General features: G+C 46.4%; 2 protein-coding genes across 2 annotated transcripts; one reads left to right on the forward strand and one right to left on the reverse strand.

Moving 5' to 3' along the window:
• Positions 1–7,832: 7,832 nt before the first annotated feature.
• Positions 7,833–8,213, reverse strand: LOC124670270. The gene has a single exon (XM_047206772.1). The coding sequence runs from the start codon at positions 8,211–8,213 to the stop codon at positions 7,908–7,910; it is 306 nt and encodes a 101-aa protein (XP_047062728.1). The 3' UTR covers positions 7,833–7,907.
• A 37,057-nt stretch (positions 8,214–45,270) lies between these two features.
• LOC124673057 (root-specific lectin-like) lies at positions 45,271–45,831 on the forward strand. Its single transcript, XM_047209191.1, has one exon. The coding sequence runs from the start codon at positions 45,271–45,273 to the stop codon at positions 45,829–45,831; it is 561 nt and encodes a 186-aa protein (XP_047065147.1).
• The last annotated feature ends 26,258 nt before the right edge of the window (positions 45,832–72,089 follow it).

A 72,089-nucleotide genomic window follows, 5' to 3' on the forward strand; every position in this document is an offset into this window, starting at 1 on the left:
CTTGCTCAAGGAGGAAAAACGTCGGATGAGCTTCTCCAAGTCTTTCACAGAGAGATCCTTGGACAAGCGGTTAACATCTTTCTCGCCGGAGTACATCCAAAGGGGTATTTTTGCGAGCCTGCCGAGGCTGCACCCTGATCCTGAGGAAGTAAGCAGTTAATTGAACACCCGAGAGTTCCTCTCCATTGGTGTTCTGGAGCTGATGGATGCGCCTCATCAGGGCTTCAGTGGTCGTCTTTTCTTCGGCAGTGACCTCTACGTCCCAAGATCGGCGCCTGAGAATTTCTTCGGCAGCTTCAAAGGGAGCAATGCCATATTCCTGGGAGTTTTCGTACTCGTCCTGGATGTACAACCATCTTTTGCGCCACCCTTGGACAGAGTCGGGGAATTTGATGTCAAAATAGTCAATTTCGGGTTGGACGCAGATGCAAACGCCGCCCACATTGTAGACGATGTTGCGGGAATTGTTGCGCCGGAGGTAGAAAATGCGCTTCCACAAGCCCCAGTGAGGATGGGTGCCGAGGAAGCACTCGCACAAAGTAGTAAAAATAGAGATGTGGAGGATGGAGTTTGGGGTCAGCTGGTGTAGCTGGATCCCGTAGAGAAAGAGAAGACCACGAAGGAATTCGTGGATAGGGGTGGAGAGACCACGAATGAGGTGGTCAATGAAAGTTACCCGATATCCGATAGGAGGACGCGGGAAGCTCTCGTCGCCAGGAAAGATCAGCGAGTCCTGCTTCTTCAGCAGGCCAAGCTTCTTGAGCGTCCTTTGATCCTGGTTGGAGATCTTGGAGTGCTCCCATCGAGAGACCTCAGCCTTGTCCATCGAAGCGTTGGTGCCCGGAGCTATGGGCTTCGTCAGCTTCGTGCGCGGCGGCATGGGGGAGCGCTTTGGTGGAACAGCGGAGCGAAAGAGAGCGAGGGATTGAGGAGCTCAGAGGAATAGCAATGGCGGAAGCAGAGAGAGGAAGAAGATGTGCGACGCGGCGAAGGGGAAAAAGGAAGAAGATGCGGTGACTTTATAGCAATGAGTTGATCCATCTCGCCGTTGGATAAAAAGGAGATGCATTTTAAGCCTTACGCGTGTCCACAAGGGCAGAATGGTATTTTCAGCGTGAAGTTACTCGACGGGAGTTACTGCGCGCGTGCCGGAAATTACGGATGACGTGTGCCCCCCACTTGCGCAACGTGTCAATGGCGCAGAACTTTGGGCCCACGTATCAGTGCAGTGACAGGAGCCGTGTTTTCCCGAGGAGATAATCGTGGCAATCGTCAGCAATGACATCGTCAAAAAGAGAAAACTTCGAGTGGTTTCATCCAAGATAGCGACAAAGGAAATTAGAGTGGTCCAACAAAGAAACTTCGAGAGCCCATGACCAAATCCGAGATTTGTTCATATGCTCGGGGGCTACTCTTATTAAAAGTATTGTTCATACTTCTGATAAGAGATGAAGCCGAAAGAAAAAATATAGAGTTGGTTATAGTAGCAAAGGCTGAGCCTACAACCAAGTATAAATACTTTCCTGTAGCCTCGGGGGCTACTCCCATCGGGAGCGCTGGTCGCGCACCCGATGAAAATAAAAAAGAAAGAAAAATAGCGACAAGTCCAAAAATATAGAAGGTATAAGCACTACGAGTTGAGCCAATACTCAAGTGCAAGCACTCGTCTGTAGCCTCGGGGGCTACTCCCATCGGGAGCGCTTGTCGCGCACCCGATAAAACATGAGAAGCGGAAGGAAAAACCAGATGGCAAGACAAAAGATAAAGCGAGAAATCATTGTCGTACATCTTCGAGTTACATATAACTTGCCATGTACTCCCATCGGGAGATCAAGATATTATCATCAGCATCTCGAAAAAATTAGCAAATCCAGCAGCCGAGAAAGGCACTCGACAATAAGTTCCCAGAGCGCGACAATAAATTCTGGATGCCATAATATTTTACGAAGGTGAGTCCCCAGGATCCGTCCTCAGAGGCGTGGTATCGCACCCGAATGTGCTCTACTACTTTATCCGTGTCAACAGACGCGAAGAAAAATCCTAGCGGACGCGTTAGGTACTCGATAAACTATGACTGGATGGTAAGATCTTAAGCGGTACACATCGAATTACGCCAGTATACCGAGGTCGAGTCTAGGGACTTGACCCGTAAGTATGGTTTCGCGGGTTTGCCACAAGAGCAGTTAATTGGTACTTGATCCGTCAGATGAACCAACCCCATCTACCATTATCCCTAGGCAAAATATAAATATTTTAGAGAAAATGTGTGGTAACTCGAAAATTATTAATTGACTTTACGATGGAGATTTTACTCGACTCTACCATTCAAGCAAAATTTCGGGGGCTACTGACATAGGCATCCCGAATGGGCCTGCCGAAGAAGGTACCCGGGGATTACTGAAGGCACATGACCCGAAGATTACAAAGTCCGGTAGCCCAATAAAACGTCGATATGGAAGATGGAGATAGATTAGGAATAATGAGATTTGTAATTGTACGGTACGAACTCAAAGAGTCTCTCACTGTTTTGTAACTTGTACGATACGAAAGCCTCGGCTCCACCTCCTATATAAGGGGGAGCCGAGGGAGAAAGAAAGGATCGATTCATTGTCAACACAAACCCTAGTTTTTAGCAGTCGAGCACCTTTTCGGCTGAAACCTTCGAGATCTACTTGCCCTCTACTTTCCGCGAAACCCTATAATACAACCTGTATGCATTGACAAGTTAATCTCATGTCACTACTTGCGAGACAAATATACGAAATTGGAATACAATAATAATTATGAAAAACCCTTCACAAAATAAGCTACCTCTTAGGGAGTTCTGTGTCTTAGGGCAAATAAGCTAGATCATGACCTCAAGTATGACATAGTTTGCCGGAACGAGTCCATATTGCGTACATGGCGGGAAGATATATTTTTAAGTTTTCCATTCCTAGCCATGAAAACCTATTTTTCATTTTCCTAGCGCCGAAAACAAGGTTTTTTTATGAAGTAGCTACAAGAAAATGAATTTGCAATGGCACGAAACCTACACACAAAAATAGAGAACAGTTCTGCAACAAGGTTTACATACCTCGCAACACGTTTTTCATTTTTAGGTCCACGGCGTGTTGTTTTATCAGAGGTATGATGTCGGTTTTGTGTGGTTCCCTCCGGTGTCTCTCGCAACACGCGTTCTTGCAAAAAGTCATTCCGGTGGGTCCTAAATTGAGCAAAATTCTCTTAAAAAAATCAGAAAAAGGAGAACGTTCACGTGGTGTCATTTTAGGTGACCTGCTTGCGAGAAAAAAAATCAAACTTGAATACGTCAATTATTCCGAAAAAACATTCATGAAATGCCCTACCACCTACGGAATTGTATGACTTATATGTCAAACCAGCTAGGTTATGACCAACGGACATGCATAGTTTTTCGGAAAAATATCATATTGCGCACATCCGTGTGCCCTGTGATAGGAATCAATGCTTTGTGAGGGGTTTTACCATCATGGCCACGGAATGCCCGATTTCCATTTTGTGAAGCGGATACAAGGGGCGCAAACTACGCCTGAGGGAAACCTATGCACAACGTTATAAGAACACCTATAATACGCGTTCCACACGCCTGCTTCACGCACTAGGTCTCCGGAAATCCATAGGATCCTCCACCGTCTCCCGCAGATTTCACTGGAATCGGGCCAAATTTGAACTAAGCGTCTACTTTCCATTGCTCCGAAATGTGTTATTTTATTTTCCTTTTTTTTCAGTTTCGCGCGGGGCCCAATGATTTGGACTTTAATAGGTTGAAAAGAGACATACAACCTTCGCAAGAACTCGTGACGCAAGCAATATCAAGAAAATGAAGATGGCTTACGTATTGCAGATTATAGAAAAAATCTGAAAAATTCTTCCTCTCTGTTACAACTTACTACTCCCTCTGGTTTAATTCACATAGTACTTTACTGGCATGCCATTCATTTTCTTGTTTTTTTTTTCGAAAAGGGGCGGAGCCCAGCCTCTGCATCAAAATGATGCATACGGCCTTTATTAATAAAGCGAAGTTCAGCATTACTATAGCAGTTTTACAACATATAGCAGGTAAGGTTGAGACAAGTATCAACCATTTAAAAATGAAAAACAGAATCATCTTAAACATCTTGGAGTCTACTAGTGTGCCGCCACCCAGTAGCCTGGAAAAAGAAGTCATGAGTAACCCGTTAGCAACGGTTGCACCCAATAGCCATATTCTCCCGCTGATCTTCCGGTAGAAGCAGCGCCCATTGCTGAATCCAGTGAGTTGCACGTCGGATTACCTGCAAAAAGTTAGTTCCCGTTTCTCTGTTAAAGATAATGTCATTTCTAGTTGTCCATATAGACCAACATACAGCTGAAATGCCAATCCGTATTCTTTCTTTATCCTGTTTATTAACTCCATTAAGCCAATTCCCAAACATATTGGTAACATTAGCCGGAGGAGGCAAATTATAAGTTAAATATATCATACGCCAAATAATCTTAACAAAAGGACTATCTATAAAGAGGTGTTGTAGAGTTTCTGATTCATTACAAAAACAACATTTTGTACACCCTTTCCAATTCCTTTTAATCAAGTTATCCTTAGTCAGTAATACTTTGCTATTGAGAAACCACATGAAGATCTTGATTTTTAACGGAATTTTTAACTTCGACAAATACTTCCGTAGAAAGATTGTATGCCCCTGCATCAAGTCAAGGTACATTGATTTAACTGAAAAGATACCAGAATCATTAAGTTTCCACACAAACTTATCCGAATTATTTGATAACCGCACTTGTATGAGGCGTTGACATAGGTGCAGCCACTGGGTCCATTTTTGATCATTCAGATTTCGTCGGAAAGTTATGTTAATCGGAGATTGTGCTAACACAGTAGCCACCGATTTTTTTTTTGCTGCACTATATTATATAAAGATGGATATTGTTGGACCAACGGGGTGTTCCCTAACCAAGTATCCTCCCAAAAACGGACTGAATCCCAGGTACCAATTTTAAAAAAACCTCTACTAAAGAAATCATTCTTAACTTTCATAAGACCTTTCCAAAAAGGGGAGTCAGTAGGTTTACTTTCTACTTGTGCCAACGTATGATTTTTCAAATATTTATTAGATAAAATTTGTTGCCACATTCCCTCCTCAGTGAGAATTTTGAACAACCATTTACTTAACAGGCACTTGTTTTTTAATTCAAGGACCTCAATACCTAGCCCTCCTTGGTCTTTGGGTCTACAAACCATAATCCACTTTGTAAGTCTATATTTTTTCTTTGTTTCATCTGTTTGCCAAAAGAAGCCAGAGCGATAGAAATCCAATCGCTTTCTCACTCCCACCGGTATTTCAAGAAAAGAGAGCATAAACATTGAAAGACTTGTCAAAACGGAGTTGATTAACACTAATCGATCACCATAAGAAAGTAATTTGCTACGCCAACAACCTAGCTTAGCACCAAATCGACTTTCTACAGGATTCCACTCGGCATTTCTAAGCTTCCGATGATGAACTGGTATCCCCAGATATCTAATTGGTAAAGCTCCAACCTCACAACCAAATATCTATCTATATTCATATTCCTTTTCTTTAGCCTTCCCAAAACAGAAGATTTCACTCTTATGGAAATTTATTTTCAGACCAGATAATTGTTCAAACATAGAAAGTATTAGTTTCATGTTAATAGCCTTTTCAATGTCATTTTCTAAAAACAAAATGGTATCATCGGCGTATTGGAGAATCGAAACTCCCCCTCCACCAAATGAGGGATGAGGCCTCCTACTTGACCCTCCTCTTTTGCTCGTGCTATCATGATTGCTAACACATCAGCCACTATATTGAAGAGAATAGGCGAGAAAGGATCACTTGTCTCAACCCTTTTCTAGTTTGGAAATTATGGCCAATGTCATCATTGACCCTAATTCCGACACTTCCCCTCTGGACGAATTGTTTGATAAAATCGCAGCACATTGGATCAAAACCCTTCATCCGCAACACTTGTTGGAGAAAGGGCCATTTGACTTTATCATAAGCCTTCTCAAAATCTATCTTAAAAAGAACCCCATCCATCTTTTTTCGGTTAATTTCATGAGTAGCTTCGTGTAACACCACAACCCCCTCTAGGATATGGCGGCCGGGCATGAAGGCCGTTTGGGTTGGTTTGATAACCTTATGAATTAAACCGGAAGTTCTAATAGTCGCCACTTTAGTAAATATTTTGAAACTCACATTGAGTAAACAAATTGGTCTATACTGCTGGATTTGAACTGCATTTTTTTCTTTGGTAGCAAAGTGATGACTCCAAAATTTAGTTTATAAAGAGGCAGCTCTCCCTTATGGAATTCTGTGAACAAAGCCATAAAATCATGCTTAATTACATTCCAAAAGTGTTGATAAAACTCCGCTGGAAAACCATCAGGCCCCGGGGATTTATTATGTTCCATCTGGGAGATAGCCTCAAAGACTTCCTCCTCGGTGAAAGGTGCTATCAGCAGATCGTTCTCTTGTTGTGTTAATTGTGGTATATCTGTAACACGCTCCTCCATCAAAGAGAAGGAGTTCGGCTCAGGCTCCCCAAACAATTTCTTGTAAAATTCGGTTATGTAGGTTTTCAAATTTTCATCTCCTACAATTGTTCCTTCATCTTGTTCCAACTGAAATATTTTTTTCTTTCTATGCTTACCATTCGCAATTAGGTGAAAATACTTCGTGTTATTACCCCCCTCTTGTACATGTTTAACTTTCGCCCTTTGAGCCCATTTTTGCTCCTCATCACGACGAAGTTTGTTTAAACAATCATGTGCCAATTTCAGATTTTCCCTTTGCAAAGTTGACAGTGGAATAGACTCAGCCTGTATATCCAAACTATCAATAATACTTAATAAACGTTATTTTTCCTTTTTATATTTTCCACTCAGATTTTTCGCCCATCCTCTCAAATAACGCCTTAAGTGTCTGATTTTTTGTTGCCATGTATGAATCGGTGAGGTCCCCTGGGGCACAGATGCCCATTCAGCTGGAACCATTTCATAAAAACCTTCCTGTTGTAACCAAGACAACTCAAAGGAGAAACGTGGTTTATTACCCCCTGTGTGCATTTTGTCCGGAATCAATTAACAAAGGTGTATGATCCGAACCAGGTGTATGATCCGAACCAGCACGTGTAAGTGCTCTGACAGTAACTAGAGGGAATTTTTGTTCCCATTCAACACTCGCCAAAACCCTATCTAACTTTTCATAAGTTGGATTTGTTCTCCTACTAGCCCACGTAAATTGCCTCCCAGTAAGAGCAATCTCTTTTAGGTTTAAATTTTCGATGATGGCATTGAAGACAAAAGACCAGTGAGGGTTGAAATTGTTATTACTTTTATCCTCTCTCCTTCTCAAAATATTAAAATCCCAGGCTAATAGCCAAGACAAAAGGCCATTCATTTTCTTGTGGTAGTATTACATAAGGTTGCCCGCACAACACATAAGGATATGCTGGTGCACCATTAGGGCAAGGCAAAACATAGTGACAAATAAAATATTATTAAACAGTTTCAACATTAACTAAAGCAAGACAGGGAATATCCATAATATTAGAATAACCATATATAATTACTGTGCGCCAGCGTACAACTTTATTATTACAGTGGTACAAATAAGAAGACACACATATACGTATTTATTTTCCAGCAATATATGTGGCAATGTCATTGTACACGTGACTTGCTGCATATATAGGCTGTCATTAACATCTTATTATCAACGTAACACAAACGCCCCCCAGCAATACGTTTCATGCCAGGGACATGTGTATGAGGAGTTTAAACATACATTATTAGAACTCACGAAACTCAAATAAACTGTGTGCACATGTGGACGCAGACCTGGCAGCATGTTGAAGCTTCAAACATCAGTCTACTTATTAGCCTGTGGTGCTGGGTCGCTGGAACCTTCAGCATTGCACTTGCAGTCGTTCTTCAGGACGCATTCGACGAAGCAGGTCTTGACCTCATCACCATCACCACCAGCTAATATGCACTTTCCGGCACATGCACAGTTCTTGGAGCAGATGCAGGCAGTGGCACCAGGAACCTTGTCCGTCTTGTCGATGCAGATATCCTTCTTATGTGAGGGATCTGGTTCCGCATTAGCAGCGACGACGAGCACAATGGCCAGCATCATGGCAATGGCAATCATCTTCACCTGAGCACCAGAAGCCATTGTTGCTAACTTTGAGACTGTTCTTGAGTATGTATGTGTATTTGCTTGTTATAAGCTGTGGGCTGTTGATGCATGTATTGCTCCAGACCTTTGGTATTTATAGAAGCTTGGAGAGCAAAACGTATGACACGCCCTTTCTAGCTTCTCCACGTACACAAAAAGAAGGAAGAAATATAAATACCTCATCGTTCATTCCAGACCGCACATATATGCAGCACCTATCCGGTTATCCCTGGAACTTAATTCAAGGACGTTAAAGAAAGAAGTGAACAGGAATTAATCAGACAATGCTGATGCAGATGCACACATGTATGTACGTCCACAACCTAAAAAACTGAAATCAGCTTTAATCCTTTAACTAGCCTGTGGAAAAAAAATCCTGCCTCTCAATGGGGGCATATTCTTTGACATTCAGACGACGGCCGGTGAAGCAGCTGGCAGCGGGGAGATCCCAATGGCTATCGATCTGGACCCCTTGGCGCGGCGCAGCTGAGAGTGGTAGTGGTCGGCGGGCCCTGTTGCCCCTCCCCACGGGTGGTACTCGCCTCCTTTATGTTGGTTACAATTTGATCAGGTGATGGGAGTTGGCGGCAGCGGCCTCGTCAACGAGTTAGTGGCTTTGTGGTGGCCCCCTCCTCTACCGGGGGTGGTCGGCCGGATGCTTTGGTGGTGAGTGGGGTGGTACATCCACCGGTGAAACCATGTCCCACTTCGGTCTGACCATTGCGGTCTGCTTTCACTTTAATCCAGTTGCTTTTCCGACGGAAACTGCAGACCCAGGTATCTCAGGTCGGACAATGGTGGCGTAGTTGGTGTCACTCTCCCTCGCGAGAGCATTGTTTTTGTGAGCAACAGCTGGACGGTGGTGCTACAAGATCTATCAGGAGCTATGCGGAGCTATACCTTGAAGATGGACCAGCGGTTGATGGAGGTGACGGTTTCTGAAGCGAGAGCATGGGGTGCTCGCGGAGGATCTTCTACGCGGGTCATGTCCACTTGTTTCACCATAGGACGAGTCAACGATGCCCCCGGTGCTTTTTTTTTGCTGATGGGGCGTTAGTTTTTTTTAGGGCAAAGGCTGTGAGGACATGTCTCTTCACCCATTGCTGGGTTTGTAGCTGTTGTGTGGTGGCTTCGGGTTTTGTGTTGTAATTTCTTCAGCATACCTCTGTTTAATAAAATCTAAATAAAGGTCGTATGCATCACTTGTATGCAGGCTATGCTCCCTTCTCGAAAAAAGCTGGATATGTTACTACTAGTGCAGAGCGACAAATTGGATAGAGGCAAAAAGACTCGCTGGTAACATTTTTACTGTCCCGTCACCACTTTAATTTCACTGATATGGGCACCTTAAACAAATGATTCATAAATCATTGCCCACTTGAACACGCAGTCATTGGTCAAGAAAATGCACCAGTGCCTTTGGTGACATATATAACTACCAACAAATCGAGACAACACAATCCGATGTTATTGATTCAAACTAAAAACAAAATATGTGCATCATGTGCTTTATAGTATCTATGAGAATACCAGTCCGAGCTTTTTCATCTTCCGGCTTGATACATCATCGTCGACTCCTCTATCTTGATAAGAAATTAGAAAATTATCTTCAAATGCATATGTAAACATGGTTAACCAAAGCAAACTTTATAGGTCTTTTCTGGATTTAAAAATTACACTTGTGAACTGTCAAAATAATTTCATTGAGACGTTTTTTGGCGGAAAATTTCCATCCAATCAAATATTTTGAGACAATTCAATTGTTTCTGTGTGGTGCACTAAACAATTCTTATCCTAGTTTATCCAAAGGGTACAATTAAGGAATGATGTAAATCAAATAGGTCCTAAACATCAATTATTGGATCACAGACAGTTGATGTCTCAACGTATAAGTGTACTGTATTTCATATTTTAGATGATATTTATAACAAATTTACATATTATCATAATTTTTATTACTTTAGATTTTCATAATTAAATAATTAGTTTATGAGGATAATATATGTAAATAACTAAGACTGATGTATTATATAATTTTCCTTATGGTCCTAAGGTGGAGTAGTGTTTTATAGAAGAGATGAAGCTGCATGTGATCCACGCCCGCTGTTGTCGTCATGCACCTAGACATGAATGCAATTTTTTAATTATATCCCCATGCTTACAAGCTATCAAACAAAAGATATATTATGATGATACCTACAGCTGGACCGGGAAATGGACGAAAAATCCTATCCCTAATAAGTAAGAGACAAAATGTTACGCTCTCAGAAATTGTCGACATGGCACATAGTTAATTTCTTCCCGACACGTATATGTGTGCATTTATATCAACCATACATTGCTATGAAGAATATTTCATTAATAGACAAAATAATGATATATATGTCTCTTTCTTTCTTTCCAAAAATGCATTTTATAATTTGTGTTCGTTGTTTTTTTTTTTTTTGATGTAAGAACACTTATATTATAAAGCAAACAGGCCGCCTCATTAAAAACCTTCTAGTCCCCTTAGGTACCCTGGTAAGGAAAAGAGTGCGTAAGAAACCTGCTGCCGAGAGATTACACAGTGTTCATACAATCCGCAGTGATCAGATCCCGAACGCAGTCAGGGACTGAGTCACTCATACAACCCGAAAAGCCAGACTTTCCTAAATGTGCTAGAACATGAGCAACACTATTCTGACTCCGATCTATTTTAGCTAAGGAGACGTCGCTAGAAATCTTCAACAGTTCACGAGCTTCTAAAATCGTGGTCCAATCCAGAGCATGCACCACCGTATCATCCATTATCACCTGCACCGCCCAAGAACAATCAGACTCCAAAGAGGCAGGCCACCGACGGATTGCCGTCAGGTGTCGGAGACCTTCTAGACATGCAATAACCTCCGCCTCTTGTGCACTTGCACAGCCAGTAATTGGCTTCCAATCAGCAAGGATAGGATGCCCCAAATGGTCGCGGATAATGATACCAACGCCAGCTAGTTTTGACATAGAATCCCACCCTGCATCAACATTAACTTTGATAGAGCCAAATGGCGGTGGCGACCAGGACAGCGCCTTAATCGCCTCATCCCCAACCCCTGTAAAAGAGCGGTGGTAATTCACTAAATACGGTACAGAGGCTGAGACCGATGCCTTTCCATCCCCATGCACAATATTGTTTCGATGGTGCCAGACCCGCCACAAAAGGAAGAGAATTTTAGGCCGTTGATCCTTAGTGGCATTGCTCAGGAGCGTGAAGATCCATTCATCATGATTCACTTCAAAGGCTGACTCATCCGGGAGTGACCAGTGTGCTCGCAGCTCGTAACGTAGAGCCCGAGCCAGGGTACATGCAATCAGAGCATGGTGGGAGTCTTCGGCCTTACAGCCGCATAGCGAGCATGTCGGATTCACCGAAGCAATACGCCGGCTTAGATTCTGTTTAGTTCCCAGAGAGTCCGATGCAACCTTCCAGGCAAAGATCCTGAGCTTCGGCGGAACAGCAGCTTTCCAAACAAGGTCCCAAATTTTCCGTTCACCCATAGGTTCGGCACTTGATTGTCCGCCAGAGAGAGAGGACAGCCTAGCCTGCAGCCCAATCCGATATGCAGATCGGACACTGAAAATGCCAGTGTGCTCCCCAGTCCATGCTACAAAATCATCAGTCGCACGAGCAGGTAACTTGATACCGAGAATTATTTCAGCGTCATGTGGCAGGCAACACTCGCGGACAGCAGCTTCATCCCACATTCTGGTTTCTTGGTTTATGAGCTCCGACACCCACTTGCGACGCGAGAGATGTCGTCTCCCATCCAATTTAAGAGCTCCCGGCCTGGGAATCCAATTATCCCGAAAAATTTTAACACTCGAACCTGTACCAATTCGCCATATAATACCTTCTTTCAGCAGGTCAAGACCATGCACAATACCCTGCCAAGTTTGAGACTGATTTTGGATGAAAGCCGTATCCAACAGATGGCCAGAGGGATAGTATCTAGCTTTGAGCACCCTCGCACATAGACTATCAGGAAACTGGATCAGCCGCCAAGCATGCCGAGCCAACAGAGCTTGGTTAAAAACGTGGAGGTCGTGAAAGCCAATGCCACCGTATCCTTTGGGCCTAGTAACTTTGTCCCAGGCTAACCAATGCATTTTCCTTTTATTGGTCTCATCACCCCACCAGAAATCACGAATAATGCGCTCCAAATCATCAATCAAGCCGGTGGGAAATTTGAATACTCCCATGGCATATGTAGATACAGACTGCAACACAGATTTAATCAAGATGTCTTTTGCCCCTGATGACATGTACTTACCAGACCAGTCACTAGCATGTTTAGAGAACTTCCCTTTAGTCGACTTAAATTTCCCTTTAGTCATACGTCCATCAGGAACCGGCAGCCCTAGGTATTTTTCTTCAAAGCAGGTGGTCTCATACTTCAGAATCCCCTTAATCTGATCTTGCACTACATCCGTACAGTTCACGCCATACATAATAGAGCATTTGCCTAGACTGACCAATTGCCCTGTGCCTTGTTCATATATGTCTAGGATGGATTTGATGACCCTTGCCTGATCCACCGAGCCCTCAAAGAATAAAAGGCAATCGTCCGCGAACAGGAGGTGAGAGATGCCCGGAGCACGGCGACAGATATGTAGCTCATGTAGGGACCCGGCCTCGATTTCCTTCCGAATAAGACAAGACAAGCCGTCAGCAACAAACAGGAACAAATAAGGCGAAAGAGGATCACCTTGGCGTATGCCGCGAGATGGAGTAAAGGGGTCCAACATATTTCCGTTAAAGCGAACTGAGTATCGAACGGTGGTAACGCACGCCATCACCCACCGAATCCATTGACTGTGAAAGCCCAACTTCGCTAAAACCCCTTCCAAAAACCGCCAATCAACACGATCATAAGCCTTAGCCATATCCAACTTATAAGCACAAAAATTCTTCCGATCCGCTGAACCCGTCTGAATTGAGTGAATGCACTCAAAGGCCATCAGGGCGTTATCAGTAATAAGACGTCCTGGGATGAATGCACTCTGTGAAGGCGAAATAATATCCTGGAGCACAGGTCTCAATCTATTCACCAAACACTTCGAAACCACCTTGAAAACTACATTGCAGAGACTTATAGGTCTGAAGTCCTTAAGAATTTCTGGGTCATTTTTCTTTGGGATTAACACAATAGCAGTGTCATTTACTTCTTCAGGCATAATACCAGTAGCGAAAAACGTTTGAACAGCATGAACCACCTCTTCCTTCAGAAGATCCCAGTTTCTTTGCAGGAAACGAGCAGGAAAACCGTCTGGTCCAGGGGCCTTGAGAGGGCCAATCTGAAAAAGGGCGTCACTGATTTCCTTTTCTGAAAACGGTGCACAAAGCCTATCATTCATATCCGCATCGATGCACGTCCTCATAGTATCGATGACAGGGGCCGTTTGGATAACCTCCTCCCTGGTATATAGCTTCTGAAAAAAATCCCTGGCTAAGTTTTCCATTTCACTTGGATCAGACGTCCAAGTCCCGTCTTCTCTTTTTAATCTCCGAATCCTGTTCTTGCGCCTCCTCCACGACGCACGCCGGTGGAAATATTTTGTATTCCGATCACCTTCGCGCAACCAAGCAATTCTGGAGCGTTGCAGCCACATGATTTCCTCCCTATATAGCAGTTCATCCATTTCCTTTTCCAGACCAACACGGGCTGCAACACTAGCATCATCAGATAATGTCCGTAACTCCTCAAGCATAATTCGTTTCCTCTCAATTTCTTTTGGTATTGATTTAAAATGAGTCCTACGCCACCGCTGCAAATTATTCATAATCTCAGTGAAAGAGTGCTCAACAGCACCCAAATCACTGCCAGGGATACGCCGAGACCAAGCTTCCTCTACAGCTGCCGCCAAGGACGGCTCACGCTCCCAGACAACCTCGTATCTTCGTATTGGCTTATTTGATCTACACCCGCTCACTTCATCCGACGAGAGCAGAATTGGGCAGTGGTCCGAACGTGAAGATGTGATATGCCGCAATCTGAAATCCGGGAACAGATTGGACCACGAGGGTGATGCCACAGCTCTGTCCAACCGAACTTTAACATTCTGGTCACCCTTCCTCTTATTATCAAAAGTCCACGGTGTTCCAACAAAGCCAATATCATACAGGTCGCAGTGCGACAGAACCTCACGAAAATCCATCATAAGGCGTTCCGACCGAGCAGTTTTAGAGAAGTGCTCCTCTTGCCACATAGCCTCATTGAAGTCCCCCAAAATCAACCAAGGTTTATCAGAGCGACTTTTCATCTGTCGCAGTTTGGTCCACATGTGATGCCGATCGGCAGCTTTTGGCTCTCCATAGATGAAGGTACCTCTCCACATATGATCATAGGGGCCACCGCTAATATGCACGTCGATATGCCGTTATCGAAGGAGAGGAGCTCAACAGTAACATCCTCCGACCAGTAGAGTGCAATGCCGCCGCCTTTCCCATCACCTTGAACTTGGAAGCAGTATTTCATGCCAAGTCGAAATCTAAGATTTTCCACTCTTTCTTTACTTTGCCTAGTCTCACATATGAAAACTAAGCAGGGCTTGTATGTCCGTACCGCACGGACGAGCTCTTGAACGACGCCGGCAGCCCCAGACCCCGACTGTTCCAGCCTAATGTCGTCATTGGGCGCGGCGGTCCTCCTCGGAGGAGGCCGCCGATGTTGCCAAGTCATCATTTACTGCAGTTTTCCGTATCTTAGTACGGTCACGAGGATTAGTATAAGAAGGGGGTGGCGGAGGAACTTCTTCAGGGTTCCCAATATCAGATGGTCCGGCCAGGGCCAATTCTTTATCCTGGTCAGTATCAAACTCCAACTGTTTCCTGGCACCCATAACATTTTCATCAGAAATTTCCATAGCCGTAGTTTTCAAAGGACTAGAAGCAGAATCCAATAATTCATCCCCTTCATCAAGCGATGCCTCCTGAGATGACCGCTTCCGAGAATCAGAATATGCACCCCTGCCAAAGCGACCTCCACGACCACGCTGATTAAAAGGTCGCGGCTCAACATTCTGTAGGTTTGCACGTCGTGAAGCAAGCATAAAATCACCATATTGCAGCTCTTTTTTAGTCCAGACTCCATCCCCACACTCCTCATGATTATGCCCCAACAGGCCACAATGCTTACAGAAAAACGGAATTTTCTCATACTTGACCAGCAGTCTCTTCTTCCCCTCCCCCTCGATATTAAGAGAAACAACTCGGGTCAGAGGCCGTGAAACCTCAACAAGCACACGTATCCTGACATAGTTCCCTTCATAGAACAATTTCGGAGACATCTGGACCTCCTTGGTCTTCCCAATCCGGCGAGCAAGATCATCCACGACATGAACCTTGCGGTATAACTCCGGTATGCCATGGATTTGAGCCCAGACATACAATCCCCCAAAGGAAAATTTCCCAGGGTCTACCCGACCATCATAGTCCTCAATTAGAACTGCCCATCCGCGAAAAGTCCAAGGTCCCTGATGGACTACCTTCTTCCAATCCCCCAGGCAGTGCATCTGGAACACAAATAGATTTTCTCCAACCTCCCTACAAACTGGATCTTGAGAGAGATTCCAAATAGCTTTCATCTTCCCAAACAGAGCATCAGCGCTGAAGCTTCTCTTGGTGTGAACCTTCCCGATCGCTAGCCAACGAGCATCCTTTTCGAATTCCTTAACCGCATCCGCCCCAATTTCAACATCATCGAGTTCATCATCACGTAGATCCAAGTGCATGAGCAGATCATCAATGTCCGCATCTGAATCCTTAACCGAACCAGAGCCGCCAGCATCCGCCATGGCCTTCAAGAGTTGTTGCCGCCAAACCCTAGCAAAGCCGCCGCCGCTCACACGAAGGAGGGACGCCGAGGTTGCGAGGGTAACACAGGAAAGAGACACGAGCAGGGCGAGAGCAGGATCAAAACCGCGACGGATCAGCGTCGAGGTACAAGAGATCTCACGGCGCGATCGTGATCGCCTCCGGAGCCAGAAACCCTAACTAAGAGGGTGCGTCATAATTTCTTATGTTCTATTAATCCTCAATTTGTGTTCGTTGTTGACACATGCATAAATCTCTCTTTGTGGCAAAGAAGCATTCAAAGGAAAACTTAACGAACTGCCAAGTGTTTACTTGTGGGTATGGAGATTATAGCAGTTTTTATGTGTAGTTTTGGTACTTTTTTTGCTATGTTAAAAATACAAAAATAGCGCACTTATTTGAAGATAAGGCATTTTAAATATCAAGAACATTGCTTGATATTTTTTAATATCTTAACATATGGGTCTTCTCCTATTGTATACTTACTAACTATAAACATTGTGATAATTATAAACAAAGGATATTATCCTTGGAACTCAGAATTTAACATGCACTTAGTATAGATGTAAATAAATTCCATGCCAACTAGATGCATCGCGATGTCATGTGTTGCGTGTCCAGCTATTTGAGTCAGATGCCATTTATGGCGAGGGTGCTTGGTCCTCCTTGAGACCCTTGATGTGGTACACCACTTATTGCATGGGATTTGTATATATCTTCCCAGTTATCACAAATATTTGGCTCTTAATTAGGACAATAGTTATAAGTAGTGTAACCTCGATCTTAATTGCATTTACATGTTACTCCGACTGTCATGTTAGTTAGTATCACACATCCAAAAGCAAAATAAATAAGGATGATGCGACTGTCATCTGGAGTTCTGGACTCATGAGTTTAGACGCTATTATGACTCATGGAATTGAATAGATATGGGCCAGTCGCCCCCAAAGCCATTTTGTGGTGGGCGTGAGTGGAGACGCTCTAAGGCCACGCTTGAAAGCCACAATTTGCAGCCAAAACCAGTGTTAGTTAGTTCCCCACAGGAAGAAAACCAAGGAGAAATCGGACAAAATTAGTTGGGAAGGATGGTATTTCACCAGTTCAAAACCAGTGGCTTCACATTTTCACCCTAACAGATAAAAACACCTATTCCAATAAGAATTCCAATCTGACACCTGTCTTGGTAAAATCGCAACGGGGAACTGTCGGCACCATGCGGGCTATGCTCAAGAGGAGTTGGTCCATGACGAGGTCTGAAAACCGTCGATGGAACCTCTGCATGAGGATGTGTGATGATGCCTATACGCATGGTGAAATCGCGACAACGGATTGTCGGCACCGTCCGGACTCCCCACATGAGGAGTTGGTTCACGACGATGTCTGAAACTGTCGATGGTAGACATGCATGAGGAGGGAGCTAGGCATTGTCGTCGCCGCGGATGGAGAGGGACCGCCTTTACAAGCTTCGTCTCTCGTGTATTCTCCGCCGTCGTTGGCAACTACACACGAGAAAGGCGGCGCCACCACACGCTGCCACGTCTTGATATTCATTTCGATCCTCTGCATGCTTTCCAAATAACATTTTTAAGGCTAGAAAAATTAATAAATAGACATGCCGTTTTTTTGTGTGCATCTGCTCTTACACAACCTTTATCATAAGCTTCATGCCAACTGCTAAATGCATCATGGTGTCACGTGTCAGGTGCATGTCCAGGTATATATGTCATTTTTGGTGAGGGTGCTAGCTACTCCTTGGAGACCCCTGACGCGGTGCTAATATAACACCACCCAAAATTTGAACCCTACTTTAGCCATAAAGTTAACTAGCAAAATAATATAATTTATTTGTCGTAATTTTTTCTGTTAGAAACATCTTTTAAATATGAATCTAATGGTAAAATTATGTACATATAATTTGAATTTAATATGCTAATTCAATTCAGAGTCAAAGTTAGGCTCAATTTTTAGGGTGTCTTACAATCTCTATCCGATGTAGTGAAACGGAAATGCAATTAAGATTGATGCACTACTTATTGCTACTGTCCTGACCGGCAAAGATTTAACAAAATACAAATCATTCAGGATAGAATCTCTTCGTCATCAGAAGATGATCCTCCAGCACCCCCTCAGTGGTGACCTTGACAAGGCCACATGAAAGAGAGACAATGGCAGCACCTTTGTCACGGTGACCACTTGAAGCGTGACAAGAGCAAACCAAGACGAGGAGGACAGCATGACCGTATCGAGGCTGTTCAGTGGACGTGGATGGCCTGCAATTATTGCCGTGTTTGTTTTGCCCTTTTTCATTTATTTATTTTCACCAAATAGTTCATGTCTTTTGATATCAAGCAGTCTACTAGAGAACAAAGGAAGGTGTGATGCACGACCCGAGCTACCTCTCATTTATCTAGATGTACAATTTGTCTATAGCACTTCATTTGCGGATTCATCCTTGTTTTTCAATAAAGACTAAACAACATGAAATTTGGGGACTATATACACCCACAATATTGGACGATCTGCCTAATATTTTTATTTGTTAATTGTTTTGCATTATTCAGTCCAGCTGACACAACATTGGGGACTATAAACGTCTTCCTGAAAGCTGAGCGACGTCTGATGGCAAGTCTCGGGAGGACACGGGGGAACATCTCGGGGGAACCCGCGTTTCCAATTGGGTGGGAAGCCGCAATATTCCCATGTGCTTCGCTCTGCCACGTGCGTGCCTCCAGCTCCGCCGGCCGCTGGACGCCGGGCCTTCGCACCCACGGGCCCCAATGTCATTGATGCTTGGTCCCGCGGTGCTCGGTGGGGGCTCTTCGCCCAGCGGGAGGTCTCCAATTCCATGGTGCAATGGGTCCCATCAGCTTCCTACGTGGATTGGAAAAGTCATTGTCATACGTGTGTCCTTGCAACGGGTGCCCCGGGGCCACGCGAACTCTAACAGGTGCACTTCGTACGCTATGTTCCCACATCACTTCATCACGCGTCTCGCGCTTGAGGCGTGATTGTGCTCTATCATATCATCCTCCTCTCTCTGCACTTTCTCAGCTTTTGCTCACCACAACCTCTCTTCCCCTCTCTTCTCACCATATCCTTCACTCTACCGTCCTGCTACCGCAGCTAGATGGCGGAGGTAAGGCTATCGGTAGGATAGAGGTTCATGCCTTAACTGGGCCGTGAGGTACAACTCGAACATAAAATACTAGTAGCATACTCTTTTGGCCAGTATGCCACCGATAGTCAGTATATAACTGGTAGCACACCCTATTTCGACATGCTGCTACTATTACTAGTAGTCGTAGCCTTTTTGGTGTGTACTATTAGTAAGCTTAATTTTACCTATTTTTGTGTGCATTATTAGCAAGCTTAATTTTACATATAGCCATATTCCTACTAGCGTAATAAGCTGCATTGAACATGGTACTCCCATGGATTCCCATGTTTCAGCATGCAACAAGAGAAAATAAATGCATCACGGGAAGCAATTGCTCCGCCTCGAGAGAGTATCTAGTGGTACCTCCTATTTGGATGCTACATGATTTCATTGTTTGGGCGTTCAGTTCCATCATAAGGATATGATGCAACGCTCTGCCTAGTTCTATACATTTGTATTCGGCACCCCTAGTTATAATATGTCTTGCAAAGTAGACTAGTACAGAGAGAAAATATTACGCTTGTTTAAAACTCATCCCAATGTCTGATTAACGTGATCCAGCCACAACTTGACCGGCCGCCGCAGATCTCTCTGATCCCTCCCGTTGAGAGCTTCCCACTGCACTGCAAAACAACCATTTTTGTAATTGCGCGACATGCAAAACAACCATTCGTTTGAAACTCTGCCCCAATATTAAGCTCGTTTAAAATATAGGAACCTGAATGTGATCCACGCCTGCTATTGTCGTCATGCACCTGGACATGCATGAAATGTTGTAATTGTATGCCCATGCTTACAAACTATCAAACAAAAGATATATTGTGATGATACCTACAGCTAGATTGGGCTTGACCACAATGTGAGACATGTGGAAATGGACAAAAAATGCTATCACTAATAAGCAAGTGACAAAATGGTACGGTGTCCGAATACGTGGCACATCGTTAATTTCTTCCCCACACGCATATGCGTGCATTTATATCGATCGTACATTGCTATCAAGAATACTTCATTAATAGACAAAATAATGATATATATATATATATATATATATAGGGATGCGCTATTTGACTCCCTGGGGCAGAATATTATTCTGCACCCGGGCCGGCCTACGCACCAGCCGCTCGAGCCATCCCGCGCGGAGCGCCCACCGGCTCACGCGCAACAGCCCGGCCGGCCGCATTCACCAGGCGTCGTAGGAAATGTGGTATGCGACGTAAGATTCCTTCAGCCCATCGATCAGCCGCAACACGTGCGCTTCCTGTGCATGCCACGTAATTTAGCTGAGACCAGTTACTTCATAAGCTAGGAACTTATGTGCATGTGACGTAAGAAAATGACGTAAGAAACGGCGTGAGACATTCAGCTGCAGACCAGCGTAATCTTTTTGATGGCATCTTCTGAAGTGGCAACGACATAGATTTGGTTGCAAGAATTGCCGGGCTGATCGATTACGCATTCATTCAAAAATCAAGTTGTAAGAAGGTTTAATGTGCCAGCAAAATCACGCTAGAACCGAATACGCCATAAAATCAAGACCCTATTAACCGTGCATTCAAAGTCATGAAACTTAAGAACTCCGATAGATATAGTATGAAATAATACACATAATATATGTGTATACCAAGTAATTACATATGAAGGCTACTGTATACACAATTCAAATCAGTGATAATTGCTAATGCATGAGCCGTGTTAGATCTGGACAAAAGAAACTATATAATGTCAGACGACGTTAACTTCATATCACTTGCCCACGAACGACTTCCTTCATATCAGCGGCTGCAGCTGCACAAAATGGAACTCATTTAATGCTCAACAGAGGGGAAGATACGAAGTATACAGTGTGTCAAATACGAAGGGTAAACTTATGAATCATAAGATTGCATCATGTAAGAATACTATGCAGTCGAGGCAGAATCAAAACCCAATAATCAAGTTGAGAGAGATGCTGTGAGTTATGCTATTCATTATGCACTGCTGAGAAATAGAACTAGTTCCTAAACTAATCCTCAAGCCCTGCCATATACTATCAGGCACAGTGTGCTTCCTTTATTTTAATTTTACATGTATGACTGGACCTCACATGCTAGAAAATGACTGGTCCAAAGAAATCTTTTATTATGCCGCAGCAATTAAGTTTACAGCGATGTAAACTGCAAATTATCACTCAATTACTGCATGAAGAAAAAATGATCCAAAACGCATACGCAATTCAAATAGGTGTTCAAAATCTGAAGAAAGTTGGATGCCATGCTTAACCAAGGTGAACTGATTGATGCTCTGCAACATGTATACTACAAGTTTTACCCCCATTCCCCCATTTAGCATCCACTCAATTTCCACTCAATTTACAGTCAATTTGACAAGCAAAATAAAACAAAAAGCATTGTACACCATACAGTACATTTACCAGGTTATAAGAAAAAGAGTGGGCAGCTACTGTACCTTAAGTCGAAGGCCACCAGGCCCACCAGCATGCTCTGCCCACCGTGAAAGGACCCACAACTGGTTGCACATCATCATAGTCAGGGTAGCATCTAGATCAACAAGAAGATAATTATACTAGCTTGTCATCCTTCTCCTGTAAAACAATCTCCAGATTTCCCAGGCCTCCCAAATATGTAATTGTTGATCAGTTCATGAAGACCATAGATATAGTAGTAATATCTGAATTAATGAAATCTTATTTATCCTGACATATGAGAATTGCAGAGCCTACCAAAGATCAGCTCGGTCTTGAAGAATGAACATATGGCGCATACCCTTGTATATCAGTATCCGTGTTGACCATCTTTTTAATGTACAAATCCATTGTACATAACTAAATTGTTTTCGGTGGTGATATTTTGCCAAAAGTAACTCGAAATGGTATGTAGCAAAGGGACTCCATGAAGAGATAAGCATATTAGAAAATAAGGATGTAAAACCAAGGGGAGACATATGAGAAGCTTATACTAGACAGAACAACAGGTATTCCCAGCTACTGATCTATTGCACAACTGACAAAAACGAAACGGCCAAATAGCATAATAAAATTACTACAAGGGAGCAGAGAAGGTTGCAGCTTCTTTGCAAGAGACGCTGAGAGATGCCAGAGATTGCAGCTACTGCTAGCCTGCTGCCGCAACCGCCCACGCGGATTTCATAATACCAATTCTTATTTTGATTTGGTACATTCACATAGAACCTAGCATGCCCACTAGCACTAGATTGGAGATACCATTGCAGCTAACAACTAAGAAATTATTATGCATAAATACTTATCTCGACCTTTATTTGTTACAGCAACAAAAATTATGGCAAGTAAAACTGAAATATTGAACACACGAGAGCTTTCATCCCTTATTAGAGCTTTCATGCATCTCTTAATCTCTACATGTATGTTATATATATGTAGCATCTGTAATGTGCTATATGCAATGGTAAAATAAACTGCAATATTAATTCAGCAAGTAACTGGAGCAGAAAATAAGTACTACAACTACGACGAACTACATAATGCAGTCTGAAGTAACCTACATTCCATGAAATGTCTCTCAACTAAAATGATAAACACAGGAGATTTGTACAGTTTCAAGCTGCACCAAATGGTCTGCAAAATACTTGGCATTTTAGCTATGACAATTACGAGGTTAGGAGAGCAAACACCATTCCAACAAGGACCATCAGAATCGATGTCACCCAGCAGTCACCAATTTACCCACAGGTTATAATATGAATTATAGATAAGCAATGCTGGCAATGTTTATGATTAATCCATGTTTAACTATTTCTATGGAAGAGTTGCAGACGAGCATCATTGGCAAATGTGAATAAAAATGTTTTTTAATGTTAGATAAGCAAAAAATCTGTCCTCACAGACAGGTTGGATCTCTCATCGCTTGCTGGAATTAAACACTGCACCTGATGATATAATAGGATACCCAACTCAATTGCGAACCAAAAATGTTGCACAATGGAGACCAGCACTTAACCATCCAAATTGATAGAAATGGGGCGGTACTGAAGAGTACCAGAAGAAAATAAAGAAGCAGCCAATGTCAATCACCTGTTGCGTACCACCGAAATCAGCAAGGGAGCACACCGACGCAGCTACAAGATAATATTTTTCTTGGAAATTACATCTCAAAAAGCTACCTCTGTCCACGGTTGGGATGATTAAAATCACAAACAATAATTACGGCGCAGCTCTGATACCCCAAACAATAAGTACGGTTCTGCAAACTGCTAACAGTGACCAACAAGCTCACAGAAAGAAGGAAATCGGCAAATAGATATTTTTGTATTGAAAGTGATCTTCCACAAGTAATAGGCAAGGCACTGAAAGAACTTATGACTCACTTACGTCAAATTGAGCTACTACTAGAGTACTAGTGATGCCAAATAAGCTAGCGATTAACTGATAACATATTCATCTTCTCTGCTCTAGTCCTCACTTCCATGATGAATTGCTAAATGCAAATCTCTGTTCGACAAAGAATGCATAAACACCTGAACTAATCTACCCTTCACGCATGTTCAAACAAAAAACAATACTCGTCAGGCAAAACAAATAATCTGTAGAGAGGCATGAATACTGCAGTTAAAGCAATGCACAACAGAGCAATGGAACGGCATGAGCAGTCGTTGTCAGTAGCTTGGCATGTGATGTAAGAAAATTTGAAGACCAAATACCCATCGAGGTAAGCTGAGTACTTAATTCAATGGCGCACTGTCGGACTAAGATGCACATTCTGCCCATCGATGCCCCCCTGCAGCGTCGACCGCAACCCCACCTCCCTCCGCCAAAGGCCGCTCAGTATGATGCTACCGACTCAGCCGGCCGACCACGGCGCCAGCGATTCTACCAGCCAGCCACGACGGATACGAGTAGAACCAGAGCGCGCAGAGCACACCCGCCACTCACCACCGGCCGTTCACCCACCGCTCTCGTCGCCTGGTACGCAGACAATCACGGCAAAATTTTCCCCACGATCTACCAGGGGCAGCGGTTGGAAAGAAAGGCCTCACCGACGTCGATGATGGTGGAGAGGAAGCCCGCAGATGACGGGCTCGCCATGGGAACTCCGCTCGAGCTCGTGGATGCGTCCGTCGTCTACTAGGAAGTGCCCCGCGCGCAGCGCCCCACGGGGCATGCCGCGCAGGCCGACTGGAATTCAAGACCGCCAGCGAGGAAGGTGAAGGAAGTGGACTAGGGGAGCTCGGATTGCCGTACAGTAGGAGGAAAACATGCAGAGTCGCCCGGATCTCCGCGGCGGCGTCGGGAACCAGAGGTCGCCGGTCGAGCTAGGAGAGGCGTGCGGGGGCGGTTTCTAGACTGAATCGAGTGGGGACTGGGGAGTAAACAATTGGATCTCCCCACCATAGAAAAAACAGCCCGCCCAAAAATATTACATCCCGGTGTATTTTTTTTACAGTGAGGACGGATGGGTTGGCTGGGCCAATGGAGCCGCACCGAAGCACGTCAGGCTGGCTGGGCCGATCGACCGGGGTGTAGAATAAGTTATTCTACACCCAGGGGTTCTAATAGAGTTTCCCTATATATATATATATATATATATATCGACGCGGATTTTCTACCTAGGTGGCTAGCTGTGCATAGGCTTAGGATCATTGGATATTGTCTCAAGATTCGTGTTGCCGTGAAGTCCGTCAGTTGTAACCGTATGTGACAATGAACAGAAAAACAATGAAGTCCCTTTCACACCGTGCAAGCTGTCAAGGTGGAGCCCTCCACCGTGCGATTGTCAGAAGGCCCAGGAGATCGTGCGCATCCCCTGCTCGTCAAGTGCATATCATTCTGCTGCTTCAGTAGATTCTCCGACTGTTAGCCATGTCTTGGTTACCACTCAAATGATACAAGTTGACATGATGATGCTGGACAGATATTTTTTGGCCGGCTTCACTGGGTAGCAAATCGTAGCGCGTCCTCATGGGAGATGGAGGCACTGGCGACTGGTAATTTCTGGGAAGATGGTTTTTCTAGGTGATTAACTTGGTGTTAGTTTTCTGGATAATTAAAGGTCTTAGACTCTTAGTTAGCCATGCGATCGGAGCAGATCGATTTGGGTGAACATGGCACCTGGCCCGGGAAAATAAGAAAAGTCAAACTACATCCTTATTAAAATCGTGAACAAATCTTTGATTCTTTTTTTAGATGGAACAAAAATTTGATTCTTAGAGATAGAGATAATGGAGGAAAAAACAAATCGGTGTACACTCTGAAACTATCTAGTCTGAAACTATCTGACGGAAGAAGCAAGCAAATCCAATCTCAAGTCCATGTGCCTAATCACCCAGCAACCACACAATCTAGCATGCTAAGATGTGAACGAAAATGCAAAGAGCAGCTAAAAAAAAGCATGGCGAGTGTATCACCAACGCCAGAGCAGGAGGAAATAAATAATCTCAAGCTTCTTCAACCATAAAATTGCAAATCCATCAACGCAGCAGCAAATAGAAGCACCGATCATATTTTTCCTAAACCACAACTTCATCAGCGAGCGCTGGGTGAGGAGAGGCTGCCTCCTCGCGTGTCATGCCAAGAGTAAAATTTGGGAATAATTCATTGCGATTTTCTCTAGACAAAACTGGGAACAAATTCAAAAACTTATGCAAGAACAGGTGGATCTTCAAAGTACTGTCAAAAAAGAAAACAAACAAATCGAAGCGAGAGAGCGGGTGGAGGGACGAGCCATGCCTCCCATGGATTCATGGCGGTCCAAGGCGGGACTTTCTTGGCAGGGACGGCTGCTTTCTGGCGCGCTCCAAGCCCCGCGGCGACCAAGCATGTGGTTTCCTGCTCCACATCTGCCCTCCATCGCGGAAGGTCTCGGTCTACCACCGCAGGTGCTGCCCAGCCGGAGAAGCAGATTAGAGCCCCCCACGCGAGGATGGGTTCCCGACGAAGTGGTCACCTCCACGGTACGGCCGCCTCCGCTAGATTACGGGAAATTTGTCCTACGAAAAAGCTATCAAAATAAAAATAAACAAATTACTTACAGAACATTCACTTTCCTTCACCCTGGTAACAATGAAATTCTGACATAAATCAACAAAATGAACCGCAAAAATCCCGGAATAGCATTTTTGTAGACACAAATCAACCAAGGTAGCTCCAGATTAATGGCGGCGTCTCCACAACAACAGAATTGTATTAATTTGAAGGAAACGCAGCTCATATCAGGCAATGTCGCGAGATCCAGTTCCCCTGCCTAAACTCCTGATGCTCAAACCATCAGCGGCCAAGTAAATGAATCACAATCTCCACCAGATCATCAAAATCCATCTGATGGAGACGGCAAGGAATCGAACCTCAAATCCCTTTGTCTAATCAAACAGCCACCCCAGTCTAACAGATATCAGAGGAAAAGAAAGAAAAGTTCAGATCAAATAAAAAAAGCAAAGAAACGACGGGGGATGAATCACGAAATCAACAGTATCATGAAAGAGGAAAATAGGACACGGGTGGAGAGCAACCAGAACAAACTTCTATTTCAGCTCAGCTCAAGATTCCATCGCAAAAAGAAAAGTCGAACCAAACTCAGTCGATGGCCGGGGCGCACGCGGAAAATCGCAGGCGGGCAGAGTTGGCCTGGAGACCACTCGAACCTACCTTTAATCCCGCCTGGCGGTCCTCCCGATCCAGAGCAGGGGAGGATTACCGCGCGAGGAGGGCGAAGGCAGAGCAGGGAGATCCTCCGCGCGACCACGCGGATCGAGGATGGAGACGGTGCGCGGGGTGCACACGGTCAACAGCGCGCGGGGCCGTAGGTCATGGGCGTACGGGGCGGGGTGCGGGGGTGTCGGGGCGCGCAGGAAGATAAGGATGCGGTCGGTCTTGAAGGTGGTCCGTCGGGAGGATGCCGTTGGTGCGTGTGAGCGCCGCAGAGAGCCGCACGGCATAGATCGGGCGACCTTGATGGGCGCACGCAGAGGAACCGGTGCCGCCTCCGCGGGGAACCGCAGGAGCCCCGTCGTGGACGATGCGGCCGAATAAAGGAAGGGGGCAGTGCTCGTACGCGAGGTGGCCTGAATCGACCGGAAAGAAGGCGGGCATGAGATCATCGGGGAGGAGGCGAGGATTCAGCCGGGGAGGATCAAGGGGAGGAGTGGCTGAGCGTCGCCGGAATGGGGGCTGGCCGGAGCGGTGCAAGGATACGGGTTAGGGTTAGTGGTGGGGACGGGTGTTATGTGTTCCCGTGTTGGAAGCGACGAGAGAGGTGGGTTTGTGTGTTGGGAGGTGGGTGGTGGACGGTGGGGTTCGGTGAGGGAAAGAAGGCAGAAAGATATATATGGGGGCTATTTCCCATATATATATATATATATATATATATATCTTTCTTTTTTCCAAAAATGCATTTTGTAATTTGTGTTTGTTGTTGACAGTTGACACATGCATATCCTCTCTTTGTGGCAAAGAAGAAATTCAAAGGAAAAGTTAACAAAGTGGCATGTGCTTACTTGTGGGTACGGAGAGTATAGCCGTTTTTATATTTAGTTTTGGAACTTTTTTTGTTATGTTAAAATTAAAAAAATTGGTTGATATAATTATAAAAAAAGTCTTTGGGCAGGAAAAGCCTTTGTCGATCCTCGCACCCATCTTGTTGTTCTTATTGAGATACTTCCCACATAGATCGTGGACATACCACACAAACCAGGGATGGAAGATGCGCAGACAAGCCCTCCGCACCAAGTTCCTATTATCTCATCGGAGGTCTGGCTCACCTCCATCGATCTATCCCTCCTATTATGAGAACATCGGTCCAAACACGGCTGATTTTTACAAATGCAATCCATTAGTGGATACGAAAATCATATTGTCGCAGTGGAAGGCAATGCGACATGGCGGTGCGATTCACATGGATAGAAGTGGACATGTGGAGATGACACAACGATTGCAATGATACTTTAGTTCACCTTCTTGGCCAGCTTAGGATCCTGAGAGCCTGCATTGGCTGTGAAAGCCTATATGGCGTATCATTAGGGCATGTAAATTCACTATGGACATATGTATATCCTAATTCATTAGGACATATTCATACTACACCCGGGTGTAGTTACACCCACGCGTATTTATCATAGTCTAGAGAGTACCTATCATACCGGAGAGTATGTACATGTTAGTATGAAGTATGTAAAACTATTTTGATAGTATATATACTACTTTGTAGGTAGTATGTATTTTTTTTATGTGGACTCATTTTTTACGTATACATATGCATGAATTTCGGATATATAGTGCAAACTATGAGTTCACTTGCATTTTTTCACCAAACTTGGTTATGTAATTCAAGTTTGGCATGATAATTTTATACCAAATGGTAAATTAAGTTAATTCCCATTCTGTTAGATTTTCTCAATGAACCATCTCTTTTTATGAGGACATTGACTTCAATTAATTAAGAAGCATGCCTGATCTACTTTGCATGTGTAGGTCCTAATGGAATTGCAAGAGGAGATTAAGTAGTCCATTATTCACACATGTATGCATCATCATGCTTATAGGTTATAGCAATGCATTGTAGTCTTTTATATGTGTAAATTTTAGATACAAGCTATCTAGAGAATAAGAGATACATTTTCATGATACACGACTCACAGCTGGACAACCTACCAAACATAAGGAACAAAACAGAATATTGGCATATTCCAAAAAACAAAATCTAGGATAAAATGACATGCAATCGTCCATTTGTATGTGTGGTTGGTGTTGTTAATTTCTTGCACACAAGCGCATACATAAATTCTTGCATTGTATGGTCCATGCATTGCTTGTCGAGATTATTTGATAAGAAAACATACTACAGATATTTTGTGATACACAATGGCTGGACCACCAATACATGCAAATGTAGAGGAATGAAATGGTTATAGCAGGTTTGAGTATGTACACATGGCACGTATACTAACAGTTTTGGTAAAAATATAAAGTTTAAAAAAGATGATTAACTTATCTCTCTTCTATATAGAAATTTCACCTCGTTAAAGAATGAGGTATTGAAAACATACTTATCATCATATTCACATTCTCATCCTCCTCATTTAATGAACAGGTAATTTATTATTTAATGTTTCATACAGATTCAGAAGCATAAAAAGTTATCTAGTAACATAGAAATACTTATTTTTATCACATAAGAATTTCTTAATCAAAATAATTTGTAGCACCTTAAATGTAACAAATTAATTTAAAGGTAATGCTTTGTGAGAACATAAGAGAAGAAATAGTTCATGTTTTATGAAAAAATGGTGTTATCATGCACCCTATGCAAGGCCCTCATATGCGTTATATACATGCATACAAGCTAGAACAACGGGATAGTTCTGAATGAATTGCCAGAACACCGGGATAGCTAGAACACCGGGAATAACATGGAAATGCAGTTAAGATCAAAGTTACACTACTTATAACTATTGTCCTGAGCGCCAAGGTTAACAAGAAAATGCTCCTCCATGGTTGGAAGATCAAGGAAGAGGAACCTCTATGGTTGACAAGAAAATGGGCCTTAGGCTCACCCTACGCAGGCCGTGTGACAACTTACCGCCGGCACCACAGTCGTTTGACGAGTTGTCCACGCGTAAAAGCAGAAACTTCATCGACCTTAGTTATGATGACAAGGATAACGCCGGCAACCGTAGATCTATTCTTATGTTTTTTTCCATGGAAATTCAGTTCAGCGGTGTGTAAGATATGGACAAATTGGAATGAATAACATTTTTTCCATTCAAATCCTTGTTCTGGAGAATTTGTAACATTCAGAACTGCCAAGCTTCACCTACCAGCCGGTGCCCCAGCAACATAAAAACCTCTAGTGACCGACTAAACTACGTCCAACTCGATCACATTAGCTAATTAAGTTACATGTGCATCAATAGCTTCATCTACTTCCAATTCATCAACCATGTCGTCAAAAGATTTGGCTAACTTCTATCATCAACAACATCTGCTTCCGACATTTTTGTCCGTGATGTTTTTCATCGACATTATGGCTAACCGCCGAAAATTTCATCAACGTTCTGCTTAACCACGGCACCGAAACTTCAAATAGTTATGTCAGCGATGTTATTCGTCTATGTCCACTTCCACTACGTCATCAAATGATTTGGCTAACACACGTCTACATCCACTTACACTATGTCATTAAAGATTTGGCTAACTCCATTCATCAATGGTGCTTCAAACATTTTGTTCCCGACGTTCTTCATGTGTCCACTTCAACATTATGCCTAACCACCGTGCCCCGAAGAGCGCAGAGGACTAGTATGACTAGTATCTTATAAGGATCAAAGGCATTCAAGCCACCTGTTGCGGTCAGAAACCCACCGGCGAGCAGCGACGGGCAACACAGTAGAGCCGGGAGGCTCCCAGGACTGTGGCTGGCCCTGGTCCCTCGAGCGACGGCCCGCAAAGACTAGGCACGCACGTCCGATGCTGGTGCAAGGGCGTGCCACCTGACCTATACCTGATCAGGAAGGTGATGGATTTGCTTCGCTTAGTTTCCTGCATGGCATACACGTAAACATTAAATACGAGCCTCGATCGGCTCTCGGGTCGTCTCGTGAATCGGCTCAAGGAGCCGATCCACCCATGATTCGCACGAGGTGTACGATCACATGGTGGTCCTGCTTGATCAAAATAAAGCTAAAGCGACCTACGACGATTTAGGGTTTTCACCACATAATCGGAACATCCTACGCGTGATTGAGCCTGGCGGCAACGCACGGTGATCATAAACCGACCCTAGACAAGGCCTAAAAACCAACATGAAGTTGATCCCCGGAACATCTTGTCTAGGGCTAGCAAACTACACCCTACGTGCCACTGGATCCTTCAATCCGTTTGTAAGGCCTAACTATGTAGATATTAAACTAATCCTTGAAAAACAAGGAGCAATCATAACGGATCGGATCTACTAAATAATGATCAAGCGAGGTGCCGTCCTTACACCTAAGATAGGTGTAAGGGCGGCTAGACGTCTAAGGGTTGCACGGACGAAAGCATATGATACGATGAAACAATGCTAACCCTAACACATCTATGATAACTACGTTGCTCGCCATCAACAAGGCTTCAGCACGAGCAACGCATGAACTATGAATAAACGTGCGCTGCCTAGATCGCAAGATGCGATCTAGGCAGCATGATGCTTACCCGGAAGAAACCCTCGAAACAAGGGAGTTGGCGATGCGCCTAGATTGGTTTGTGGTGAACGTGATTATTGTTTTTGTCAATAACCCTAGATACATATTTATAGTCCGTAGACTTTCTAACGTGGGAATAATCTCAACCGTGCACGAGCCAAATTCTATCTAACCGACACGTATCCTACTATATTTACAGATACACGGGCAAACTAGCCCAAACTTTGTATACAAGGCCGATTCATGTATTTCTTCCATGTATATTCTTCAAGTCCATCTTTAATCGCGGCCCACCTCTGATCCGGTCAAATTCTGGTGATAACACATGCCCCCCTGGTTTTGGAAATGACAATTCCAAAATCACTCTGCTTTTTTTTCGTCGGGTCATGTCGTGGCAGAGCAGAACCATCGCAGTACCCTTTATCATGATGACTTGCCTTCTCAACTTCTCTGCAAGATTTGATAGCTTTATCATCACTTCCTCGGAAACCGTAGTGGCATTAAATCTCCACTATACCCCCTTTTATTTAACTGTGTCGAACGGCTCGCCTCTCCATCCCCTTGTTCTGCTCCAACCATCGGCACCAAGAAAACCCTCTTTCCCTGTAGCAATGTCTTCCTCTTCCTCCGTCTCATCAGGCCTCTTTTTCCAATCTTCTTCCTCGAGCGAGCAAGAGTGGGACTTTGACTATGTGCCAGATGGCCCACCCGAAGCCCTCGTCGGGTCAGATGGTGACTTACCCTTGACCGATGGGGAGGACAACCTCCAACTCCTCATCGAAGGGGAGCTGGAGAGCGAGAGCGAAGACGACCTCCACTCCTGGGCGAACTCCACCCCCTCCGACGAGGAGGAGGAAGAAGAAGAAGAGGAGGAAGAGGAGGAAGAGGAGGAGGATGATTCCTCCTCCTCCGCTGGGTACCCGCCGGCGAAGCGCTTCCGTGCTTGGGCGGACAGCGAGGACGATGATGATGACGAGGAAGAAGAGGCTCCGGCCGAGGGCTGGGGCAGCAGCGACGAGGAACTCTCCGGAAGCAGCGCCGATGGCAGCTACGATGCCGACGACGAGGCCAGCGAGGATTAGTAGTGCAGGATTAGTAGCTCCTGAGCAATCGGCTCTTCTTCTGTTCTTCCTTTCTTGAGAAACCGGCTCTTCATTGTAAAAACCCCTATTATTAATGAAGAAGACATCTCTAAGCCGATTCTGTTCTCTTTCCAGTTTTGCCGATTGTTAAAGTAAGTCGACACACCAAGAGCCGATGGCAGCGCACCGGCCCTTGCCATAAAACGCGAGCAAGGCCAGCTCTATTGTCTATTCAAATGGTAACCTGCGACTTATCCGAAAGAGCAACACTTAGACCCCCAAATCGCTGCTCGAATAGATCCAACCCACGGCCATATGAACCTCAGATGTCAATCGCGCATGTTCGCATCTGCAACGGACCCAATGACGGAATCATCCAATGCCCACGCTATGGTCTCCGGCCTGAAGGTGACCCTTAACCGCTCCTTGCTGCAACAGGACAGTCCAAACCCTGTAGATGATGACGGCTCCTCTTTTAGATTCCTTCCAGTAGCTCCGGTGGTCTTCTTCTGTAACAACTCACCGCCTTTGAAGAAAGTTATGATGTAGGGCCAGCCGATGATACCTCAATCGGCTTCCAAAAATAGAGTGTCTACCAGGTCAGCTGCCCCCCGAGCCGTAGTCAAGGCGAGAACAGCGGCGAGGACACACAGTTCAGTCGAAGGGACTCGAGCTCGAGCAATTCTGAGAAAACCACCACGCGGAGCCAGCCAGACTTGCCACCATCGGCCTCCAAGAAAAGGTCAGCCACTCTGGTCCTAGCAATTCCTACGAGTGTAGCCGAGAAGGTGGCCAACTTGGCCAAGCCGACGATGAGATACACCGGAGCCGATCACCTTTTCTTTCGTTGAAAGCCGATATTGCGGACGAAACACCAACGGCTTAATGAGCAAAAGGCTGCCTTGTACGCCAAAACCGACACCTCGACAACGATCGCTGAACTGGCGACCTTGCGCAAAGGGTTGGAGGTCCTCGAAGAGAAGGTTCGGGCAACAAAATCAGCTCATTGAAGCTGAGGAAGCTCTCATTGTTCACTCCCTCGAGGAAGCAGAAGGCCTCGAAGCTGAACTGAAGACTGACTCGGTCGAAATCCGCGCCTTGAACACGCAGCTGGTAGATCCTGTGTAATTTGTACTAGAGTCGATGGCTGTGCATCGGCTTTGTTTCTTGGCTCTAAAGTCGATGTTTGTACATCGGCTGTACATCATGAGAATTTTTTTTTACTGGCCGATTTTTCTATCGGCCCCCAATATTTCACTGCACATGTTCATCTGATTAGGTGCCCCCCGAGCCGAATCTGCCAGGTAACTGCGGATATCGGCTCTGTAGTTAGCCAAGGCACTCGTATTTGAATGTCGGCTACTGTTAGGACCAATGTTGACTTCTTCCAGCTCATCGGCCGACGTAAACCCGTTGCCCGTTAGATCGACGTTGAACACGGGCGAACGTATGGTGAGGATGATTTTGGCCGATTGCTCGGAATCGGCCTCCATGTTGATTGAATTGCGAACTGAAGGTTTTGCGACGTTTGTCCATAGATCTTTGGGGCCGATCCAAGGATCGGCCTTGCCACGTTCGTCCATAGATTTTGTTCTTGCTATACGGTCAGGCCGGTGGATAAGACCAACCTAACCCCGTCCTTCGTCACGTCGATGCGCTCGCAGTCGTCCAAAGTGATGCCTGAGAGTGGCTCTTGGCCTGTCGTCTCCCAAACGTTCATGCCAGCCGTTGAAATCTCGGCTGAGTCATCTGCGTGGATGATCTCTACTTCATCTCCATCCCACTATATCAAACATTGGTGCATCGTGGATGAAATGCAACAGTTGGCATGGATCCAATCTCTCCCTAGCAGGACAGCATAGGTGCTCTTGCTATCGACAATAAAGAACGTCGTAGGGATGGTTTTCCTCCCTACGGTCAGATCCACGTTCAGAACACCTTGTGCGTCAGATGCTTGGCTGTTGAAATCTCGGCTGAGTGTAACGTTGGTCTTGATCAGATCCGAGCTCGAGCGTCCCAACCGACGTAGCATGGAGTATGGCATAATGTTGACTGCCGCTCCGGTGTACACCAGCATCTTGTTGACAGGCTGCCCATTGATATAACCTCGCAAGTACAGGGCCTTCAGGTGTCTGTAGCTTCTTTCTCGTGGCTTCTCAAAGATAACTGGCCGTGGGCCGCAGTCAAGTTGTGCCACAGGTGCTTCGTCTAATCCTGGGGCACTAAACTCCACCGGAAGGATGAACACCATGTTTGTACCAGCCGATGTATCATCATCGGCTTTCCTTTGTCTGGGGCGCCACTCTTTCTTTTGTGGCCGACCTTCTTCGTCCAGAGTTCGCTGAATTTTCGCGGCCAGATCAGGCCGCGCTTTCCTTAACGTGTGCAGGTATAACCTTTCAGCTTCCTCCAAACCACGTAGCCGCTGAACCCTACGATTTTGGGAACGGCTGAGTCCATCAGGGCACCACCTTGGCCGGTGGTACTTATCTTCTTCTTCTTTATCATCGTCTTCTAACTCCTCGAGATCTTCCACCCGAGAGGACTCAGCGTACTTGTTCCGAGGCGGGAGAGGCCCTAGACGTTTGAACACGGATACGTCACCTGCACCCTTCTTCTTCTGTCTACATTCATGGCAGTTGCCGATTGTAGGCAATCGGCTCATTCCTGAATCCCAGCAGTGTCTGAAGAAGGGACAGTCCCAGTGCCTATCCACGTCGTCTTGCTCTCTTGACTTTTCCTTGGCGTGGCGCTCATATCTCTCCTCGTCGCGATCATGCCGACGATGTCTCCTGGCGTCCCTGCTAGCCAGACGATCTCTTTCGTCATCGTTGTCGTATCGTCGGCGTTGGTCGTATTGATTCACGTATTTGTTGAGGAGGTGATCAGAGAGAGGTCGCTGATATCTCACATTCTTCACTTCTCCCTCTATGATGTAGCGCTCGCCATCGTGCCGGAGCCAATCGCGTGGAACGGCTTCCTCTTTGTCGTTGTCATGAGAGCAGCTGCCCTCATCTCTATCCTTGCCAGGGTGGTGCGCAGGTCCTACCATGTTGATGTTGAACGAGAAACCTGGCCGGCACCTCCCAGGGTAAGTGCACTCCACCATGTTAACGGCGGGGAAGGGGTGCGTGTCGACTTTCATGGCGTATTGGCTGAAAATTAGATGCCCTTGTTCTACCGCCATTTGGATCTGCTGACGCCACACCCTGCAGTCGTTGGTGGCATGGGTGAACGTGTTATGCCACTTGCAGTATGGCTTTCCGTTCAACTCCTGCGCCGTGGGGATTTTGTGGCCTTCGGGTATCTTTAGCTGCTTCTCCTTAAGTAGGAGGTCGAAAATTTGTTCAGCCTTGGTCACGTCGAAGTCAAACCCTCTTGGAGGACCTTGTGGCTTAACCCATTTGCAGGACACGGGGCTTGCCCCCCGAGTCCATTCAGCCACTGCTACCTCTTGATCTCCCGCAGAGCCTTCATCTTCATCCGCCTCAACCAGGACCACCGCACGCTTGAATTTATCCCGGTATACCTCGGGTGGCGCTGTTCATATAATGACAGCCTTCCGCACCATGTGCGCCAGTGAAGGGTAGTCTGCTTGGGAGGCCACATCCTTGATCGGTGATGCGAGACCCACCACCACCAACTCGACTGCTTCTTTTTCAGTCACACGAGCCGAATAGCATCGGTTCCTAACGGTCCTGAAGCGCTGGATGTATTCTAACACTGTTTCTCCGCGCTTCTGTCGTACTTGTGCTAGATCGGCAATGCCAGCCTCGGAAGCCTCTGAGTGATACTGCATGTGGAACTCGCTCTTCCAACTGCTTCCAAGTCCGGATTGAGTCCGGTGGCAGCGATGTGTACCACCCGAAAGCCGATCCCGTGAGAGATCGCGCGAAGAACCTCACACGCAGCTCATCCGATGCTGAGATCGTGCTCTAGCTGTGCCAAATATCGGCTCACATGCTCGATTGAGCTGGAACCATCCGATCCGCTAAACTTGGAGAATTCGGGGAGCCGATATTTGGGTGGTAGCGGGATCAACTCGTACTCGTTGGGGTACGGCTTGGAATAGCCGATTGCCCTCCTTTTCGGCACCATGCCGAACTGGTCTCTCGAGATTGTATCGATCTGATCCGCGGTGCTAGGCTGCAGGAGTCGAACTCCGAAGATTCGCCGGAGTAGCATACTTAGCCAGCCACGCTTGCTTCTCAAGCTCCGAGCCAACCTGCAGGAGTTGGGCTCCGGAGGTTCGTCGGAGTGGCATACTTAGCTAGCCACGTCTGCTTCTCAAGATCTGTTCCCGACGTTCCTCCTGCTGTTCCAGAAGTCCTTGCTGTTGTAGTCTGGTTCGTGAGTGCCCAGTTACTGCAGTCTGGCACATATGTGCACGTGTATCCGTGAGGGATCTCCTTAGGCGCCTCATACAAGAACTGGTAATCACTAGGGTCACCACCGATATTGTAGACGACGTATGCCGGTGAACTCGGCACTTCTGGTGCTGCCAACGCGAATGGCAGCGGTGGTCGGGACTGGAGTGGCATCTCTCCTTGGTGAGTCCCTAGAGCTGGTCCTGTCGGAGAGTACTGATGCCTCATGATTTCCTGGATCACCCGAAGGGCGACACGCTCCAAAGTGTTCACCAGGCTCTCAGAATGGCGGTGCAGCGAATGAGCCACCATGAAATTAATCTCCCGACGCGAGAGACCTTGTGCGTTCTTCGACGGGGTGGACAGGTCCACTCCATCGAGCGCGCCTTCAGGTGAGAACCCTTTCCACCCGATGCCGTGTGAGCGGGTTCTTCGGAAAGAGCCGATGAGATCGGCTTCGAGGATAGCTTTGACCTCGTCATACTTCTTCTTGAGCTCCTCGATCAAATCCTCGTACGTGATCGGAGTACCTTCCGCCATCTCAGATGTAGATGGCGATGCGGTTGATGTCGAAGACTGTCCCACCGGGCGTGCCGAATGTGTTGCGGTCGAAACCCACCGGCGAGCAGCGACGGGCAACACGAGAGAGCCGGGAGGCTCCCGGGACTCGCGGCTGACCCTGGTCCCTCGAGCGACGGCCCGCAAAGACTCGGCACGCACGTCCGATGCCGGTGCAAGGGCGTGCCACCTGACCTATACCTGATCAGGAAGGTGATGGATTTGCTTCGCTTAGTTTCCTGCATGGCATACACGTAAACATTAAATACGAGCCTCGATCGGCTCTCAGGTCGTCCTGTGAATCGGCTCAAGGAGCCGATCCACCCATGATTCGCACGAGGTGTACGATCACATGGTGGTCCTGCTTGATCAAAATAAAGCTAAAGCGACCTACGACGATTTAGGGTTTTCATCACATAATCGGAACATCCTACGCGTGATTGAGCCTGGCGGCAACGCACGGTGATCATAAACCGACCCTAGACAAGGCCTAAAAACCAACATGAATTTGATCCCCGGAACATCTTGTCTAGGGCTAGCAAACTACACCCTACGTGCCACTGGATCCTTCAATCCGTTTGTAAGGCCTAACTATGTAGATATTAAACTAATCCTTGAAAAACAAGGAGCAATCATAACGGATCGGATCTACTAAATAATGATCAAGCGAGGTGCCGCCCTTACACCTAAGATAGGTGTAAGGGCGGCTAGACGTCTAAGGGTTGCACGGACGAAAGCATATGATACGATGAAACAATGCTAACCCTAACACATCTATGATAACTACGTTGCTCGCCATCAACAAGGCTTCAGCACGAGCAACGCATGAACAACGAATAAACGTGCGCTGCCTAGATCGCAAGATGCGATCTAGGCAGCATGATGCTTACCCGGAAGAAACCCTCGAAACAAGGGAGTTGGCGATGCGCCTAGATTGGTTTGTGGTGAACGTGATTGTTGTTTTTCTCAATAACCCTAGATACATATTTATAGTCCGTAGACTTTCTAATGTGGGAATAATCCCAACCGTGCACGAGCCAAATTCTATCTAACCGACACGTATCCTACTATATTTACAGATACACGGGCAAACTAGCCCAAACTTTGTATACAAGGCCGATTCATGTATTTCTTCCATGTATATTCTTCAAGCCCATCTTAATCGCGGCCCACCTCTGATCCGGTCAAATTCTGGTGATAACACCACCATACCCTTAATAGTTGTTGATCGTCAAGGACACCCAACACTGGTTAGACGATAATTGGCTCCGTGTTGTCATGCCGCGCCACAAGGAAGGAATTGACACATGTCAGCGTGGTATGTAAAAATTGATATCGGCGGACATGGCGGTGCCTAGAGAAGATGACGTATCCACATTCCAAAATAGATATGTATGCTGGAAAAGCCCAATAGTCTTGTTGTTTTCACAACTGCCTTTAAACATGCATGTGCCATGGGGCAACTTCCTTTTATGGCCGGTGAAGCCCGCATATTATTACAATCAATTTTGCATATTATTACAATCAATCCTACATATATATATGTCGTATTTTGGAGTTCCCTAACATATGTCACAGGGATGCCAAAACACACCTGTTCAATTACATACCCCCACTTATTTCACTTGGTGGATTGGGACATTAAAATGTACAGTACATAAATAGACGACCCTTGCCACAATCGTCTACGCGAGTTTGACGGAGTTTGACCCCCTCTTCCCAGGCAGTGGGCACCAGAAATACCACAATCGTTTCGTCATCAGCCGCTCGGATTGGGCGTCAGCTTCCCTAGTCCCACATAGTGTTGGGTGTCCTTGCCGATCTATCCGTCCTTGTCAACACAAGCAGGGAGACGCCCAGCAGCCTCCCCATGAAGGCTGGTTTTGACCTAGTGTCTACACATGCATGCTGTGCGTGTTAGCTAGCTGGATTATTCCTAGGTTGTATATGCATGCCTTTGTCGAAAAACTATATATTACTAGAAAAAAAACAGGATAGCTCGTGATACACGACTGGTAAAGACAAGCGAAATGGCACCACACGTTATCTTAAATGTGGTACGCGCTGGTTGGTCATGATTTCGTATCCCCTCTCTAAATAATCTTGTATTTTTTGGGGGCATGAATTGTTAGAGCAAGAACAATAGAAAAGCCATCAACAGGCTATAAGAAAGTGCCATGTCATCTATAGTTAGCTTATAGCCAATATGTACAATAGTTAGCTATAGAAGTGTGCTACTTTTTATGTAGATGGCCCGCATATCACTCTCATAAAGTGCCTAGGAGCACGCGCTGCAGCTGGCTATTATCTTGTAGCATGCTTCTCTTCTCTCTCCTCTTCTCTCTCATCCAACTCAGCAAAACTATATTATTTTAACTCTTATAGTCTGTGTACCTTATTGTACTTGCTCTTAGGTACTCGTATGCACCGGCCGGCCATATCCCTACAAGATATAATGACAAAACGACAAGTGCGAAGAATAACATGGTATATAGGTCGTGAAAGGGAAGAAGGGGCACCATACCATGAAAGTACGTCGGACAAATAGAATGACTCAGAAATTAGATTGGATAGACTGGACGAATCCAATTGTAAACATAAATTGTGTTGAGTGACATACCAAAATCACCAACCATATTTATACTCACTCGATACAAATTAATTGACTCAACTTTGTTTAGATACGGACGTACCTAAACGTGTTTTAGCTCTAGATACGTTCGTGCTGGACGGTGCGACGGCTGGAGCCGGTCAGCAGGCGGTTGCGGCGGATACTGGGCAGGCACGCTCAGATCGCCTCTAGTTCATGTGAGGTCCTTCCTTCTGCATGGGTGGGAGCCTTCGGCGACCATGTGCCCCAAGATCTCGTCGGTAGATGGACTACCACAAGGAGATATCCATTGCCCGGCTCTACCGGAGAGATACCTCAAGTTTGTCTTGCCAGACCGGACAGTGGTGTCATGTGTCGTCGTTACATGTTTGGATGCACTGTTTTGGAGCTCACCAGAGAGAGGACTCAAAGGCGTGGTGACGTTGGGCTCGTCGGGAAGGGTCGTGTGCTCTGGGTAAACCTTAGATCTTCTCGAATCGGACCAATGGCCAAGCCCGACCCGCACCTCCTCCATTTCCTTGATATAATTAAAGAGATTTTCTTACAAAAGTAAGTATAGTGGAGTATTATTGATAATTTTATTTCTGAGATCGATGACGCATTGTAATGCTGGCACTGCGAAGGACAAACACGTTCACCACCTCGGACCAACGACGCCTCGCCGTGTCATCTGGTGTAATAAGCACGAGCGACACCACCACCGTCCCGTCGTCGGCGGCTCCGATGGCGTCGATGTTCGCATTGATGTGGAAGAAGCCATTTACCCTGTACGGAGGAGCGTGATTGTGCTTCGACACAACGAGCGAGCCCACGAAGCGGGGTTCGTCATGCGTGCCGTCGAGCTCTCTGTCCTCGCCTTCCGGCGTATTCAGCCACACGGCCGCGCCAGCTAGAAAAGCTCACGAACAAGACCAGCCAGAGGAGGCACGAGGCCAGGGACGGAGAGGGGCGTCTCCGACAGACAGGGACGGCGCCAGAGGCGGCGGCAGCCAGCGAGATGGTACCGCGGCTCAGCCCGGGTGATATCCGATGGTGGTTGAGCCTTCGCGCGTGGACAGATTTTTATAGTGCGTTGAACCGCGTGCGGTAGATATGTAACGTGCGCTGCAGCTTTTTTGTGCGGGCTGTATAATTTTTACAGCGCCCAGCGTCTGTTGGCGCATCAATTTTGCTACTCGTGTAAAAAAAACGGTTATTTTACAGCATGCGGCATTTGTACAGCGTCTGTTGGAGATGCTCTAAGGAAAAAAAGAGAAAATGATAGGAAAACCCGATGTATGGCAATATGAAAAGACATATGTCCATGTATAAATTTAAATATATATTTGTACCCAGGTTAGATATAAACATGCGCTCGTGCTCATCTATGAATTTTCCTACGTACACTTCGTGTTTCATTCTTTGATCCAAGAATAGTACGATCCTTTCATATCACCTACAGGTGGTAGAAGACTTCTTTTCTTCACGTCGACAGCGTAAACAAGTTATATTCTTCAGACTCTTTTGTACGTTTAAATATTTTCTTACATATGGCAGTCATCCGAGAGAAGTCGTCCTTCAATTTTCACGATATATTAGTATTTGTTTTTTCCTCACGTTGTTGCAAAGCACACTTCATACGTTTTGCTATCAAGGATTCTGCTACAGAACAATGCAAGGCGTGGTGCACGACCGTATATCTTAAGCAATCCACTCCATGGTCCTGATTCACCAACCAATATCTTTCTTTTCTTATGTATTATCAGAAATACAGACTACACAACAACAGATGGCGTGATATACGCCATTCCTATTATTTGGTGATCTATCTCTCCTATATGAAGCTTTGATGTGGTCATTCCAACGGTATCCTTTTGTAAATTGTTGTAAATATTTGAAGAGAAACTTGCGGTGTGATGTACTACAAGGTGCTGCCATGTTGCCACGTTCTATTTACCGTGTTTAACTATTGTTAACAGCGTACGTGCTTTGTCGAGTGTGTTTTTCAGACACACGTCCAAGAGTGTACATGCCACTCGGCAAAATAAAGTAAATGTCCGCTTAACTATCGTTAACAATGTTACCTCAAAAAAAAAAACTATCGTTAACAATGTAAGTTCTTTGCCAAGTGTATTTTTCAGACACAAGGCAAAGAGTGTGTGCCTCTGGCGAATCCAGCCCATTTTTTTAGGGTGGGGCGGACCTTACTTGGGGCTGGACTTTTTTAATTTTTTCCTTATTTTATATATAAGATATATGGGTTGGGCCAAATCTTAGGGTTGGCTCCGCCACTACTCAAGGTGCTGCCACGTTGCTCGTTCTATTTACATATAGTGTTTCCAAACAACACTTGGCAAAGACTTTTACACGTACTAAAAAAAGAACGCTGAGCATGCTTGTCCCATCCGCGGGGCCTAGTGCGCGTTGTCGATCATCCGGGATGCGTCGTCGACCATCCCGTGCTGCATCTGGGGCCGTCCTCCAATGTGGGAGGTGGCCGGCGGTAAGTCGACCTCCAATGTGGAGACAGCGCGACGGGCCTGACCCTGGCAGAGAAGGGATGCCAGAAGGCATCTCGCTGGCGCCCGTGTCCGCAGAAGAGGGGTAGTCATAGCTGCCATTCTCGCGATGGTGGGGAACGACGAGGTTGAGGGGTAATTAGCCTCCCCATTAAAGTGGGGAACGAGGCGACGACGGCGGTCCTATGGGTAATGGAGGCATGCTCGAGTAGGGATGGAGCAGTTTCGTGGTGGAGCTCGTGAGCAGCGTCCAACACCACTTCCGCATCTCGTGAGCTCGTCAGCATGCGGTTGCGGCGGATAGCAGGCTCGCTCAGATCACCTCTAGTTCATGAGAGGTCCTTCCTTCTGCATGGGTGGGCGCCTTCGGCGACCAGGTGCCCCAAGATCTCGTCGGTAGATGGACTACCACGAGGAGATATCCATTGCCCGGCTCTACCGTTGCAGATGATGCAGCGACATACGCGGATGCTGCTAACCTTGTTTGAGGGCATGCATCATCACGGTTGAGGTCCCCTCGAGCTCGGAGAGATACCTCAAGTTTGTCTTGTCAGGCCGGACAGTGGTGCCATGTGGCGTCGTTTACATGTTTGGATGCACTGTTTTGGACCTCACCAGAGAGAGGACTCAAAGGCGTGGTGACGTTGGGCCACCGCGCGTGTAGGCTCGTCGGGAAGGGTCGTGTGCTCTGGGTAAACCTTAGATCTTCTCGTATCGGACCAATGGCCAAGCCCGACCCGCACCTCCTCCATTTCCTTGATATAATTACATAGATTTTCTTACAAGAGTAAGTATAGTGGAGTATTATAATTTATAATGGACGCGCTTTAATCATGGCACCGTTAACGACAAGCACGTCCACCACCTCGGACCAACGACGCCTCGCCGTGTCATCCGCAGGTGTAAGCACGACCGACACCACCACCTCCTCGTCGTCGTGGGCTCCGATGGCGTCGACGTTCGCAGCAATGTAGAAGAAGCCGTCTAGACTGTACGGAGGAGCGCGATTGTGCTTCGACACTTCGAGCGAGCCCAGGAAGCGGGGTTCGTCGTGCGTGCTGTCGAGCTCTCGGTCCTCGCCTTCCGGCGTATTCAGCCACACCATGGCGGACACCTCGCCGGGGAATTCCGATTCGAACTCCAGCGCGACGTACAGCAGCTCGTCCAGTCCGTTCCTGCTCTTGCCCATGGATTCCTCGGGCCTCGTGACAGGAATCCTCACCGTCTTCTTGGGGACCAACTCCGGCTCCGGGGCTGCGGCGGCGGGGCATAAGACCCAGCCGCCGTCGCTGAGGACGCAGTCGACGAAGCAGGTCTGGGACTGCGCGTCTGTGAGCCCCGCCTTGCTGTCTCCTCCTCCTTTGTGCGCGCACTTGCGGTAGCAGAGGCAGGAGCCGGGCACCGGCGTGTCGTGGACCCGTCGGATGCACCCCTCGCCACGGTGCTGGCTGGGTGCCGGAGTAGCCGTATTGGCTGCTGCAACTTGGCTGCTAGGTGGTGTTGGGGCTGCAGGTAGCGGCGGTGCCGGGGTATTGGCTGCAACCTGGCTGCTAGGTGGTGTTGGGGAAGGTATCGCCGGTGCCGGAGTATTGGCTGCAACTTGGCTAGTAGGTGGTGTTGGGGCAGGTAGCGCCGGTGGCGGTGGCGGTGGCGGTGGGGGGTGACAGGCGCCGCCCTGGCAGCCGTGGCCGCAGTACTCGACGCCCATGCCGCAGTGCCCGTCATGGCTGCAGCAGAGGTTGCTCGCGCACAGCTTGCCGCCGGCCTGGCTGCCGCACCTGACGCTGGCGTGGCAAGGGCCGCTCTCGCAGCCGTCGCCGCAGTGGACTTGGCTGATCCCGCATATGCCGCCCCGGCCGCAGCAGAGGTTGCCTGGGCACGGTGTTCCGTCGCCCTTGCTGCCGCACATATAGAATGCCGTCTCGATATGGTGGCAGGCGCCGCCTCTGCAACCGGGGCCGCAGTACGGATCACCCAGGCCGCAATGCCCGCTCTTACTGCAGCAGAGGTTGCGGGGGCAGTCAATGCCGTGGCCGCACAGCTGGGCGTGCGCGGCCACCGCCGCCAAGGCCATCACCACGGCAAGCCTTATCATCATCTTTCCTTTTTCTTTCATTTTATTTTCAGTTGTTTCGTGCATATATGCGATAGTGGTGGGATTTTCTATTTTCTTTTGGCTTGCTAGTGGGATAGCCCAGTGGCTGTGGGGGGCAATTGGCGACCGATGGTACTGCCCCGGCCTTTATATAGGCTTTCATCCTATATATATATACTACCAAATTCGGTAAACACTTCGCCGTGCATTTCTAGCTATACGAGATTTTAAAATAAAATCGGAAACGTCTTGTCATTCCTTTTCTCCACGCGCAAGCAGCGCCACCATACACCCTTCAGATATCTTTCACACAAACATAGAGGGACCAAAAAAAACGCCTCATATTCAGCGTGTGTGAAAACATATTTTAAAATATTAAAAAATTCTGAAATAATATTTTTACATATGTATACCTAAACATTATTTGTAATATCATGCATGTGTCAACATAGTGTAACCTATGGTGTAATCGTTGATGAAATAATAAAAGCCAATACACCTCCATTGATGTAGAGGCTAACGCTACGTACGCCTCCATTTAAAAAAAAATAAACAAAGTTGGGACATCGTTATTGTATGGACAGAGGCGTAGGTGGCCCTATATATGAAACGGTATCATCATCACCAACTCCTCGCCCACACAGTTCCTCCAAGCCAAAAGAGGTGAAGAAGACGATGAACAAGGTGCTCTGCGTGGCCATGGCGTTCGCCTTGGCCTCGGTGGCCGCACACGCCCAGCAGTGCGGCAAGCAGGCCGACGGCATGGAGTGCTCCGAAAACCTGTGCTGCAGCAAGTACGGGTACTGCGGGCTGGGCGCCGACTACTGCGGCAACGGGTGCCAGAGCGGCGCCTGCCACGCCAGCAAGCGCTGCGGCAGCCAGGCCGCCGGCGTGGCGTGCCCCAACAACTACTGCTGCAGCCAGTCCGGCTACTGCGGTTTAGGCGACGTCTACTGCGGCGCCGGCTGCCAGAGCGGCCCCTGCCAGGCCGGAATCAGGTGCGGCCAGCAAGCCGGGGGCGAGGTGTGCGCCAACAACTTCTGCTGCAACCGGGATGGGGTCTGCGGCCTCGGCTCGGGTAACTGCGGGTACGGCTGCCAGAGCGGGGCTTGCGTCACCCTAGGGATATGCGGAGCCTGGGGCGTTTGCACCAATAACTATTGTTGTGGCAAGCATGGATATTGTGGCCTCGGCGACATATATTGTGGGCAGGGCTGCCAGAGCGGCGCCTGCTATGCAACTCCATCTCTCCCAAAATAAGATGATGCATACTACTAATTTTGGTTTTCGTCAAAGTTAAACTTTGTAATCTTCTATTGAATATATATAAAAAATTATAGCAATATCTACAATATTATCTCAATGTTATTAGAATCCGCATGAAATAAATTTTATATTATATGTATTTGGTATTATAGAAATTAATATATTTTCATATATATAGCTGAATCAACTTTATAAAGTTTAACTTTCACCAAACCTAATATGCATCTTAAATTGGGAAGGAGGAACTACTCATTGTGAGTTATTACTATGGTTTTGCTAGAAATCAAGCGCCTGATTTTTATTAAGTCTAAGTCGATTTTTTAGTCATCTGATTTGTCTCGTGATCCATGCTGATATGGGAAGTGCAAGTGGATTTCAACTGGTATTTCTTAGTTGCGCACGAGTTGCAACTCATATTTTCTCAATTACACAGGGGTTGCAACAAATATTTTTTTAGTTGCATATAGGTTCCAACTGATATTTGCGCATATATTGCAACTTGTATTTTTCCGGTTGCGCATGGGCTGCAATTGGTATTTTCTCACCTGCGTACTAGTTGCAGCTGATATTTTCTCAGTTACACATAAGTTGTAACTAATATTTCTCAGTTGTGCATAAGTTGTAGCTAATATTTTCTCAGTTACATACGTGTTCATATTTTCTCAGTTGCGTATGGGTTGCAACTTGTATTTTTTCAATTACATATGCAAATTGAATAGCTAAGAAATTAACTTAGACATAATAAAAATCAGTCGATATCTAGGCGCTCCTTTATTATTATGACCAAAATAACAGTATTGCAATGGCAAATACTACTTCCTTGTTTCAAGTTACATAGTATAATATACTAGGACAAAGCCCGTGAGTTGCTCCGGTGCCCTAGGCAGCGGCATCGTCCGCATCGACGCGGCGTTCCTTGACACCAGCCCCGTCGCTGGGCTGCGTCGTGTGTAGGGTTCGTAGCATAGAAAACAAAAAAATTCCTACCGCAAGAACGAATAACAAGCCAAGATCTAATCTAGTAGATGGTAGCAACGAGGTGAAGATCAACATACCCTCGAAGATCGCTAAGCGTTAACGAGATAAATATCGTGGTGGATGTAGTCGATCACTTGCCGCTTTCAAAAACGCGTAGAAGATCTTGACGGTGCCACAATCGGGCAGCACCTCCGCACTCGGTCACACGTACGGTGTTGATGAAGACGTCCTTCTCTCTGTTCCAGCGGGCAGCGGATGTAGTAGATCCTCCTCGGATTCCCGCTAGCAAGACGGCGTGGTGACGGTGGTGGTGATCTCCGGGAGGGCTTCGCTATAAGCGTTGCGGGAAAAGAAGGAGGAGGGAGTAGCTAGGGTTTGGAAGAACGGGGTTGCTTGGGCGCCGACCTGGGAGCCCTTTGGTGGTGCGGCCAAGGTGTATCCAGCCCTCTCCCTCTCCCTCTCTTTATATAGGTGGAACCCCCAAGGGTTTGCCCAAAATCCGAATAAGAGTCCAACTCAAAACCTTCCATATGGGTGAAACCTAGGGGAAGTGGGACTCCTCCCTTTCCTTCCCCTATGGCCGGCCATGGTGGTGGAGTCCACCATGGACTCCACCTTCCCCTTTGGTCGGCCTAGGGTTTGTGGAGTCCATCCGGGACTCCACCTTCCATGGTGATTTCTTTCGGAAGGTTCTAGAACATTCTAGCGCCTTCCATAAATGCACCGGATCATTTCCAAACTTGAAAAGTGACTTCCAATATATGAATCTTATTCTCCGGACCATTCCGGAACTCCTCGTGATGTCCTGGATCCCATCCGAGACTCCGAACAACATTTGAACACCATTCCATATTCCATATCTACTTAAAACGATATTAAACCTTAAGTGTGTCACCCTACGGTTCGAGAACTATGCGGACATGATCGAGACTCCTCTCCGATCAATAACTAATAGCGGGTCCTGGAGATCCATAATAGCTCCCACATATTCAACGATGACTTCATGATCGAAAGAACCATTCACATAAAATAACAATTCCCTTTGTCTCGCAATATTTACTTATCCGAAGTTTGATCGTCGGTATCTCCATACCTAGTTCAACCTTGTTACTAATAAGTACTCTTTACTCGTATCGTGATATGATATCCCTTGTGAACCAGACACATGCTTGCAAGCTAATTAGATATCATTCCACCGAGAGGGCCCAGAGTATATCTCTCCGTCATTAGGATGGACAAATCCCACTATTGATACAAGTGCCTCAACCCTATACTTTCCGAACACTTAATGACACCTTTATAACAACCCATTTACGCAGTAGTGTTTGGTGTCATCAAAGCATCCATCCGGTATAGGTGATTAACAAGATCTCATCGTCGAAGGATTAAGTTACTATGCATATTAAAGTTTGAAGCATAAAGAACTAAATGACTTGATCATATGCTACGCTTACTATGGGTGTATGTCCATCACATCATTCACCTAATGATATGACCTTGTTATTAATAACATCCAATGTTCATGATCAGGAAACCATGTGTTGCGGTCAGAAACCCACCGGCGGGCAGCGACGGGCAACACCGTAGAGCCGGGAATCTCCCAGGACTGCGGCTGGCCCTGGTCCCTCCGAGCGACGGCCCGCAAAGCCTTCTGCACGCACGTCCGATGCTGATGCAAGGGCGTGCCACCTGACCTATACCTGGTCGGGAAGGTGTTGGATGATGCCTCGCTTAGTTTCCTGCATGGCATACACGTAAACGTTAAATACGAGCCTCGATCGGCTCTCAGGTTGTCCTGTGAATCGGCTCAAAGAGCCGATCCACCCATGATACGTACGAGGTGTACGATCAGATGGTGGTCCTACTTGATCAAGATGAAGCTAAAATGACCTACTACGATTTGGGGTTTTCACCGCATAATCGGAACATCCTACTCGTGATTGAGCCTCGCGGCCACGCACGGTGATCGTAAACCGACCCTAGACAAGGCCTAAAAACCAACACGAAGTTGATCCTCGGAACATCCTGTCTAGGGCTAGCAAACTACACCCTACGCGCCATTTGGATCCTTCAACCCGTTTGTAAGGCCTAACGATGCAGATATTAAACTAATCCTTGAAGAACAAGGAGCAATCATAACGGATCGGATCTACTAGATAATGATCAAGCGGGGTGCCGCCCTTACACCCAAGATAGGTGTAAGGGCGGCTAGATGCCTAAGGGTAGCACGACGATAGCATATGATACGAAGAACAATGCTAACCCTAGAACATCTATGATAACTACGTTGCTCGCCATCAAAAAGGCTTCAACACGAGCAACGCATGAACGACGAATAAACGTGTGCTGCCTAGATCGCAAGATGCGATCTAGGAAGCATGGTGCTTACCCGGAAGAAACCCTCGAGACGGGGGAGTTGGTGACAAGGTATTAACTTGTCAATGCCTATGGATTGTAGGCTAGGGTTTAGTTGGAAATAGAGGGCAAGTAGATCTCGAAGGTTTCAGCCGAAAAGTACTCGACGATTATGAAAACTAGGGTTTGTAGACAATGATTCGTCCTTCTCTGCGTCCCTCGAATCCCCCTTATATAGGAGGCGGAGCCGAGGGATTCGTGCTGTACAAGTTACAAAGTCCGGGAAGGTTTCAAACTCATCCCGTAAGATTACAAATAAGACTTTCTATTACAACTCTAACTTTCCTTAATAACATCTTGGGCTTCCAAATCCTCTTATTCTTCGAGTAGTGGGCCTTCAGTAAACCCCGGGTACTACCTTCGGCAGGCCCATTAGGGATGCCCATGTCAGTAGTGTTATCACCAGAATTTGACCAAGTCAGAGGTGGGCCGCGATCGAGATGGACGTGAAGAAATATATATATATATATATATATAGAAGGAATACGTGGATCGGCCTGTTATACCAAGTTGGGTTTAATTGCCCTTGTATCTGTAAGATATTAGATCGCATCTTAGTTTAGAAAGTAGAATCTTACCCGTGCACGGTTTGATGCACGGCCACATTAGAAAGTCCCCTGGACTATAAATATGTACCTAGGGTTTATGGAATAAACAACAACTCACGTTCAACCCAAAACAAACCAATCTCGGCGCATCGCCAACTCCTTCGTCTCGAGGGTTTCTATCGGGTAGCGACATGCTGCCTAGATCGCATCTTGCGATCTAGGCGGCACAAGCCACGTTGTTCATGCGTTGCTCGTACTTGAAGCGCTTTTGATGGCGAGCAACGTAGTTATCATAGATGTGTTAGGGTTAGCATTGTTCTTCGTTTAAGCATGCTTACGTAGTGCAACCCTTGCATATCTAGCCGCCCTCACACCTATCTCGGGTGTGGGGGCGGCACCCGCTTGATCATTATTTAGTAGATCTGATGCGTTACGATTGCTCCTTGTTCTACAAGGATTAGTTTAATATCTGCAATAGTTAGGCCTTACAAAGGGGGAGGATCCGGTGGCACGTAGGGTGGCGTTCGCAAGTCCTAAACCGGATGTTCCGAGGATCAACTTCATGTTGGTTTTTAGGCCTTGTTTAGGATCGGCTTACGAGCACCGTGCGTGGCCGCGAGGCCTAACTCTGGAGTAGGATGATCCGATTATGCGGTGAGAACCCTAAATCGTCGTAGATCTCATTAGCTTTATCTTGATCAAGCAGGACCACCAAGTATTCGTGCACCCCGTACGAATCATGGGTGGATCGGCTCTTTGAGCCGATTCACGGGATAACTCGAGAGCCGATCGAGGCTCGCATTTAATGTTTACATGTATGCCCTGCAGGAAACTAAGCGAGGCATCCCCATCACCTTCACGACCAGGTATAGGTCAGGTGGCACGCCCTTGCACTTCGCATCGCCGCGTGTGACCGAGAAGAGCATTGCGGGCCGTCGCTCGGAGGGGTCTCGGCCAGCCGCAGCTCTAGGCTCTTCCCGGCTCTACGGTGTTGACAAGGCCGCTGCCCGCCGGTGGGTTTTGGCGGTCAACACATTCGCAGCACGCCCGGTGGGACAAACGTCTACATCAACCACATCACCATCTACATCCGAGATGGCGGACGGCACGCCGGTCACCTACGAGGAGCTGCCCGACGAGCTCAAGAAGCAATACAACGAGATCAAGGCCACCCTCGAAGCCGACCTCATCGGCTCTTTTCAGAGAACCCGTTCCCATGGCATCAGATGGAAGGGATTCTCACCGCAAGGTGCACTCGATGGGATAGACCTCTCTGCCCCGTCGGAGGAACGCACCAGGGGACTACGGCAGGAGATCAACTACTTGGTGGCTCACTCGCTACATCGCCACTGCGAAAACTTGGTCAACGTGTTGGAGCGTGTCGCTCTGCGCGTAATCCGGGAGATCATGAGCCACCGGTACTCGCCGTCGGGACCAGCTCTCGGGACTCATCAAGGAGAGTTGCCATTCCGGTCCCGTCCACCGCTGCCATATGCGTTGGCAGCACCTGCTGAAGTGCCGACTACACCGGCATTCGTCGTCTACAAGATTGGTGGTGACCCTAGTGACTACCGAGTTCTTGGGCGAGGCGCCTAAGGAGATCCCTCAAGGATACGCGTGCACGTATGTGCCGGATTGTGGTAGCTTGGGCACTCACAAACCAGGCCACAACATCGGGGACTCCGGCGTTGACGGGAGGAACGTCGGCAACGAGCTTGAGAAGCGGACGTGGCTAACTAAGTACGCCACACCGACAAAACTCCCGAGCCCGGCTCTGCGGTTGGCTCGGAGCTGGAAAAGCAAACATGGCTGGCTAAGTACGCCACCCCGGCGAATCTTCGAGTGCAACTCCTACGGCCAGCACGGCGGATCAGATCGGTACCATGCGAGAGACCGGTTCGGCATGGTGCCGAAAAGAAGAGCGATCGGCTATTCCAAGCCGTACCCAGACGATTACGAGATGATCCCGTTGCCACCTAAATATCGGCTCCACGACTTCTCCAAATTCGGTGGATCGAGATGGCTCCAGCTCCATCGAGCACATCGGCCGATATTTGGCTCAACTAGGACCGGCTTCGGTGTCGGATCAGCTACGCGTGAGGCTCTTTTCACGAGTCCCTCACGGGATCGGCTTTTGGATGGTACACCTCTTTGCCAGACAAACTCCATCCGAGTCTTGGAAGCAATTGGAAGAACAGTTCCATATGCAATACCATTCGAAGCTTCCGAGTCTAGCATTGCCGATCTAGCACAACTACGTCGAAGCGCGGGGAAACGGTGACAGAGTACATCCAGCGCTTCGGGAATCTTAGGAACCGATGTTATTCGGTTCGTATAAGCTGAAAGGAAGCGAGTCGAGTTGGCGGTAGCAGGCCTTGCAACACGGCTCAAGGACATGGCCTCCCAAGCAGATTATCCCTCGCTCGGCGCACATGGTTCGAAACTATCGGCATATGAACGGCGCCACCCGGACCTGTACCAAGACAAGTTCAAGCGTGCGGTAGTCATGGTCGATACGAGAGGAAGATGAAGTGCCTGCGGGAGAACAAGAAGTAGCGAGTGGCTGAGTGGACTCGGGGAGGAACCCCGTGTCCTGCAAATGGGTAAAGCCACCGGGGCCGCCCGGGGGATTTGATTTTGACGTGACCAAGGCTGAACAAATCTTCGACCTCCTGCTCAAGGAGAAACAGTTGACGATTCCTGAAGGTCTCAAGTTCCCCACGGCGAAAGAGCTAAACGGAAAGCCGTACTGCAAATTCCACAACTCGCTCTCCCATGCCACCAACGACTGCAGGGTTGTGGCGTCGGCACATCCAAGCGGCGATAGAGAAGGGCGTCTAATTTTCAACCGATACGCCATGAAGGTCGACACCCAACCCTTCCCCGCTGTTAACATGATGGAAGTCACCTACCCCGAGGGTTGCCGGCCGAGTCCCTCGTTCGGCATCAACATGGTAGGACTCGGGAACCACTGCGGCAAAGATGGAGATGAGGGCAGGCTGCTCTCATAGCAAGGATACGGAGGAGGCCGCTCCACGCGATCGGCTCCGTCATGATGGCAAGCGCTACGTCACAGAGGGAGAGGTGAAGAATATAAGATATCAGCGACCCCTCTCTGATCACCTCCTCAACAAATATGTGAGTCAGTATGACCAAAGCCGACGGTCCAATTATGATGATAGAGGAGATCGTCTGGCTAGAGAAGCCAGAAGACATCGTCGGCAGGATCACGATGAGGAGGAGCACGAGCGCCGTGCCACGGAAAAATCAAGGGAGCAAGATGACAACGCCAAGCACTGGGACTGCCCTTTCTTCGGACAACTGCTGGGATTCAGGAATGAGCCGATTGCCCACAATCGGCAATTGCCCGAGAATGCAACAAGAAGAAGAAGGAGGCAGCCGAGCGTGTCCGTGTTTAAGCGCCTAGGGCCTCTCCCGCCACAAAGCAAACGCGGCTGAGTCACCTCGTTGGGCAGATCTTGAGGATTCGAGAAGACGAGGGAGAAGTAGAAGAAGACAGGTACCACCGGCCAAGGTGGTGCCACGACGGACTCAGCCGTTCCCAAAAGCGCAGGGTTCAGCGATTGCGCGGCCTGGAGGAAGCCGAAAGGTTATACCTGCATACGCTAAGGAAGGCACGACCTGATCTGGCTGCAAAGGTTCAGCGAACCCTGGATGAAGAGGGTCGCCCACGGAAAATGGAGTGGCGCCCCAAACAGAGGAAAGCCGATGGTGAAACATCGGCTGGTACAAACATGGTACTCATCTTGCCGACAGAGCTTAATGCTCCACGACTCTATGGTGCACTCAAGGTGGACGACAGCAAGCGCATCAAGTCAGAGGTTGGGTTGGTTTTATCCAGCCTAACCGAATAGCAAGATCAAACCAATGAGCAAATCGGGCAAGGCTGATCCTTGTGATCGGCCCCAAAAATTATGAAGGAACGCTACGGGACCTTCGGTCGGCGCTCAAATGGATATGGAGGCCGATTCCGGCAATCGGCCAAAATTACCTTCACCACATGTTCCGCTTGCGTTCAGCACCGATCTATCGAGCGGTGGCCACGTCGGCGGATGAGAGTCGGCATGGATTTTTTGCGAAGCCGACGTGCAAGTGCGGTGCCACTGGCTAACCATACAAGCCGATATCTGCAGTCATCCAGCAGGTATCGGCTCGGGGGGCATATAATCAGATGAACATGTGCAGATAAACATGTGTGAACATACGTGCAATGAAACATTGGGGGCCGATTAAGAAAAATCGGCCAAATAAAAAAAAACAAAAAAACATTTTTGGAACTGTTACGATCAGAGGAGTAACTGTTACGATCAGAGGGTCAATGGAGCACAAAGGGAGATTATTTATGAAGGAACTCCTCAATGGAGTAGTTTGGAAGCTCAGATCCTCTCTTCAAGAACAATGTCAGGAGCAGCCTGGGCGTGCGGATCAGGTCAAGGATGGGTTACATTAGATCCACCAAAGGAAACTCGGGGGCAGCTCACCTTGAAGGTTCTCTTGCTTGGGGCCACGTCATGAGTTAAGGCTAATGTCGGCACATGTGTCTGGTTCGCCTTCACTAAGGCTCGGGGGGCAGCTCGCCCTAAAGGTCATCGCTCTAGGAAGCCGATTTAGGTGGAATCGGCTAGCCCTGCGACACAACTGGTTTAGAGAGCGGTGTTCTGTTACAGAGTCATCAGTTTGAGCATCCAAGACGGTTCCAGGGCTCTTTTAAAGTCGCCTGCTCAAAGATCAAGTCGCCAGCTTGCCAGGATCGGCTGTGTCATCGTCATCGGCAGAAGCCAGCTAGCTTGGAGGGATGTCTGAATTGGCCCGTCCCGCAGATTATCATGAAACTGATGCGGTACCATCAGTCACTAAGCATGGATTAGGCCAACGATCGACAAACTCAGCATGAAAGAAATCGGCGAAATCAAGCTAAAGGAATTCTTCATTAATATGCGGATTTCTTACAATGGGGAGCCGATTGCTCAAAGAGGGAAGAACAAAAGAAGGGTCTATTGACCAATCTACTACTGCTAGGCCTACACTATTAGATCCTAATCTACGGGCCGTCACTGCCCTCATCGTCATCCTTAGAACTCTCATCGGCACTGCTGCCGATGGGCTCCTCGTCGCTACTCCCGTAGCCCTCCACGGGGGCTTCATCCCCGTCTTCGTCGTCGCTGCTGTCGTCGTCCCACCACATGCGGAGGCGCTTCGCCGGCGGGTAGCCCTCGAGGGAGTCGTCGTCGTCGTCGTCTTCTTCTCCTTCTTCTTCAGAAGTGGGGCAGCCGTCCCGGGAGAGCCGGTCGTCCTCACTTTTGGGCTCCGAGTTCCCCATCGGCGAGGAACTGGAGATCTTCATTCCCGCTGGTCAAGGACTTGTCGTCCTCAGACCAAATGGAGGAAGCATGGCTCTCCTCGTCCCAGTCTTCCGGGGCACGAATTTCTGGCGGCGTCTCGCGGGAGGAGTCGGACCCGTAGGAAAACTCGGAGGAAGAGGAAGAAGACATGGCGGCACAGAGGGTTTTTTGGTGCTAATGCGAGGAGGACGAAGGAGACGCAAGTTGTTTAGAACGGTTAAATAAAGGGGATATGGGAGAGATTCAATGTCACAGCAGTTTCCGAGGAGGTGTTGCCCAACAGGAAAATTTTACGGCCACGTGGAGAAGTGGAAGGGGCAAGGCATCATGATGAGGATTCTGCGGCAGCTCTGCTCTCCCACGACATGACCCGACGAGAGAAAACGTAATGATTTTGGAAATGTCATTTCCAAAACCAGGGGGGCATGTGTTATCACCAGAATTTGACCAAGTCAGAGGTGGGCCGCGATCGAGATGGACGTGAAGAAATATATATATATATATATAGAAGGAATACGTGGATCGGCCTGTTATACCAAGTTGGGTTTAATTGCCCTTGTATCTGTAAGATATTAGATCGCATCTTAGTTTAGAAAGTAGAATCTTACCCGTGCACGGTTTGATGCACGGCCACATTAGAAAGTCCCCTGGACTATAAATATGTACCTAGGGTTTATGGAATAAACAATAACTCACGTTCAACCCAAAACAAACCAATCTCGGCGCATCGCCAACTCCTTCGTCTCGAGGGTTTCTATCAGGTAAGCGACATGCTGCCTAGATCGCATCTTGCGATCTAGGCGAGCACAAGCCCCACGTTGTTCATGCGTTGCTCGTACTTGAAGCGCTTTTGATGGCGAGCAACGTAGTTATCATAGATGTGTTAGGGTTAGCATTGTTCTTCGTTTAAGCATGCTTACGTAGTGCAACCCTTGCATATCTAGCCGCCCTCACACCTATCTCGGGTGTGGGGGCGGCACCCCGCTTGATCATTATTTAGTAGATCTGATCCGTTACGATTGCTCCTTGTTCTACAAGGATTAGTTTAATATCTCGCAATAGTTAGGCCTTACAAAGGGGGAGGATCCGAGTGGCACGTAGGGTGGCGTTCGCAAGTCCTAAACCGGATGTTCCGAGGATCAACTTCATGTTGGTTTTTAGGCCTTGTTTAGGATCGGCTTACGAGCACCGTGCGTGGCCGCGAGGCCCAACCTGGAGTAGGATGATCCGATTATGCGGTGAGAACCCTAAATCGTCGTAGATCTCATTAGCTTTATCTTGATCAAGCAGGACCACCAAGTATTCGTGCACCCCGTACGAATCATGGGTGGATCGGCTCTTTGAGCCGATTCACGGGATAACCTGAGAGCCGATCGAGGCTCGTATTTAATGTTTACATGTATGCCCTGCAGGAAACTAAGCGAGGCATCCCCATCACCTTCACCGACCAGGTATAGGTCAGGTGGCACGCCCTTGCACTTCGCATCGTCGCGTGTGACCAGAAGAGCATTGCGGGCCGTCGCTCGGAGGGGTCTCAGCCAGCCGCAGCTCTAGGCTCTTCCCGGCTCTACGGTGTTGACAAGGCCGCTGCCCGCCGGTGGGTTTTGGCAGTCAACAAGTAGCCCCCGAGATTTTGCTTGAATCGTAGAGTCAGGGAAAATCTCCACTGTTTATTTTTACTCGACAACTTCAACCTTTCTATATTTCTTCATACAAATTTCTATATTGTACAGGGATAATGGTAGTTGGGGCTAGTTCATCTGACGGATCAGGTACTAGTTAACTGCTCTAGTGGCAATCCGCAAAAACCTACTTCAAAATCACGTCCCTGGACATGATTTCGGGATACTGGTGTAAACTTCGACAGGTGCCGCTTAAGGTCTTACCATTCGTCGAGTCCCGGTCATATTTATCGGGTACCTAACGCGTCCGTTAGGATTTTTCTTCGTATCTGTTGATACGGATAAAAGTAGCAAACCGACGTCGAGAGACGGCGCCACGCCTCACAGAATAGATCTGGGGTCTTACCTTCGCAAAGTTTTGCGGCATTCAGAAATTGATCGCAACTTCGGCGTTCTGAGAATATATTGTCGAGTGCTTATTCGGCTGATGGAATGGCACATTTTATCGAGTCACGGATGACTTATATTGCTCTCCCGATGGGAGTATATGCAGAGTTATTTATAACTCGAAATATACTTTCTTTCTTTTCTATGTTTCTTCTTCTCATTCCGACTTTCTTTCTTTTTTATAATTTCATCGGGTACGCGAACAGCGTTCCCGATGGGAGTAGCCCCCGAGGCTACAACCAAGGACTTGTGCTTGGTTGTAGGCTCCACGCTATATGCCGCTATATTTTCTTTTCTGTCCCGAAGCTTTATATTTTCTCGGGTGCGCGAACAGCGCTCCCGATGGGAGTAGCCCCCGAGGCTATGAACAAATATTTGTATTTGATCATAGGCTCACACCATTTCTATTTTGTCTTTCTTGATCTCTTCATTTTTCCAAAGTAGCCCCCGAGCATTTGTTCAAAAACTTGTATTTGATCAAAAGCTCTCGAATATTTTTTCATGTCGCCTTTTAATGCAGCTGTTAAGCCGAATTTTTCTCCTGTCAAAGGTGACGTTATTGCTGACGATAGCCACGATTGTTAATCAAAAATTTGCGACAAGTCTTTTCTCGCTGCCATGCGGGCCCAATTGATCCACTATCTTGACACGTCGTGCAAGTGGGGGACACACGTCCTCCGCTTTTTCTGGCGTACGTACCGTAACTTCTCCATTATTAAGTTACTTTTTTACCCTTGTTGCCACGTGGTTATCATCTGTCACACATTTTCCTTATCCAACGGTCCGTCGTTTCACCGCACCCTTATATAAGATCATCTTCTTCCTCCTCGGACACTTCCGCTCACGCCGTCCTCCTTCTCTCATCTGCGAATTCCCTCCTGCAATCCACAAGCTCTTAAGCTCCTCGCCTCCACACCGCAAATCCTGCGCCATTGTTGATGCCGCCGCGCCGTTTGACGAGGCACAACACACCGGAATCCTCCATGGCCGCTGCGGATCTTGGGGCGGCGGAGTGGGAAAGGTCGAAGATTTCCTCCCAAGACATCAACATGTTGAAGAAGCTGGGGATCAGCAAGAAATCCAAGGCGCTGTGCTTCCCCAGTGAAGAGAGCTACCCAACCCCTCCAATGGGGTATCGGGTATGTTTTGTCGATCACCTCATCCGCGGTCTGTCCGCCCCCATTCATCCTTTTCTCCGTGGATTGCTTTTTGTCTACGGTTTGCAACTCCACCACCTCACGCCAAACTCCATTCTTCATATCTCCATTTTCGTCACACTTTGCGAGGCCTTCCTTGGCGTCCAGCCTAATTGGGCGCTATGGAAGCGCATTTTCTTCTGCCGCCGTAATGGCTCGCCCAATGTCGCCTATAATATAGGCGGCGTTGTAATTTCTGTTCGTCCCACTGTTGACTACTTCGACGTCAAGCTTCCTGACTCAGTTCAAGGATGGCGCAAGAAGTGGTTGTACATTCGGGAGGAAAACCATGGCTGTGCGAGAGGACAACATTCCTCCTTTTGATGGCGCCGAGAAAATCTTTCGCCGCCGTTCTCGGGACGCGGAGGCCACCGAAGAAGAAAGGGCGTCGACAGAAACTTTGAAGACTCGAATCCGTGAGTTACAAAATACTCGCGGCCAAGAATTATCGGGTATCCAAATCACTGCATACTGATGTCTACGGGAGCTTCTATTCTTGTAGACAGTGTTGGGCCTCCAAGAGCAGAGGTTTGTAGAACAGCAGCAAGTTTCCCTTAAGTGGATACCCAAGGTTTATCGAACTCAGGGAGGAAGAGGTCAAAGATATCCCTCTCATGCAACCCTGCAACCACAAAGCAAGAAGTCTCTTGTGTCCCCAACACACCAAATAGGTGCACTAGTTCGGCGAAGAGATAGTGAAATACAGGTGGTATAAATAAGTATGAGTAGTAGCAACGGTGCCAGAAAAGTGCTTGGCGTGTAGTTGATGGTGGTAGTATTGCAGCAGTAGTAACGCAGTAAAACAGTAAACAAGCAGTAGTAATGTAGCAGTAGTAACGCAGCAGTAGTAACGCAGATGAAACGATAACAAGCGGTAGTAACTCAGCAGTATTTAGGAACAAGGCCTAGGGATTACACTTTCACTAGTGGACACTCTCAACATTGATCACATAACAGAACAGATAAATGCATACTCTACACTTTTGTTGGATGATGAACACATTGCGTAGGATTACACGAACCCTCAATGCCGGAGTTAACAAGCTCCACAATAATGCTCATGTTTTAGTAACCTTTAGTGTAAGATAGATCAACGCTACTAAACCAAGTACTAGCATAGCATGCACACTTGTCACCTTCATGCATATGTAGGAGGAATAGATCACATCAATATTATCATAGCAATAGTTAACTCCATAATCTACAAGAGATCATGATCATAGCATAAACCAAGTACTAACACGGTGCACGCACTTGTCACCTTTGCACACATGCAGGAGGAATAAAACTACTTTAATAACACATCACTAGAGTAGCACATAGATAAATTGTGATACAACATGCTGCAATCAAAAAGAGATATAAATAAGCACCTCACTATGCCATTCAATGAGTAAGTATTCTGTGAAATATGGCCTAAGAGACCCACACGGTGCACACACTGTCACCTTTACACACGTGGGACTAGGAGTCTCCGGAGATCACATAAGTAAAACTCACTTGACTAGCATAATGACATCTAGATTACAAGCATCATCATATGAATCTCAATCATGTAAGGCAGCTCATGAGATTATTGTATTGAACTACATAGGAGAGAGATGAACCACATAGCTACCGGTACAGCCCCGAGCCTCGATGGAGAACTACTCCCTCCTCATGGGAGCAGCAGCGGTGATGAAGATGGCGGTGGAGATGGCAGCGGTGTCGATGGAGAAGCCTTCCGGGGGCACTTCCCCGCTCCGGCAGCGTGCCGGAAAAGAGATCTTGTCCCCCAGATCTTGGCTTCGCGATGGCGGCGGCTCTGGCAGGTTTCTGTGGGTTTCGTCAATCGTCATAGGGTTTTCTGATCCAGGGGCTTTTTATAGGCGGAGAGGCGGCGCAGGAAGGTCGAAGGGGGGCCCACACCCTAGGGGGGCGCCCCCTTGGCCGCGCCGGGGATGGTCCGGTGGCCCTGCCCCTCTTCTCCGGCGGTTCTCGTGTGTTCTGGATGCTTCCGGGTAAAATAGGAACCTGGGCGTTGATTTCGTCCGATTCCGAGAATATTTCGTTACTAGGATTTCGAAACCAAAAATAGCGAGAAAACGAGAACCGGCACTTCGGCATCTTGTTAATAGGTTAGTTCCGGAAAATGCACGAATATGACATAAAGTGTGCATATAACATGTAGATAACATCAATAATGTGGCATGGAACACAAGAAATTATCGATACGTTGGAGACGTATCAGCATCCCCAAGCTTAGTTCTGCTCGTCCCGAGCAAGTAAAACGATAACAAAGATAATTTCTGGAGTGACATGCCATCATAAACTTGATCATACTATTTGTAAAGCATATGTAGTGAATGCAGCGATCAAAACAATGTATATGACATGGGTAAACAACTGAATCATAAAGCAAAGACTTTTCATGAATAGCACTTCAAGACAAGCATCAATAAGTCTTGCATAAGAGCTAACTCATAAAGTAATAATTCAAAGTAAAGGTATTGAAGCAACACAAAGGAAGATGAAGTTTCAGCGGTTGCTTTCAACTTATAACATGTATATCTCATGGATATTGTCAACATAGAGTAACATAATAAGTGCAATAAGCAAGTATGTAGGAATCAATGCACAGTTCACACAAGTGTTTGCTTCTTGAGGTGGAGAGAAATAGGTGAACTGACTCAACATTGAAAGTAAAAGAATGGTCCTCATAGAGGAAAAGCATCGATTGCTATATTTGTGCTAGAGCTTTGATTTTGAAAACATGAAACAATTTTGTCAACGGTAGTAATAAAGCATATGCATCATGTAAATTATATCTTATAAGTTGCAAGCCTCATGCATAGTGTACCAATAGTGCCCGCACCTTGTCCTAATTAGCTTGGACTACCTGGATTATCACCGCAATACATATGCTTTAACCAAGTTTCACAAAGGGGTACCTCTATGCCGCCTGTACAAAGGTCTAAGGAGAAAGCTCGCATTTGGATTTCTCGCATTTGATTATTCTCAACTTAGACATCCATACCGGGACAACATAGACAACAGATAATGGACTCCTCTTTTAATGCTTTAAGCATTTGACAACAATTAATTCTTTTCTCATTAGAGACTTGAGGATATTTGTCCAAAACTGAAACTTCCACCATGAATCATGGCTTTAGTTAGCGGCCCAATGTTCTTCTCTCACAATATGCATGCTCAAACCATTCAACTCAGTGTAGATCGCCCTTACTTCAGACAAGACGAACATGCATAGCAACTCACATGAAATTCAACAATGAGTTGATGGCGTTCCCCAGTAACATGGTTATCGCACAACAAGCAACTTAATAAGAGATAAAGTGCATAATTACATATTCAATACCACAATAGTTTTTAAGCTATTTGTCCCATGAGCTATATATTGCAAAGGTGAATGATGGAATTTTAAAGGTAGCACTCAAGAAATTTACTTTGGAATGGCGGGAAAATACCATGTAGTATAGGTAGGTATGGTGGACACAAATGGCATAGTGGTTGGCTCAAGTATTTTGGATGCATGAGAAGTATTCCCTCTCGATACAAGGTTTAGGCTAGCAAGGCTTATTTGAAACAAACACAAGGATGAACTGGTGCAGCAAAACTCACATAAAAGACATATTGTAAACATTATAAGACTCTACACCGTCTTCCTTGTTGTTCAAACTCAATACTAGAAATTATCTAGACTTTAGAGAGACCAAATATGCAAACCAAATTTTAGCATGCTCTATGTATTTCTTCATTAATGGGTGCAAAGCATATGATGCAAGAGCTTAAACATGAGCACAACATTTGCCAAGTATCACATTACCCAAGACATTTATAGCAATTACTACATGTATCATTTTCCAATTCCAACCATATAACAATTTAACGAAGAGGAAACTTCGCCATGAATATTATGAGCTAAGAACACATGTGTTCATATGAACCAGCGGAGCGTGTCTCTCTCCCACACAAGCATGATGTAATCCAATTTATTCAAACAAAAACAAAAACAAAAGCACACGAGACGCTCCAAGTAAAGCACATAAGATGTGATGGAATAAAAATATAGTTTCAGGGGAGGAACCCGATAATGTTGTCGATGAAGAAGGGGATGCCTTGGGCATCCCCAAGCTTAGACGCTTGAGTCTTCTTGATATATGCAGGGATGAACCACCGGGTGCATCCCCAAGCTTAGAGCTTTCACTCTCCTTGATCATAGTATATCATCCTCCTCTCTTGACCCTTGAAAACTTCCTCCACACCAAACTCGAAACAACTCATTAGAGGGTTAGTGCACAATAAAAATTAACATGTTCAGAGGTGACACAATCATTCTTAACACTTCTGGACATTGCATAAAGCTACTGGACATTAATGGATCAAAGAAATTCATCCAACATAACAAAAGAGGCAATGCGAAATAAAAGGCAGAATCTGTCAAAACAGAACAGTCCGTAAAGATGAATTTTATTAGGCCACCAGACTTGCTCAAATGAAAATGCTCAAATTGAATGAAAGTTGCGTACATATCTGAGGATCATGCACGTAAATTGGCATAATTTTCTGAGCTTCCTGCAGGGCAGTGGGCTCAGATTCGTGACAGCAAAGAAATCTGGAACTGCGCAGTAATCCAAATCTAGTACTTACTTTTCTATCAACGACTTTACTTGGCACAACAAAACACAAAACTAAGATAAGGAGAGGTTGCTACAGTAGTAAACAACTTCCAAGACACAAATATAAAACAAAGTACTGTAGCAAAATAACACATGGGTTATCTCCCAAGAAGTTCTTTCTTTTTAGCCATTAAGATGGGCTCAGCAGTTTTAATGATGCACTCGCAAGAAATAGTATTTGAAGCAAAAGAGAGCACCAAGAGGCAAATTCAAAACACATTTAAGTCTAACATGCTTCCTATGCATAGGAATCTTGTAAATAAACAAGTTCATGAGGAGCAAAGTAACAAGCATAGGAAGATAAAACAAGTGTAGCTTCAAAAATTTCAGCACATAGAGAGGCATTTTAGTAACATGAAAATTTCTACAACCATATTTTCCTCTCTCATAATAACTTTCTGTAGCAACATGAGCAAACTCAACAATATAACTATCACATAAAGCACTCTTATCATGAGTCTCATGCTTAAAATTATTACTACTCCCAACATAAGCATAATCAATTTTATTAGTTGTAGTGGGAGCAAATTCAACAAAGTAGCTATCATTATTATTCTCATCAAGTGTAGGAGGCATATTGTAATCATAATCAAATTTATCCTCCATAACAGGTGGCACAAAAAGACCACTATCATTTTCATCATCAGAAATAGGAGGCAAAGTATCATCAAAGAAAATTTTCTCCTCAATGCTTGGGGGACTAAAAATATCATGAAAACCAGCTTCCCCAAGCTTAGAACTTTCTATATTATTGTCAACAATGGTGTTCAAAGCGTTCATACTAATATTACTACCGGCATGCAAAGAAGATTTCATAGGTTTTTTAATTTTCGCATCAAACAATCCATGTTTTAAATCAGGAAATAGAATAAGAAGCTCACTCTTGTACATTATGCCAAACTAGTGTAAACAAGAAACAACAAGATGCAATTGCAGGATCTAAAGGAAATAGCTTTGAGCACACACACAACGGCGCCAGAAAAATACTTTACCTGAGACCGTAGTATGAGAGCCTTTTTACCTTTCCTCCCCGGCAACGGCGCCAGAAAAGTGCTTGATGTCTACGGGAGCTTCTATTCTTGTAGACAGTGTTGGGCCTCCAAGAGCAGAGGTTTGTAGAACAGCAGCAAGTTTCCCTTAAGTGGATACCCAAGGTTTATCGAACTCGGGGAGGAAGAGGTCAAAGATATCCCTCTCATGCAACCACTGCAACCACAAAGCAAGAAGTCTCTTGTGTCCCCAACACACCAAATAGGTGCACTAGTTCGGCGAAGAGATAGTGAAATACGAGGTGGTATAAATAAGTATGAGTAGTAGCAACGGTGCCAGAAAAGTGCTTGGCGTGTAGTTGATGGTGGTAGTATTGCAGCAGTAGTAACGCAGTAAAACAGTAAACAAGCAGTAGTAATGTAGCAGTAGTAACGCAGCAGTAGTAACGCAGTGAAACAGTAACAAGCAGTAGTAACTCAGCAGTATTTAGGAACAAGGCCTAGGGATTACACTTTCACTAGTGGACACTCTCAACATTGATCACATAACAGAACGAGATAAATGCATACTCTACACTTTTGTTGGATGATGAACACATTGCGTAGGATTACACGAACCCTCAATGCCGGAGTTAACAAGCTCCACAATAATGCTCATGTTTTAGTAACCTTTAGTGTAAGATAGATCAACGCTACTAAACCAAGTACTAGCATAGCATGCACACTTGTCACCTTCATGCATATGTAGGAGGAATAGATCACATCAATATTATCATAGCAATAGTTAACTCCATAATCTACAAGAGATCATGATCATAGCATAAACCAAGTACTAACACGGTGCACGCACTGTCACCTTTGCACACATGCGGGAGGAATAAAACTACTTTAATAACACATCACTAGAGTAGCACATAGATAAATTGTGATACAACATGCTTGCAATCAAAAGAGATATAAATAAGCACCTCACTATGCCATTCAATGAGTAAGTATTCTGTGAAATATGGCCTAAGAGACCCACACGGTGCACACACTTGTCACCTTTACACACGTGGGACTAGGAGTCTTCGGAGATCACATAAGTAAAACTCACTTGACTAGCATAATGACATCTAGATTACAAGCATCATCATATGAATCTCAATCATGTAAGGCAGCTCATGAGATTATTGTATTGAACTACATAGGAGAGAGATGAACCACATAGCTACCGGTACAGCCCCGAGCCTCGATGGAGAACTACTCCCTCCTCATGGGAGCAGCGGCGGTGATGAAGATGGCGGTGGAGATGGCAGCGGTGTCGATGGAGAAGCCTTCCGGGGCACTTCCCCGCTCCGGCGGCGTGCCGGAACGGAGATCCTGTCCCCGGATCTTGGCTTCGCGATGGCGGCGGCTCGGCAGGTTTACGTGGGTTTCGTCAATCGTCATAGGGTTTTCCGATCCGGGGGCTTTTTATAGGCGGAGAGGCGGCGCGGGAAGGTCGAAGGGGGCCCACACCCTAGGGGGCGCCCCCTTGGCCGCGCCGGGTATGGTCCGGTGGCCCTGCCCCTCTTCTCCGGCGGTTCTCGTGTGTTCCGGATGCTTCCGGGTAAAATAGGAACCCGGGCGTTGATTTCGTCCGATTCCGAGAATATTTCGTTACTAGGATTTCTGAAACCAAAAACAGCAGAAAACGAGAACTGGCACTTCGGCATCTTGTTAATAGGTTAGTTCCAGAAAATGCACGAATATGACATAAAGTGTGCATATAACATGTAGATAACATCAATAATGTGGCATGGAACACAAGAAATTATCGATACGTTGGAGACGTATCACATACTTTCTTAGCACTAGAGTACAGCCACTTCAAGCTCGCAAATATCCTCTCTGGAAATATGCTGGCGACGAAGACGTAGATCGGCTGTCGGTGAATTTGGAGGTCAAGGATTTAGAAAAACTTGTCCGAAAAATTTCATCTCTCAGCAAAAAAGATGTTGTCCCTTCTTCTTGCCGTGTGACGCCGTTCAGCGCCGCCAATCCTCTTCCCAAGGTAATCTTTTGTCCATTTGTCTTGTTGTTACTGTGCTATCTTTTTATTACTTGTTTCCTGATATCTCTCCCTGCTTTGTTTTGCATAGGATCATCCAAAACTTGTCTCACTTCCTCCTCTTCCTGAAGGTGGAGAAGTCGAAGAAAGGGCCATTGTCACTGATGACAATCAAGAAGCTCCGTCTTTTGTGAATGACCCCGTGGATTCTCGAAAATCTGCGGGATCTTCCGAGGACACTACGTCGGTCCAATCTCCTCCTCCCGCTGTTTCTCCAAAAGGGAAAAGGAAGAGGAGTAACGCCGAAGATTCCGGCACTTCCAAAGCCGAAGAAGTTGATCCTTCACATCAGAAGGCAACTTATGATCCATATCTCGCATCCCTCGTCAGCTCGTAAGTCACCTTGATTTCCCCTTATTTCTGTAGTTGAAGTTTTTTATCTTATCTTGCTTTTTATGCTATTGATCCTCAATCGCAGTGATGACGAGGAAGAAGTACCAACTCGTGACGTGGCTCCTTGGACGAGCGCGTCACATACTTTGCTTGTGTCGGAGACGGTAGTTGAAGGAGAAGAATCTTCGCCTCCTCAACAAAACGTCGTCACCACCACTCCTCCTTCAAGCCCCCTTGCCCCTTCACCAAAAAGGACAAGGGTTGAAACGATCATCGAGCCCGCCCCTCAATTGGGTAGCCCTTCTCAGGCGCTCTTGGATGATGTAAGTTTTTGACTTTCCTGCCAATATCTATATTTCCTCTGTTTGCTTCTTTTTGTGCCTTCATTTTTTCCTATTACCGATATTTTCTTTCTCTATTCTTCTTTGACAGCCCATGATCAAAGAGCTTGTTCGCATTGGGTCCCAATTCATTGGGTACCGTGAATATGCCGAGCGGAATCTGAAGGTAACAATTTTTGCTGTCATTGTTTCCGATCTTCTTGCTTCTATTTTTGTCGCAATTTTGATTGTTCTTTTCTATTTTGGTAGAGAAACTTGAGAGGCCAACAGGCTTGCCGACACTCTTGCTCATAAATTGGAGCAAAGTGAAAAGGCTCGCCAGAAAGCCGAACTTGACGCTAGCCAAGCAAAAGTGGAGGCTGATGAAGCCAAAGCAAAAGCTGCTAGCGTCGAGGAACTGCAAAAGAAACTTGAAGGCGCTGAATCTGCTCTAAATGAGCACAAGGCCGCACAAGCTGCTCGTGAAAAGGGGATCCTCAAGCACGTCAACACTCAGAATCGTCGCTTCCTCGGTAATTTTGTTGATCTCTTCTATTTTTCGTAAGACTTGCTTTCCTTTATTTTTACTTGCTGTCGACTAATATGTTATTTCTTTGGCAGGTCAAACGAGCCAGGATTTTGATCTTGAGAATCCCACCAATGATCCTCTGCTTGACGCGTTGTCTTACCTGGAGTTTCACGGTCAAGAAATTCGCGAAGGCGTGGTAAATGCTGACGCGGGAATGTCGAAGTTGTTCCCCTACTTCTTCCCGAAGAAAGAGGAGCCTAAGACTTTCCTTGCTCTTGCCAAGGACTTCAATCCGTCGGAGGATCTTGGACTGAAGATGCGCCAGGAAAACATGAAGGTTGCTGTCGAGAGCACTATTGCCCTGGTCGCCGATAGTCAACAAACTATTGACTGGTTGAAAGTAGGCGACACCGAGCAGATAGAACCATCAAGATGGAGGTCATTGATCAAGGCAGCCAAGCCCAACACGAAGAAAATCCTGGCCTATCTCGGGATCAAGCCATCTTCGACTCCTAGCTCATCAAGGCCGGAGGTCTAGTTGAATGCCTTCGCTTTTTCTTTTCTTTGTTTTCTCTATTCCTTTTCCCATTGTCGCCATTTTAGCCTTGGCGACAATTATCCTGTTAGTCCCTCTGGAGAACTTCTTTTGTAATGTCCGTGTAAATTACCTAGAAATTAATGAAATTCCTCTTCGTGCTTATCATTGATCCTGGGACTTTCTTTTCCAGTTAATATTTGATAATTACTCGACCAACCCTTGTTCTGCCCTGCTTCACTTGCATCTTCCTTCTCGAAGAAAGTACTAGTCGATGATAATCCCCTCGAAGGTTCGTCGAGCAAACATTTGTCGGAAGATTTGCAAGAACTTCGACAACAACTTCAATCCATGAAGAAACAAACTCTGGCAATGATGGAACAATCTCGGAAAGCATCCGAGCAAGAAAAACTTGCTCTCCAACAAGCCAAAGAAGCTACGGCTGCCAAGGATGCTGCTGTATTGGAAGCAAAGGGAGCCACGACCCGAGAGAATAGTATTGATGAGCTGATGCTGGAAGCTAGCACAGATATGTTAGGTACGTTTTTGCGATCTCATAATGCCTTCTCTTTATTTTGCTGTGCCTTCCTTCAAATTTCTTGCCTTGTCGCTTAATAGGCTCAGTTCTTGATGCTGCTGCCGAAGATCAAAGAGTGAACGAGAGAACGAATCTTCTTGTCAATATTTCCCTTAACCATGGATGTTTGTTCTGGGCCACTCCTGAACGAACCCAACAAATTTTTAGGTTCCAAGATCGTGCTTGCCAAGTGCGCGAATTCCTCAGTTTTTGCACGACAACATTAACCCTTGTTTATAGGACTTTATTTCCTCGAAATGAGGTTCCCAAAACTCTTCTCGAATTACTGGAGGTATTCAGAGATGCTCCCCGTATTCATAATTTTGTGCGAGCTCAACTCACTGCTGGAGCAAGGTTCGCCATGATTATGATCAATATTTGTCATCCAAAGTTGGACCTGACGAAGATTGTTGCTGATTGCCTGGCCAAGAAAACGCGGCGGAAAAATGATATTGACTCAATCGATGATATGGTAGCTCCCGTGGCCGAGTCGATGATAGATGAGCTTCTTCGGATGGACTCAGAGTTCTTTATCAAGGGTTCTTATGCTGAACATAAAACAACCAGAGGCTTGTCTGTAGATAGTATCTTGGGATTTAACTGATTTGTACTATATTGGAAACCATGTATCTCAATCTTTTTTTATTTCTTTTTTTTTATTTCCGAAGAAATTTGTTGTATATTGCAAAAGTCCTCTATATTGTTGGAGCCCCCGAGCCTTCTGGGTAAAGGTTGTACTATTGTTTCCACCTTGGAGATTTTTCTTTCTGTTGTAATAGGACATCCTTGTTTTTCCATTGATGGATTGCCAATCTTCAAGTATCTTTGATATCGAAGTTTTATATTTCGATTGCGAGGTTCTTGGACCAAAGCGCTTTAAGATTTTCGACGTGTACACTATATTTATGATTGTTGGCTTCCGATTTTTATATTTGGCGAGGTATTAGTGTACCAAGGCGAAATATTTTAGTGAATCTATATTGTATGTATTTTGAGACTTAGGCGTTGAGCCCCCGAGCGTGTCGAAAAATAAGAAGTATATCTCCACTATCTTTATTATATTGCAGCACCGCGAGCCCGCCTCATTAAAAACCTTTCCGGCCCCACTCGGTGCCCCGAAAAGGAAAAGAGTGCGTCTGAAAACTCGCGGGTGTCTCAGTATATTGTATTTTTACAGAGAAGGACTATATTTCGGCTCTAGGCGTAGAACCGCCTGAGCTGCGCCACGTTCCAGGGGTTTTTCTCGGGAACCCCTGTCTTCTTGTCCTTGATCCTGTATGCTCCTCCGTCGATGACTTCCGTGACGATGTAAGGTCTCAACCATGGTGACTCGAGCTTCTCTGTACTTTGCTGGTTAAGTCGCAGGACCAAATCACCGACCTGAAAAGATCTTGGCCGCAATCGTCGACTGTGGTAATTCTTCAAGTCTTGTTGGTACTTGGTAACCCGCGACAATACTTCGTCTCGAGCTTCATCAAGTGCGTCCATATCATCCTCCCGAACTTTTTGTGATGTTTCTTCGTCGTACTCTGTTACTCTTGGAGAATCGTGCTCTATTTCAATTGGTAGTACGGCTTCAGCTCCGTGGACGAGAAAGAACGGGGTTTCTTGTGTCGCCGTATTTGGTGTTGTTCGGATGCTCCACAAAACACTTGGCAGCTCTTCTGGCCAGGTGTGTCGAGCCTTTTCAAGCGGTCCTAGCGAGACGTTTTTTAATGCCATTGCAGATGATGCCATTGGCTTTCTCGACTTGACCATTAGTTTGGGGGTGTGCAAGCGACGCGAAGTGCAGTTTGATGCCCACTTCCGCACGATATGCCTTGAACTCCTTTGACGTGAAGTTGCTTGCCATTGTCACGTGACGATGCTGTGAGGTACTCCAAATCGAAAAACGATGCCTTTCACGAACTTGATTGCTGATTGTGCGTCTGGTGAATTTATTGGCTTCGCTTCTACCCACTTGGTAAATTTGTCGACAACAACTAACAAGTACTCGTATCCTCCTGGCGAAGCTTTGTGCAACTTGCCTACCATGTCGAGTCCCCACTGAGCAAAGGGCCATGACAATGGTATTGGCATAAGTTCTGCCGCCGGAGAGTGCGGTTTTGCGGCGAATCTCTGACACGCGTCGCAAGTTCGTACTATCTCTTTTGCGTCCTCAATTGCCGTCAACCAGTAAAATCCTGCTCGAAAGACTTTGGCTGCAATAGCTCGACTACTTGCGTGGTGACCACATATTCCTTCGTGCACATCTTTTAGGATTATTCTTCCTTCTTCTGGTGTGACACACCTTTGCAAGACGCCTGAAATACTTCGCTTATATAACTCCCCTTTGATCACTGTGAAAGCTTTGGATCATCGAATAACTCGCCTTGCTTCAACTGGATCGTCGGGTATTTCCTTCCTGAGGATATATGATACGTACGTTTGCATCCAAGGGACTTCTACCATCATCACAAGTTCTTGATCCTCTTCGTCCTCCACGGTTTCTTTGGGAGACGCCGAAGTTTTTCCTTCTTTTGCTTTTTTCTGCACCTTTTTCGGCTTCGTTGATCTCTCCGCTATTTCTTCCCAAAATACGCCTGGCGGGATTGGGAGGCACTGTGACCCGATGTTTGCGAGGACGTCGGCTTCATCATTGCTTAGTCTACTGATATGATTTACCTCGCATCCATCAAACAGCTTCTCCAGCTCGTTGTATACCTCCTTGTACGCTATCATGCTATCATTGACTGCATCACATTGGTTCATGACTTGCTGAGCCACCAATTGTGAGTCGCCAAAGATTTTTAGTCGAGTTGCACCGCAAGCTTTCGCCATCTTCATCCCGTGTATAAGGGCCTCATATTCTGCTTCATTGTTGGATGCGTTTGGGAACGTCATCCGTAGGACATATTTCAACTTGTCGCCCTCAGGTGATATAAGTATCACTCCTGCACCGGCTCCTTCTACTCTCTTGGATCCGTCAAAGTTCATTGTCCAAGTTCTCGACAAATGCAGGGGTCCCGTGTTTTGCAGCTCCATCCACTCTGCGATGAAATCTGCGAGAACTTGCGACTTGATTGCCTTTCTTTTCTCATACGTGATGTCCCGAGGGGAAAGTTCTATTCCCCAAAGGGAGACACGCCTGTAGCTTCTGGATTGTTTAATATATTTGAAAGAGGTGCTTCATTGACTACTATTATCGGGTGTGCCGAAAAATAGTGGCGCAACTTTCTTGCTCGTTGTAATAACTCCATATGCTAGTTTACGGTATTGCGGGTACCGCTGTTTGGACGGCGATAAAACTTCGCTAATGAAATATACTGGCCTCTGCACTCCATGGAGTTTTCCTTCTTCTTCTCTTTCGACAACTAGCACCGTGCTAACCACTTGTGGCGTGGCTGCGATGTACAACAGGAGAGGTTCCTTTTCCTTCGGCGCCACCAAGATTGGGGGTGTCGAAATTTTGCGTTTCAGGTCCTCGAAAGCTCTATCGGCTTCTTCGTTCCACTGGAATTTCTCCCCTTGTTTTATCAATGCGTAGAACGGTAGTGCTTTTTCTCCCAGCCTGGCGACGAATCTACTCAAAGCTGCGACTCGCCCAGTTAATTGCTGTATTTCTTTTAACTTGGTTGGCTTCCTCATCGTTA

The sequence above is a fragment of the Lolium rigidum genome, chromosome 7 (genome assembly GCF_022539505.1).
Source record: "Lolium rigidum isolate FL_2022 chromosome 7, APGP_CSIRO_Lrig_0.1, whole genome shotgun sequence".
Lineage (NCBI taxonomy): Eukaryota > Viridiplantae > Streptophyta > Magnoliopsida > Poales > Poaceae > Lolium > Lolium rigidum.

What these genes read in the sequence shown, in the direction of transcription:
- LOC124670270 (XM_047206772.1), bottom strand. Translation starts at nt 8,213, where the DNA reads ATGGCTTCTGGTGCTCAGGTGAAGATGATTGCCATTGCCATGATGCTG.
- LOC124673057 (XM_047209191.1), top strand. Translation starts at nt 45,271, where the DNA reads ATGGCGTTCGCCTTGGCCTCGGTGGCCGCACACGCCCAGCAGTGCGGC.